The sequence below is a fragment of the Drosophila kikkawai genome, chromosome 3L, assembly GCF_030179895.1.
Source record: "Drosophila kikkawai strain 14028-0561.14 chromosome 3L, DkikHiC1v2, whole genome shotgun sequence".
NCBI lineage: Eukaryota > Metazoa > Arthropoda > Insecta > Diptera > Drosophilidae > Drosophila > Drosophila kikkawai.
In genome coordinates, this window is record NC_091730.1 from 8,711,333 (window position 1) to 8,772,280 (window position 60,948).

At 40.1% G+C, this 60,948-nt stretch overlaps 9 protein-coding genes and 3 non-coding genes across 17 annotated transcripts; 4 read left to right on the forward strand and 8 right to left on the reverse strand.

Moving 5' to 3' along the window:
* Positions 1-34,411: 34,411 nt before the first annotated feature.
* Sf3b3 (splicing factor 3b subunit 3) lies at positions 34,412-41,147 on the reverse strand. Of its 2 annotated transcripts, XM_017164035.2 has the most exons (11): positions 41,007-41,147; positions 40,453-40,718; positions 39,699-40,064; positions 38,890-39,364; positions 38,486-38,820; positions 37,617-37,924; positions 35,364-37,341; positions 35,119-35,176; positions 34,867-34,913; positions 34,634-34,689; positions 34,412-34,571 (listed from the first exon to the last, which is right to left on the reverse strand). In XM_017164035.2, the coding sequence occupies exons 2-7, from the start codon at positions 40,676-40,678 to the stop codon at positions 35,365-35,367; spliced, it is 3,687 nt and encodes a 1,228-aa protein (XP_017019524.1). In that variant the 5' UTR covers positions 40,679-40,718; positions 41,007-41,147; the 3' UTR covers positions 34,412-34,571; positions 34,634-34,689; positions 34,867-34,913; positions 35,119-35,176; position 35,364. The 2 variants fall into 2 exon arrangements, with proteins under 2 accessions (XP_017019524.1, XP_017019525.1); XM_017164036.2 differs by lacking the exons at positions 34,412-34,571; positions 34,634-34,689; positions 34,867-34,913; positions 35,119-35,176; positions 35,364-37,341 and adding an exon at positions 38,198-38,307 and having other exon boundaries at positions 37,790-37,924.
* LOC121502300 (small nucleolar RNA Me28S-Cm788) lies at positions 34,760-34,832 on the reverse strand. The gene has a single exon (XR_005990924.1). It is a non-coding gene; the product is annotated as a small nucleolar RNA Me28S-Cm788 (small nucleolar RNA).
* LOC121502310 (small nucleolar RNA Me28S-Gm3113) lies at positions 34,985-35,069 on the reverse strand. Its single transcript, XR_005990934.1, has one exon. It is a non-coding gene; the product is annotated as a small nucleolar RNA Me28S-Gm3113 (small nucleolar RNA).
* On the reverse strand, positions 35,246-35,328 carry LOC121502312 (small nucleolar RNA Me28S-Gm3113). The gene has a single exon (XR_005990935.1). It is a non-coding gene; the product is annotated as a small nucleolar RNA Me28S-Gm3113 (small nucleolar RNA).
* Positions 41,148-41,666: 519 nt separating the features above from the next.
* LOC108072794 (UPF0415 protein C7orf25 homolog) lies at positions 41,667-43,101 on the forward strand. Its single transcript, XM_017164078.3, has 4 exons — positions 41,667-41,910; positions 41,966-42,292; positions 42,347-42,898; positions 42,963-43,101. The coding sequence occupies exons 1-4, from the start codon at positions 41,737-41,739 to the stop codon at positions 43,038-43,040; spliced, it is 1,131 nt and encodes a 376-aa protein (XP_017019567.1). The 5' UTR covers positions 41,667-41,736; the 3' UTR covers positions 43,041-43,101.
* Positions 43,102-43,227: 126 nt separating this feature from the next.
* Positions 43,228-44,222, forward strand: LOC108072796 (uncharacterized). The gene is made up of 2 exons (XM_017164080.3): positions 43,228-43,367; positions 43,423-44,222. Exons 1-2 carry the CDS (start codon positions 43,344-43,346, stop codon positions 44,050-44,052), a joined length of 654 nt encoding a protein of 217 aa, XP_017019569.1. The 5' UTR covers positions 43,228-43,343; the 3' UTR covers positions 44,053-44,222.
* Positions 44,223-45,037, reverse strand: LOC108072795 (protein DPCD). The gene has a single exon (XM_017164079.2). The coding sequence runs from the start codon at positions 44,927-44,929 to the stop codon at positions 44,246-44,248; it is 684 nt and encodes a 227-aa protein (XP_017019568.1). The 5' UTR covers positions 44,930-45,037; the 3' UTR covers positions 44,223-44,245.
* Positions 45,038-45,378: 341 nt separating this feature from the next.
* On the forward strand, positions 45,379-47,145 carry LOC108072799 (B-cell receptor-associated protein 31). 2 transcript variants are annotated; one of them, XM_017164082.2, is made up of 3 exons: positions 45,379-45,510; positions 45,607-46,178; positions 46,630-47,145. In XM_017164082.2, the coding sequence occupies exons 2-3, from the start codon at positions 45,675-45,677 to the stop codon at positions 46,822-46,824; spliced, it is 699 nt and encodes a 232-aa protein (XP_017019571.1). In that variant the 5' UTR covers positions 45,379-45,510; positions 45,607-45,674; the 3' UTR covers positions 46,825-47,145. The 2 variants fall into 2 exon arrangements, with proteins under 2 accessions (XP_017019571.1, XP_017019572.1); XM_017164083.2 differs by lacking the exon at positions 45,379-45,510 and having other exon boundaries at positions 45,529-46,178.
* Positions 47,146-47,710: 565 nt separating this feature from the next.
* JMJD5 (Jumonji domain containing 5) lies at positions 47,711-49,061 on the reverse strand. 2 transcript variants are annotated; one of them, XM_070285574.1, is made up of 3 exons: positions 49,042-49,061; positions 48,717-48,982; positions 47,711-48,659 (listed from the first exon to the last, which is right to left on the reverse strand). In XM_070285574.1, exons 2-3 carry the CDS (start codon positions 48,885-48,887, stop codon positions 47,739-47,741), a joined length of 1,092 nt encoding a protein of 363 aa, XP_070141675.1. In that variant the 5' UTR covers positions 48,888-48,982; positions 49,042-49,061; the 3' UTR covers positions 47,711-47,738. The 2 variants fall into 2 exon arrangements, with proteins under 2 accessions (XP_070141675.1, XP_017019570.1); XM_017164081.2 differs by having other exon boundaries at positions 48,717-49,043.
* A 759-nt stretch (positions 49,062-49,820) lies between these two features.
* Positions 49,821-52,851, forward strand: LOC108072792 (FGGY carbohydrate kinase domain-containing protein). Of its 3 annotated transcripts, XM_070285405.1 has the most exons (8): positions 49,821-49,969; positions 50,037-50,085; positions 50,666-50,890; positions 51,041-51,909; positions 51,964-52,114; positions 52,173-52,247; positions 52,308-52,526; positions 52,592-52,851. In XM_070285405.1, exons 2-8 carry the CDS (start codon positions 50,083-50,085, stop codon positions 52,739-52,741), a joined length of 1,692 nt encoding a protein of 563 aa, XP_070141506.1. In that variant the 5' UTR covers positions 49,821-49,969; positions 50,037-50,082; the 3' UTR covers positions 52,742-52,851. The 3 variants fall into 3 exon arrangements, with proteins under 3 accessions (XP_070141506.1, XP_017019565.1, XP_070141507.1); XM_017164076.3 differs by lacking the exon at positions 50,037-50,085; XM_070285406.1 differs by lacking the exon at positions 50,037-50,085 and having other exon boundaries at positions 49,825-49,842.
* Mul1 (Mitochondrial E3 ubiquitin protein ligase 1) lies at positions 52,745-54,159 on the reverse strand. The gene is made up of 4 exons (XM_017164077.3): positions 53,973-54,159; positions 53,330-53,913; positions 53,063-53,270; positions 52,745-52,998 (listed from the first exon to the last, which is right to left on the reverse strand). Exons 1-4 carry the CDS (start codon positions 54,075-54,077, stop codon positions 52,879-52,881), a joined length of 1,017 nt encoding a protein of 338 aa, XP_017019566.1. The 5' UTR covers positions 54,078-54,159; the 3' UTR covers positions 52,745-52,878.
* A 516-nt stretch (positions 54,160-54,675) lies between these two features.
* On the reverse strand, positions 54,676-57,001 carry FoxL1 (Forkhead box L1). Its single transcript, XM_017163905.2, has 3 exons — positions 56,631-57,001; positions 55,283-55,538; positions 54,676-55,219 (listed from the first exon to the last, which is right to left on the reverse strand). Exons 1-3 carry the CDS (start codon positions 56,999-57,001, stop codon positions 54,689-54,691), a joined length of 1,158 nt encoding a protein of 385 aa, XP_017019394.1. The 3' UTR covers positions 54,676-54,688.
* Positions 57,002-60,948: the final 3,947 nt, after the last annotated feature.

The following is a 60,948-nucleotide window of genomic DNA, read 5'->3' on the forward strand; positions in this document are numbered from 1 at the left end:
GATTTGATTTCGGAGCACAATTAGTTGAGGGAATAGTACATGAAATTAGTTGGCAAACAACAGAAGGGGATTACAGGGTAGTTTGTGAGCTTATGTTTGAGGGGGCAAAGGGGAGGAGGAATGTGGTACAAGTAGGGGAATTAGTATTTAAGTTATAGATATTTTAGGGTAAACTTTAGGGAAGAAGGAACATGGTAAAAATAATTAAATTTAAAAATTTTGTTTTGAAAGTAGTGATACTTAGTATGTATAATTTTTTTTATCTTTTTATCTTCTTCTAAATTTTATTACCTTCTCTATTAAAGTTTTTCCTTTTTTTGTTGAACAATTCTACACACTAAATTCCTTGACATGAGACAAACACTCAGATTCCCATCAGTCCCCATTTTTTTGCAGCTGCAAAAAGTCAAAATGCGTGGCATGTTCCAGCTCCGATTTCAATGCCCTGCAAATAGCTTTAAGGCATCCAAATCCACCACTGAAACGTATCCCTTGGCCCAAGTCCCTGAGCCCTGAACAAGCCAAACTTTAATGGCAGTGAACGAAGCAACATTAGAATCAACAAACCGAAACGAAGTGACTGACGAAGGCAGTGAGAAAATCAAAGAAAACCTTTGAAAATAAAAACTTTAAAAATATTACAAAATATATCTGAAAATATAACCTAAAATAATTTTTAAATATATTTTTAAAATATTTTAAAACTTTTTGTAATTTCTTTAATCTTTTATAATCATTTTGCAACTATAAATTAATAATTAAATACATTTCCCTCAGTGTTACCAACCATGGCAGCCATGAAAACTTTATTCCTGGCTAAAAGCAATCGACTTGGTATTTTCCGCCAACCCCAAAGCTCTCCGAACCCCTCTTAGGCCCCCCAAAACAAAAAACCCAAAGCGGAAAGCAAAGAATTCTAATAAATGTCAGGCCAGGCGAGGACGCTCCCCAAAAGCAAATTCCTTTTGATGAACTCGAAATTGTGCACGTGCAAAGCCGTGACAGGCAGGACGGGCGAGGAGGGTCGATGTATAGATGGATGAGTGAGCTCGACGAGGACTCGGAGCTCGTAGCTGGGAACTCGTAGTAGCTCTTGGCCGGGAACAACCCCCAAGAGCAAATGTTGGGGTGTGTCGCAGAGTTAACGAGTGCAAATGTATTCATGAGCCGGCTCTTTACCAGCAGCTGGCTTTTATATGTGGGAGGTGTTGCTGGCTGGCTCTGGGGGGAGCTCTGGCCCCTTTCCGGGGGTTGGCTTCCTGTCAGCTGCGGAGGGTTGCCTTTGCCTTTGCTGTCACCAGCCCCTGCCCCTGCCCCTGTACTGGCTGACTTATTGCCTCGCGGTTATGTGGGAGGATGTGTCTGTGTCCCACAACTCCCTGACGAATCCGGCTTGATGTTTTGCAATTTGCAGGTGTTATTTCATTTCCCATTTCGTCCAGCTGTAGACATTTTCCAAAAGCCCAACAAAGGCCAAGCGGGCTTTAAACATTCTTGATTAAAAAGGTTTTTAAGAAGATTAAGTTAATTGCAAAATGAGAGACAAACATAAGTTGAAATATTTTAAATACAATTTTATTTTGTTTAAAAAAGATTAACAGCTGTAGGAATATTTAGAAAATTGTAGGCAACTTGTATAAAGGTTTATAATGGTATTTAAGGTTGAAATTTTTGGTAAAAGCTTTGATTTGAAACGTTAAAAATGTTTTAATTTATTTTATAATATGCCTTCGTTCACCTTGATTTTGTATAAATTTATTGACTCACTTTTTCTAATCCCCAAACTTTTTCGAGTGCACCACCAAAAATAGTGTTTGTGTGAAAAGTGCGTAAGCTGAAATGGAAAAGAAACAAACATTTCACACCGAATTAGGTGCTAAACAGGCCCTCTGGACAGCCCCGTCTCTGATGTTGTCCAGAAGTGGGCCATATCATCAGACGAACGCCGCCGGCCACCGACCGGACTGGATCGTACCGATCGACCAGTTGATCGAACTATATAAAATAAAATATTTCCACATAGATTTCTCAAATGAAGCGAGAAGCTGCGTTTCTTTGGCAGCTCGTTAAATTTCTCCCGGAGGGAATGGGATATATTGATAGCACCTCTGGGGTCTGGGTCTGGGTCTGTGGCCCATCAATTCCCATGCCTAATTTAGTGGCAGTTGGTGCCGCAACAAATCGCCTTCATTAGGCCCACAAATCGCTCGCTTATTGGCACCGCCACTCCACTACACTACACTCCACTCTCCGCGAGTCGGTAAAAATTTATGCGAATTTATTACGGACTAAAAAGTGAGTGCAAATTGTGCAAATGCGCCCATTCAGTACAGTAGTTAACAGCTAAGGCCACCCCGCTGTGTGCCCGACCATCCATGACAATGATCGTTATGGCCCCACCGGATCTCTCTCCTCACCGGCGAGAGGTGTCGGCTGTGGGGACTGTGTGGCGAATGAGGAGCCTGTTTGGCCTCTAAGTGGGCCTAAATGAAGCGATTTCTTGGCCCCGGCCAGCGATTTGTTATAAATTGAACTGCAGTGAGTTGGCTAAAGGATTCTATTACCACTTTATGGGGCTGTTTACTTGGCTTAATGCGGTAATGAGAAAGGTTGTCATGAAAATTGAATGATTATTTGTAAAGGGGAATTTTTAGGAAAGTTTTAAATATAGCAACCTATTTCCCTGGAATTACCCATCAAAAATTAGTTCAAAGTACACCTGACATCATCCCAGACCAAAACCAATCCATTATAAACCTACCGTATTCCTCCCCCGATATCTTTACCACTTTCTTGGGGGTGTCTGCACTCTATCCCCAGACAGTTCCTCCGACTTTCTTCCGTTTCAACGTCCATGCGGCCTGCCAATCAGAGGTGCCACCAAGCATTTATACATATAGTATATATTTTTCTTTTGCTCCCCAGTTTGTTTCGGGGTATTTCGCCTTATTTATCTGGCGCATAAATAAAATATTTTCGGTACTCGCTCCCGGTCAGCTGTTTCCCATCAGCGGCGCTTGCCACATGGGCCTGCAGACTGTCGGTGGTCCGGACGTATCCACCGATGTGAAGATTCTATCACCTCACCTCGCCGAGGTCCGCATAAAGAAGCGCTAATGTTGCATTAAATTCAGCTGAAATCAACTGTTAAGTGGCTTTCAGTGAGCTATTTAATTCTCGAACACCCAAAAAGAGCAAAGGCAAAGGCAAAATAAATACGGAATTTCATAAATAAATATATATGCGTGTCTGCGAGATCCGAACTTGATTTCGGTTGAAAATTTCATTTCATTGGCATTTCTCATGCATGTTCTTTGTTTTTTAGGGGCAAGTAAATAATGTGGAGGATGTTTGGCTTTCGGGCAATTATGATTGTTTTGGCAGGCCGAGTTTTCAGCAATCATCAAAATTCTATCAAAAAAACCGCCAGCTGGCCAGCCGCTAAGGAAGTACATTAAAATTTGTTTGATTGAGTTTGAGTTTTGAGAATTATTACTTCCTGTGGGGATTATTGATTGGAAATTTTGTATATTTTGTTTGAAGAAATACTTTTGCATAATAAAAATTATGGGAAATTGGGAATAATGAATGCCGAAAGGTTAAAGATTAATCTTAAAAAACTAATGTACAAATTAAAAATTTATTTTAAAATGTATAAATTCAAATACGACATTTTAGTCTTGGAAATTGTATTAAAAAATTTTTATACGAAATGTATAAGATCTTTATATTTTTTTAAAATTCAAAAGAATTAAATTATATTTTTTAACAAATATTGTATGGCTTAATATATATTAAAAAGTGCATATAAAATAAAATGCTTAATTTTTTATTAATTTTAAAGGTTCTTTTTATATAAAAAATATTATAAATTCTACTTTAATGTCTTCTAAAATATTTTTAAGTTCAAAAAGATTTATATTCCATGATTTTTAAAGCCTAATAAATAATCTAAAAATAAACTAAAATCAATTATTAAATGTTATATCAATTTTTAAACATTTTTCCCTAAATAGTTACCTTCAAATTGAACTCCCATAACCTCCATTTATCCCAAGATTTACTATCTCAAGAGCAGCAATTTTTTCCATCTTCCCAGCCGACTTTCAACCTTTCCAAAGTGACCCCAAATCGCTGCAAACTGAGGTCACGCCACCACAAGTCAGAGGTTACCATGGTTTCTATATGCAAATTCAAAGTGAATGGCTCCCAAAGAGATCGTCGTCAACAATGGCACTTTTTCACATCTGCAGAAGGCTTGTCAGCATTCCGTCAAAAGACACATGTTCCCATGTCAAAAGACAAAGGCGGAGACAGAGGGATATATGCATGTTATGTGTATTCTAACGAGAATATAGACTTCTCCATTTATATTTATGGCGGTCGGCTTGTCACGGCGACGAAAGGCTTCTTAGAAAATGCATAAAAATGCATCCAAACCTGCGCCAAGACGACGAAGAGCCTCCACATGCTACGTAGACTGTGGCCAAATGTGCACGAACGATTGACTGTCGTGAAGCTTCGTTTAAATGCGTTTTTAATTAATTATGCGACGCGCGTGCCACATGCAACACGGAGGGGGGGAAATCAGAGGGGAGGCAACTGCTTGCTGCCTCTTCGGTGACAACACGATCGACATAAAAATGCAGACATGGAGCGGCGGTTGGTACGGAATGGAGTGATCCTCCACCGAGCAAGGGAAGAAGTCGTAAAAATGCGGCAAGAAATTTTCAAATTTGTAAAACGCTAAAAATTTCCAAAAACTTCAAGGAGTGTATATTTTTAATACAGTGAAAGGAAATTAAAAATTTATTTAATAATAATTATAAATAAATAAATACATATGAAGTTCGTATTTCGTATTAAGAATTATTAACCTTCTAAGATCTTAAAAAATATTGATTTCTGCTCTTTTGGCATTAAAATTTAACATATTTCCTCTAAAGAAATCCATTTAAATTCTTATCACAAAACTTTTATATATTTTCTCAAAGTGCACACCCCCTTAACCCCTTCGTTAGCCCGCCACGCATGTGTTAATCTGCGTGGAGCACAATTAATTTTCTGCAAATGCCTGCCAACAGCAGCCTCTTCTCTGAGCCCAACAATGCCCGCCCCGAACGATCTCTTCGGGGTTTATATATTTTATTAATTACGCTCAAGTGCTCCGAAAGGCGGCAAGACCAGGAAGGACTAGGGGAAGGGAGGCGGGCGAGGAGGAGACCCCTCTTCTCCGTTGGGGCTAATTACTGAAAAATTGGCAGTTGTCGTTGATTTTATGGTAAATTATTTGTCAGCAAGATGGAAGATGGCCAATGCCGTCTGACTGCCAAACGACTGGCGACTCTTCAAAATATATATATCTGTCTGCCTGTGTAAGCAGTGGGTTAAAGGAGGCCCGTCGAGGGGTTAAGGGGAACCAAGACTAGACAGATTTATGGCTGGCATTTGAAAGTTTATGTATAACTAAATGCGGTTTTGATTTTAGTTGCAGCTTTTGGTGGGTCGGCAGCTGCTACTTCGGAAAAAAAAGAAAGAAATTGTCTAGGAAAAGCCACTTGAAGCATTTATTAGTTGGGAATTATACAAGTAAAATGGAAGTAAAGTTAAGAAAACAATAAATTAATAACAGAATATATAAATAAGCCTTAAGTTTACTTCAAAAACTTGTTTCCCAGCTGAGAACATCCTCGCACCTATAAAATCTAAGAACTCTTTAACCATTCTCTCTCCACCAATTCGAAGTGATCCCAACCGCCCCAAAGTATCCAAATAAATGAAGCTGTGCTCCATTTAATGGCCCCTAAATCAAGCAGATCACGCACTTGAAATAAAACTGTCACAGATCGCTAGAGAACATCGCCAGTTCTGGCCGAATAGAACCTGAATTTAACCTTTCCCATATCCTATAAATACCAATAACGATTTCAAAGCGACATCGAAGGCAGTTCTCGTGGCAATTTATAGATACTTTCGATGGGCCAGCGGAGTTTGGGATCTTCCAATCACCAGGTCTTCGGGAGGGCCACCCAGGAGAGAGTGGTGGAAGGCCATTAAAGCGACTCCGAGTCCGGGTTCTTTTTATGATTGCCACTAATCAGAGGCATACTTTGCATATTTCGACTAATTTTCATTAGCCGAATGGCTTTCCACGACTCTGTCTTTGTTTGTGTCGCTCTTTCTGTGGCATTTTTATGAACATGACCACAGATTTTCATTTGGCCAAACACAAATGCGTCATAAATTGTCGGCTGATTAGTGCAACAATTTCAGGGCCATAAAACTTAATAAAGGCCCATAAAGATGGTGCTGATGCAGCTGGCAAAAGGATCTGCTAGTTAACACTCGAATGTACGAATGTATCTCATAGATACATACATACGTACGAGAGGTACCAAGCGAAACCCGGCAATTGGCCATAAAAATCAAATTGCAAATGTCTAAACGACTGTAAGCGACTAATTTTGCACAAGTTAATAAATTTGTTTCTCGATTTTTTTTCTCGTTGTTTTTTGTAAGGAGGAGGAGGCCAACACACAGATCGTGCTCCAAAAGCTGATCTTCATATTTAGTAAGCTGCAAATTATTACCGCAATTTCCAGACGCAATTTGCCAAAAAAAAAAGAAAAAGAAAAAAATATTTACCGGCGAGAAAACGAGAAGGGAAACTGGTAAATTAGGATAAACGAAGATTTTATACTCTTTTATTTTAATATGATTAAAATATTTAAAGATTATTCATGATTTATGTAGACAAAAAGAGCAAAAGAACTTATAGAACTCTTTGCAGAACATTTTAAGGACGAAAACACACACTTTTTTCAATTGTAAATATTTTAAAATATAGCAATTATTAATTTCAAAATTATAATTCACTTTTAAAGTACTTAATTTAATAAGAAAATACACAAATAGGTTTTTATGGTGTTTATAGATGCTTAAATATTTAATATTCCTTCTAAAAACCTAACCCACATTACAATATTATAACCCCTCCCCAAATAAGTGTATAAAAATGCAGTGCAACGAGCAGAACGCACAAGGAAAACATATGGAAAATTATAGTAATAAATACTTTCAGCGTGGCTTAGAGGAGGCACTGGCGGAGGGGCAAACACTGGACGACACGCAGCCAGGCGGCAGGCGGCAGGCGACTTGGACTTGGAGGAGGTAAATCTGAAGAAAAACGATAATGGCAGCACTAATAAATTGCGGCCAACATGTTGCATGCTGCACGAGTCCGGGGATGTTTTCCCCTCTGGGGGAGCTCCATTTTCCAATGGATTTGGATGCCGTTGCGTTTCAACTCTTCCATCCTCCTGCCTCCTCCTCCTGATCCTCGTTCCAAATGCACCTGAAGCCGCGTGACTCAAAAACAAAGTAAGGCCGGGGCGTGCAATTAGAGTAAAAATTTTGCCATTCAAGCTGAGGGAATACGGTTTTACGCAGAGTGAGAAAAAGGTCCTTGAAAAAATGTGAATAAAAATATTTAGGATAATATCTTTTTTTGGATTTTTTCAAAGACGGTTGCAAGAATCTATTCTAAGATAAAGATTCGTTTTGAATTATACTATAGAAAATATATGAAAATAAATATAAACATTATATTGTATTAGTATATTTTTCGAACCTTTTTTATTTTTAATATTTTTTATTCATTGTTGATTACTTTTATTTCTGTTTGCCCAAGTATTCAAGTTTACCTTCTATAAATTCTATAAATTCCAGAACATATTTTAGGTAATTCAAAATATGAACCCCCATTGAGACTGTATTTCTATTTAAAACCCTATTTTCCCCCAGTGTAAATCGTGATGCAAATAACGCACGAAAAGGGGGTTGGGATGATGGTTCCAGAAAAAACAAAAAAAGAGGGTCAGGCGGAGCTGAACGGACCCCGAGGGACACTTATTAAAAACAGTTATTAAATGCGACAGGCAACGCGCTTGGAGATTTTCGGTGCGTACCCACCATATTCCATCCAACAGCCAAGCCATTCCCAGGTCCATATACCATATACCCATATACATATATACCCATTCCCAGTCGCAATTTGAACTCCATTTCGGACAAAGTCGTGCAATCCCCCGCGGCTTTGCACGTGTTCCTTCTCCTTCTCATATTTGTATTTGGATAAGGACATGCGTACGAGCGGCGTCGGCGTTTCCATCGACATTCAGAGCGGCGTCAGAGACGCCTGTAGCGCTTAGCGGTACAGTAAATACTGGGAAATGAGAGCTGACAATAATAATAAATACTTAAATAATATTCAAAAATATTTAAAACTATTTTTTACTTCAGAAATACTAGCTTTAAGACATAATACTTTTAAAAAAAGATTCTAAGTTTATATAGGTTTTTTGTAGGGTAGTCCTACTGTAGCTTTGCTCACACTGTTGTTGCCATTACAATATCATGCGGTTGCTCAGCGCGTTTCAGTATCGCAATATTGGATTTCATGTTTGCCACTTTTTGCAACGCACTGCGTCGTCGTCGACGGGCGCGGCTTTTGGCTACATTTTATGCTGATTACACGTCTAATCCTCAGCGTGTGCCGTCGTCCTATTGGGTTAATGGGCATCATGGCAGGAGGCAAAAGGTTTTCCCTGGAAGGAGGAGAGCCTGGCAGCGTAGAGAGATAGACATAGCCCGCCAGGCAGCTTCATTCAATGGCTATTTCGAGCCATTGATGGGTCTAAGCAGAGCTTTAATTGGATACAGGGTGCCATGGCGTCACCAAATATAATTAAAAGAAGCCCCAGAGTAATAGGTTACTAACCTTTTTTAGGTCTTCTAGGGGTTTTGCCGTTAAGAATGTCGGATTTTGGCTTTCTTAGAAAAAAAAAAGCCTTATAAAAGTAGTGTTTTCCTAGAAATTACAAATTACATTAGTTTAAACTTATTTAATTCAACATCATATTTATTTTCTTTCGAGAATAGAAGCCTATACAAAGCTGGCTTTTCTGGCTTTTTTCGGCACCAAATTAACATATTTATATTATTTTTTATATTAACTATTAAACCATAAGCTTCTCCAAAATATAGAAGCATTTTAAGACTAGAAAACTAATAAAAAAAATCGTCCTCTCCGAAAAAAATCAATCATTTCAACCCATTAAACCCTGACAAATTTAAGGCAACAACTTTCCATTAATTTCAGCACCCTGTTTTTCCTGTATTATTTTCCTGCAAAAAACCGATGAAATTAAACGCTTGCTCGCCGTGGGATCGCACAGAACCCAGACAACAGCGACAACGACGACGACGATCCATCCGCAAGGCGGCCAAGGGCACTGGCGTTTAATTGGAATCTTGGGCAAATATAGAAACAAATAAAGGCACGCCAAGAATCCAATAAATGTCCTGCGCTGCACGTGCACGCCGCCAGACGCCGTCGCCGTGGGATCGTTGCTAAAAAAAAAAAGAAATATTCTGAAACGGCAATCGGAATTACAAAGGGTATGGGTAAGGGAATGGGATGTTGGCTCTGCCGCGGCTGGGCAGCGTTAATTGAACGCTCATGAAATTGGATAAAATTGTTAGGAGAGAGGGGAAGCACACACACACGCACACACAATGCACTGTCACAACAATCGATTGTCCTTTTTGTGCCCGCATTTGCTGACATCATCACAAAGGGCAGGACAAGCGGCGAATCACTGGAATCACTGAACCGCCACCCCCGTGGCTGCACTTCCGACTTCCGATGAGCTACAGTGGATGGGAAAGGAAAATTAATATATTTTTAATATTGAAAAAGTTGAAGCTTATATAATAGTTATTAAAATATAGAGGAAAAATATTTGGATTATTTTTTAAGGTTTTATATTGAATTTACAATTTTTGATACAATTTTTTTAAATTTTATTTTTCTAAAATATATTTATAATTAATACCACTGTCCTACGTGCTCAACTGGCTGTTCCGTTTCAAGATTCAGGATCTGAGTCTGTTAAAACACGTGTTCCGCCGGAGACTAACCCCTGGAATCTGCCGTTATGCGGTGTGCACGTGTGTGGATTTCGTATTATCACAAGGAATCCGCCGACGATGCCACCGGAAGAAGCCTTTTTTCTTTGGCCGCAATGAAACCCTATCTCATTGGGAAAAATCGATGCCAGACGCATCCTGTTGCCAGGGCTCACCCACCTTTTCCGGTTGCTCCAATGCCACCTTCCCCCAAGGTTGAGTGGGTGTTGCCCCCCAGTGGTGGAGCAGACGCCATTGCTGCGCAGAGGACAAACTCACAGAGAAATAATGGGGGATAAAGTGAGAGAGACAGAAGGAGAGACAGAGAGTGAGAGCTCCAAATATGATGGAGACATTCTAGGGGAGTCTATAGAAATTCTAAGAAAATCTACAAAAGCCCCTAAAAATGTCTACACTTGAGGACAAAACCCCTTTTTATTAATATTTAGTTTATTCAGCAAGAGAAGGATTCCTAAAAGTCCTGATAACTCCTTTAAATTCCTATATATGTTGTACCTTAAAGGAAACTATATTTCATCCGCCAATCCTTTGCTAAATTTATACTCCAATAAAAATATACAAATAACAGCCAAGCCAAAAAGGTCTGGCACCCAAGTGTCCCAAAAGTTTTCCTCCATCCAAACTGCGGACGTTTGAAGCCCAAAAAAAAAATCTTGGACACAGGCTGTCCAAACAATTGCCGGCGTCGATCTGTTTGAAAATTGTGTTCGAACAAACGTCGCATTAACGCAACATTTTCCAATTTTTTATGGCCAGGCCAACTCCCGCCAGCCTTGTCCAACAGAGCTGCTCAGCTGCCTGTTATTCAACACGGCGGCGACAGCAGCAACCTCGGCACGGACTCTGCTTGGACTTCTACCCCTTGAGCCCCTCTAGCTTTTCCGCTTTTACCGCCTTAAATTGGTACAGAAGGAAAAATTAAATTTGTAGAAAAATTCTCAAGGTATTGTAATTTAAATAATCAATTTAAAAGAATTTTCTTTAGGAATTACTTTAAAAACTAGACTTAGTTATTATAATATTTATTTATTGTTTCATTTTTATTTTTATTTTAATACTATTTCTATAAATTTTCTTTCAGTTTTCCTCTCCAGCCAGTCTGGGACTCAATCTCGGTCTCCAACTTGGACTCCAACTGCAGCTCTTGTCCAGTTATGCGCCAAAAGCAGTGCAGTCTCCAGCTGTGACTTGAACTCTTTTCAAACACGCGCGCCTGCACAGCCTGTTGTCCCTCCCTGATCCACACTCTTCCCTCGAGTATTTTTGTTGTATTTTTTCTTATTTTTATGGTCATTTGAAAGCGCTTGGATCGGCGTCCAGGAATTCCAAAAAAAAAAAAAGAGCCAAGGCGGGCTATCTCAGCAGTCGTTTAGTGTAATCAGTGGCCAACCGCAGGAGGACATGGACAGGCGACTTGGGCAAGTTAAAGGGGGGTCTTCAGGGGAGGTGCTATGGGGAACAGATGCATCTATGAATATGAATACAAGTCAACACAAGAGATCAATGCGATGAATGAATGAACTGGAGTTAGGCTAACCTTTTTTTGGTTTTATTTGAACTTCAGAAATAACTCTTTAAATGGGGAATTAAATAATCAAATAAATGAATAAGATATCATTATATTTTTATAAAGATAAGACCTTCTTAAAATAACACAAGATCTAGGAAATATTTAGGCTTCAACATCCATAAATATTCAAGAGTCCAATCCTCAACTCCACAAATCAAATCCCACCTAAATAAGGACACTTCCCATGATCCAAATAATAACCAAACCAACTTCTAGTGGAGTCAAAGTTTTCCTCTGCCAAATAAAGCTATCGGCAATGGAAATCTTTTTCAGGTCAAAGATCCGCAAAAAGCTGCAATCTTTATGCCCCACAAAACACACAAAACAACATCTATTACCAGTAATCGGAGAGCTTCTTAGGATTCCTTCACTTTACTGGGATTCTTGGATTATTTGCTCCAGTTGGGAGCATCGATAACACATTCCAAGGCTCACAGATTGACCCTCATAAAGTCAACTGCCAAACGTTTAGAGATCTAAATCGGTTGAAAGCCAAGCAACAAACAGCACTGGCAACATAGATATTACCAATGCAGGAAACTCTTCCCAGGAAACTCTCTTTCTTGGCTCTGATTGTGTTGTGTCCACCTTTTTTTGTGAATTTTTTTCTTGTACTTTTTTGGTGCCCAATTGAACGAAAGATTTATTTGCAGGCAGCCAACATGACTTGGTAGTTTTGTTTCGTGTGCATGTTGGCTGTTGGCTGTTGGCTGTGTTTTGGCAGTTGCTAGTAGTCCTCGAAGATGAGATACTTGCCGTCTGATTAGCTGACACAGCAACAGCACAGCTCCGCCAGCAACTGCAGCAGCAGCAGCAGCAGCAGCAACAACAGGCCAAAAAGAGTGGGCAGCAGGCACTGTCAGGCTGCCAAGTCAAATCGTGTACACAATTGGCGCGACATGCAACATTATTCTCCTTCAGCAACTCCTTCTCCCGGGACCTGACCGAGGCCGTCGATCCCGATCCCCCGAACCCCAAACCCGAAACCCCATTCTCCGGACTCCGGACTTCAGTTCCAAGTTCCCAACTCCCAGTTCCCAGTTCCCAATTCCCCATCCCATTCCCAATCCCGAAGTTGCAGCTGCAACAGCCTGCAACTCCAATTGAAAGTGGCGCGGGCGGCTGCTCCAGCTCTGGACAGACAATTCAGTTTCAACACTAAAAACAAATTAAAGGAGATTTTTAATAAGAAGGATAATAAGATTCTTAATATATTTAAAAATTAATAAACATGAAAATTAATACAGAATATCTATATGCCTTAGATAACCTATATTTCTGAAGGACTTTCAGCGAATTTCCCTTAATTTTCTCAATTTTGTCAAGTGTAACCTGCATGTCCCGATCGCTCCGATTGGTAAACGTTTTGCAGCCTTAGTTTGACTTAATTTTCACCGTCCTGGTCTTCGTCGTCGTCGTCGTGGTCGTGGTCCTCTGGCTCTATTGTCTGCTCAGCTTTCGCTTCGTGATTTGCGATTTTATCGCATTGAAATGAAATAATTTGAGTTCAAAATGATGAAGTTAATTGTGTTTATTAGGCTGCCAGTCACACAGAGTTTTTTTTTTCAGACAATGCAGAGTCGGAGTCCCCGGTGTTTTTTTGGAATCTCTGGTTTCGGGTTTTGAGCTGACTCACTTTGCCCCAGAGGCGCTTCCCTCCAAATGCAAATTCGTGAATTTATGAGCTGTGCCCCATTAAGTCATTTTAAAAGACTCTTTTTCCAAAGCTTGCCCCGGGATCAGCTGCAGCAGCAGCGGCAGCAACAAGAGTTGCTTAAGTGCCAGCGACAACAATACGAAATCCAAATCCCAACTCCCAACTCCCAACTTGCAACTAGCAACTTGCAACTACTTACTTGCAAGTCCGATTCCAAGTCCAAGTCGTGTGCGATATTAATCGCTTTTGCTGAAAATGTCATGTCAGTTTTGTGTCGTAACATGATTACGTGGTGTTCGGGTCCGGAGGATATGGATATGGATATGGGTTGTGGATATGCGATGTGGCACGAACAGATGTTGCTGCTTTTGGTCAGGAGAAAAGCTTGGAAGAAAGTATAAAACAGCAAGGGAAATATCAATGGAAAGCGAAGAATATAAAGGTTGTCTTTATTTCTTTTAATAATAAAACCAAGGATACTTTGTACCTTAATATAAAATATTCAAAATATAACTTCCTCCTGGGAACTGACTCTATAAAATGGTATCTCTCTCCTTCTCCCTAAATTTATTCCCATTAAAAATCTGATTCATTCTCACATTACCCATATCTTAATGAAATCAAAAGCGCATTTTACATAACTCAGCAAATCCGGAAACAAAGGCAATCAACTGGAAGCCAGTGGCAATCATTATTTTTTTAGGGTTGGAATCTGCCAGATTAAGGCACATTGTGCCCACTGTACAGTGGCAGAGATAGTGTCTGGCCCAGCAGATCGCATTTTCAGGGGTTTAACTGATGATGAGTAAGTTCGGGATTTGGGATGTTGCAAAGATCATATCGGAACACGAAAAACGCTTGTCAGAGATGCTCTTAATGAGCAGAACGCTGCCTCGTGTCGCTTTTGTTAAAGGTCACGTGTGGCACAGCCCTTCCTTCTACTTTTCCTTTACTTTTTTCTGGGTTTTTTGTTTTTTTCTGACGGTGTCAAGTGGTTGGAGGAGGGACTTTATGGGTTGTTGGGTTGTTCCTTTATCAAATCACAATCTGGCAGCTGAAAATTATATGGGGATTTTAAACTTTTTCAGGGTTACAAAGAAACAACTATGGCTTATTTTTGGTTTATTATGGTTTATTTTTAAAAATGTTATAGCTCTTTTTAGAATTCCCATTTATTATAAATATATAAATAGGAATTCTAAAAAAATTCTAGAAAAAGGATATTTAAATTTTAGTCAGAAACTTGCAACGCAGTGTTTTCAACTATAAACCAATATAGTACATTATTAATCAGCATAACACGCAAATCTTTCCAGACAGAAAACAAGTTCAATTAAAGTTAGTTTAAATATTAAATATAATGGCATTCATTAGAATATAACCTGAGGGTTGCTTACACCTTATACAACTCAATAGGTGGCTGTTTTATTATATAACCAAAAAATCCAATGACATTCCAGCTTAATATCCGTGGAGTTTATACCTTTTAACCAACGAAAATTGCTGCATCTGGTGCCCTCTATCCTTGATTCCCACCGCAAACATTGTCGAGCTAGCTAAAGCCCAATTCCTGTTACCAATCCAAGCCCAGGGCCCACTTAAAGTTGAGCCAACGAAATGCCTTGCATCTGGTGTCCACAGAAATCGATTTCTTAGCTTTCCCAGGCAACAACCCCTTGGGGTTTTGGGCGTTGGAGCCCATTTTCAACCCCCAAAACGTACCAGCTTTTGTGGAGACTTTTCAGAGACTCTCTCTTGCTGACCAGTTCTCTCTCTCTGGAAAGTGCATTTTCCGACTGCGCATGAAGGCAGCCATTTTGAATTGATTTGCATAAAAATTCACAGAGAGAGAGAAAGAGCATGCAACCCCCAAGAAAATTATGTGGCGCCCCTGTGTAGAGACATTTTCCTATTGATTTTTCCTTGTGTGGCGCCCACCTTGGCGCTGCCTTCTTTGGCCATAAATCCATGCCAAAAAGACATTGCATTTCTATACTTTGATTTTTATGCAAATGGGAAAACCGAAACGAGGCAGAAATTGTCTTCGAATTGCGGTCTCTTGGCCGAGACTGAGGGGTTCAGGCCACGTGCAACTGCCGTCAAAAGGAGCGCCTTCAGATATAGCAAAGAAAAACAAACCAAAGTGAACCCAACTCACGATCACGAAATACACAAAAGCCAAAGCTCCTGAAATTATCATGACCCCGGCATGGCAATTGGGTCAAGCAGCGCTTGGCGACATTTGTTCGCTGACACAACACACGAGCTCAGGGAGTGGAATATGGCCAAAGGAAGGGGTTATTCACTGTATATATATATATACACGATTATATAGCAGAGAGAGGGGTACATGCATTTCTGACACGTGGCTTTAGGAATTTAAGGCAGCTGCAGCCGCTTGTTTCCGTTGCCCGTTGCGTCCAACTTTTACCTGTTTCCCCACAGGTCACACTTAACTAAATTCTATATTTTATATGCTATAGAAAATTCCTAACAAAATTCATAGAACCAATTCGTATTTCATTTTTCCAAGTGTCCAGTGCTCTTTCTAATGAGCTCCGATCCCAGGAATCCCAATGCTGACTCAGTGCACAATGTCCCCGCCACGTGACTGCCAGCCTTTTCTCTTTCCTGTGGAAAGTGGGCGTGTGTCGGGTTCCAATCAACCACCATCACCATGTGTAACCATCGCTATATCCCACAGACCTTTTGCCTAATTGACGCACGTCCAGGTCGTGTGTCGCCTCAACTCTCCCGTCGCTCCTATGCAAACTTAATTGACGCATTTGTTTGATTTGAACGGTCATGGGAGAGGAACCCTCGACGATGCCGCCTCCTTGTTTTGTCCTAGAATAGAGCGGCACAATCAATTTGCTTGATTGGGTTAGCTCCCTTTGGAGAGATTGTGCACAAATTGCCCAACAAAGTGGAGAAGAGAATGGCCCGGAGAAGGAGCAGTGCATCTCTAATTTGCTCGAAGGCTACCGAGATTCAATTGCCTCGTGTTTGGGCAGAAGGTCACGTACATAGCGGGGGAAATTTGCTGATGGAAAATCATCATTCTTTCGTTTCTCATTAATTTTGAAGAGAAAATAAGGGAAAGAGGGTCGGGGTCAGATGCTAAAAAATTTAAGAAGCTTCAAATTGCGGAAGAAAGTTTGAGAGTTTGCTGGGGAATGTTTCTGAATATATTTAAAATAATGTTTTAAACATTTTAAGGTTCGAAATTCAGTTTTTAAATCCAATATATATTATATTTTTTTATTATTAACCATTAACACTTGATTTTACTAACTTACCGTATTCTTAAGTAGCTCCTGAATCCCTCTTTTATTTTCTTGTTTAATTAATTCAATAATAAAGCACTCAATCATCTTCACTAATATACATATATTTAATATATATTGCATATAAAAACGATTAATTAAATACATCATTTAATACTATCTTGGCAGTTTACACAAGTGACTATATCTCTTTACTTTAATCAATTCGATTAAGATTGATATTCTCTATTAAATTAGTTGATTAAGTATACGTAGCTAAGAACTACAAACAGTATTAATTTATTTCTATTCGAAAGGAATTCTTTAGACAGTTATGCCATCTTTTTCAATAGGAATTTTGGGGTGATGCCAAGTTCACACCTGCATATAAAATACAAGATGTTCGAGATGCATCTCAGGCCAAACCACAACCATTGAAGCAATCCCTGTTTCCGCATTTACCCCAGCTTCTCGTGTTGCAATCCGCAGGTGTCTAATCCAACGGCTGGCCAAGATTTGTCACCTTCATTGTGCCAGACTTTAGGAGACTTAACGCTGCTTGGCATCGGCACGATGTTGCCCCCTATTGCCCCTGTGGCAACTGACTCTGGGGTGTTATCTTTATTTTCATATCGAATAAATCATAACTTTTGCACCTTTGGGCACGACGAAACGGGCTAAGCAGACACACTCCCACCATCTATAAAAAGAAAATTGACCAGAGAATAAGAATGCAAATAAAAAAAATTCTAAAAAATATATTTAAAAAATAACTAAAATATTTTAAAGAAAGTTCTCTTATCCCCCACCTTCTGTTAACCCAAATTAAATTCACAATTATGTGACAGTTCCTTAAAAGGCCGTCAACTGGCTGACCGATTTCCTGCTGTGGCTAATTATAATTATGTAAAAAATACGAGACAGACAAGGCGTGGCTATTTTTAAAGCTCAGACAACGAATGCTTGTTTGGTTGTCGTCGTTGTTTTGGCTTAATTGCAGCTCGATTTGTTTATGGGCCAGAAGCCATCAAATGGACCCACCAAAATGGCCAAAGCCTGAACCAAACACGCATTCAAATCAGGCCCAGACGGTGGCTCGTTGACACTGAAAATGCTACACTGATAAATCATATTTAAATGTAGAAATAACAATTTAATTATAATAAGAATAAGGAATATTTATTTAATTAATTATAATATTCTTATAACTTTACTAACATAAAACTCTTTTTAGATGACTACAAAATATCTAAAAAGCTACTGCAAAAAATTACAAATATTTATTTCCAGTGTTTAGGCACTCACGAATAGCTCCCAGACCGATCGGCCACATTGGTCACCGACTACAAGGCACGCACAGCAACACGAGAAACACAACATCGGCGACATCGTTGACATCCGGAGCTGCCCTGGCGCATGACAATTAGAAAAGGTTCGGCCACAGGGGCTTTGACACAAAGCCGAATGAACAAACGCCCCCGCATTGGATTGGGCCGGCATTTGGGCCCAGTTAAGACATTCACCAAGAGTATCTCTGGCAATCCGCGGTTTCCAATCGCTTGGCCAGACAGGCAAACAGTCAACGGCGAATGAACCCTAGCCTGCCGCCCGCCTTTGGCTCTAAAAGTCTATGCAAATCGATCGATATGCGAAAATGTTTTCTGCCACGGATTACAGTGACTACATATAGTATATCTACGCTTATGTACTTGCACATGTGTAGCTGCACCTTAACAGTTTGTGGAGATTTCAATGAATCCTTTTTTGGGGGAATTTATACATGTTTTAAATGAGAAAAACATATAGAAAATGTTGTTAATATTTTAGGGTTTATGATAAATATAATACCTTGAAAAGATTCTAACTCGATTTTGCTAACTATATAATAATATAATTCTAAATTCCTTTTTTTTATACGCTCTAGAGACACTCAGGAATCTAGTCTCCCGACTTTCTATAATTACAAATATCAACCCCGCTTTTGAAGTTGCCAATTTGAACGACTTACCCTTCTTATGCTTGGCCCTTTTTGTAGCAATTAAGCATCTGCACTTTGGCTATTCAAATATTTGCCTAGTCAGCGGGTGGAGGGAGAGAACAACACACTTAAAATGTCAAAAATTTTGACAGCAACGCCCACCTACACACACCACACACACAGCAAAAGCAGCAGCAGCAAACCCCCCGCAAACAAACACACACGCATTTAACAAGAGCGCCAAATTAAGCCATAAATTTAGACGCCTTGGACCACCAGCCAAGTGGCAAAGTCTCGGCTCCAAGAGATTGGGAGAAGGGTTGGGGGCCACCACCGCTGCCGCAATGCAGGGAGCCCGGCAGCCAGCCAGGTCCAAGTTGTCGGCGAGTAAAACGCCTCTGCAAGTGTCTTGTTTGGGGATCGGGGATCACTCTCTTCCATCTCTCGCCCAGCATCTGCAGCTGCGTTGGAGTGCCTGGAGTCCTCCGAACTCCCCATTTCGACCCACAACTACTCAACCCACTCACTCGCTTAATACAAAAATTCAAATTTAATTAGTCTTCAAGTGAAGAAGTAATATTTGTACAATCTGGTAAATTTCGCAGCTGCATCATCTGCATGCCTGCAAGGAAGTGGGAAGTGAAATTGAGGAGGGGGAATGGGAATGGGAATGGAAACGGGAATGCTTTTGGAATGGGGGAATGGGAATGGAAATGAGAATGAGAATAGCGAATGGAATGGGGACAACGACTGCGTCCGGATGACGACTCCTTGAGTGAATGCCTAGCAATGTTGATATAAGACTGTTGAGCAGCAAGTGGGTTGAACACTGATAGAAAATAATGGGTACCAGGAATTGCAGGAAATATTTAATATACATTAAATTAAAAATTAAATAATAAAGTTGGTCATAGAACACTACCCAAATCCCTTTCACATCACCTACATCTTTATGGAGTACTAATTTAGTAAAAAAATATATTTCCTCTTTAGACTAGAAATTAAAAACTGTATTTATTTCTTAATATTTATTTTTCAGACTTTTTTTCAGTGCTTCCCCACATGATTGGCCGTTTGTCCGATTGCAACTGCACACATCTGCATTCCAGACGAGTCAACGGCAAAACGGCATCGGCAGACACCGCAGCAGACACAGCCACAGCCGCAGCCTGAATACTACAGATATACTAATACTATATAGCTGGATCCAAAGCCGTGGCCAGACCCAGACCCAGACCATGTGGGATTATGACGCGACGCAGGCACTTGAGGAGGGGCAGTCAGTGCTCAAGTCAATTGCAGTTTTGTCTGCCACAGCCGACTGCAGCTGATGCGGATGCTGTTGATGAGTTCTTCGCAGCAGCAGCCATCTCCATCTGCAGCTTAAACTGCAACTCCTTCCCGCTATCCATGGGATGGGTTCTTGATTGGCTGCGAAGACGCCTCCGTTTTGTGCCGATGCAGCGGTCGCGACCCCACAACATCGCGTGTGACATTTGCTGCCCCTGCAATTGCAACTGCAACTGCTGCTGCAACTGTTGCTGCTGCTGCTGCACCACATTCATTAGCAGCCACTAAATGTTCGCTTAATCATTGCCCCCCTCTTGCCAGTCTGTCACAGTCATTTCCCGGGTGACGGTTTACACCGAGAAAAAATGCTAGAAAAATATAGTTTAAAGAGCCTGGAAAATGGAGTAAGTTTATACGTGTTTATGGAACTATTTCCAGAATTAAGAATAAGATAAACCAGGTAATAGATTATTTTTTAATTCAAAACTGAGCTGATAAATACATTTATATAAATAGAATAATAAAATCCATTTTATTACTTTATAGAATTTAATTTATACATTAAGATCCCTTCTTCTCTTCTCAGTGCACAACTCAAGTGTCTCCCCAGTGTCGGAGTTGCGAGTCCAAAGTTGGAGTCGTCTTTGGAGTCGCCTCGGATTCACAGTGGATGGCACTGTCTACAAATTGCCATTGGCGGCGGAGCTTGTTGCAATCTTAAGTGAATTTATGTGGCAATCTGGTGGCGTCTCCGGCCTCCAATTTCTTGCTCACTCTGCCTGCCACAGCCCATGATGACTTCAATTAATCAGCTTAATGCGCTGTGCGAATGTTTAGGACCGAGATTGCAGGTTCTCGGTTCTTGGATTAATCGCAGAACATAAAACAGGATTCTAATTGGGTTTCCTTAATTTTTTATGAATACTTGAAAGTAATTAAAAAAATTTTAAAGTTGATAAGTTATTAATAATGACGTTGGTTACTAATTACCTTAATAAATTACCTTAATAAAAAATTTCTAGAAAATAGAAAACTCACTGTACCATTAAGTAATAATTTTTTTTAACATATTTATTATAATTTTTATACTTCGTTCCCCAGTCTTTAAACTATTTATTTTCTAATTCGAAAGTTCAACTCTAAACACCTGTTACATTTTACTGCCCCAAAAAAACCGAAAGTATGTATATCTCTCACACAAAAGGTTATGTCAGATTGTGAAAGGTGTAAGGCCTCCTCCGACCAACACCAGCTGCAGGAATTATATGATTATATAGACTTCACATCGCATCGCAGCCGGCAGCTGGTTGAAATAATTCGCCAAATACGCAGATCGAGCAACGCGAAAAAAAAGCATCTATATATATTTGAAATATCGGTCGGATGGCCATATAGAGGCTGAGACAGCGCCGCCGCATGCCGCTCTATATGGCGGTGGCAGGTCGGATCCGATCCGATCCGATCGGATCGTTGGATCGTTGGCCAACTGTTCGCTCGATCGCCCAGTGCTGACCAATTTGGCACTGGGGCTTTTATTTATTTCATTTTCCCATTTTGTGGCATCCACATGTGTCCATTGACAACAAAAACAACGCACTTGTCGGTTGGTAAGTCGGTTTGGGCGTGTTTTATGCACTTGTCGCAGCTCATTGCATTTGTTATTGTTGCCTCAACATGGCCAACAAGTTTGTTAAATGTCAATTTTGTGTCAAAACGCATTTCGAATGTGCCGAAAATTGCCAAGACAAAATTATCGAAAAATGTTCAGTTTAGTTTTTCGAGCAAGAGAATCGAAAACTAAATCGCTTTTCCCGCTGCCAGATTAATTTAAATTGAAAATTTAAAGCTAATAACACTGGGCAAAGTGTCCCCAAGAGCCAGACCATTTCGTGGACCATGGCTGATCATAAAATATGACACGTGGGTTATATCAAGAAGCCATAAACAAAGCTAAAATATTGAGCAACACTTGGGGGAATATCACACAAAAAATGTAAGAGTAAATAGAAAAGATTTTTTCGGTTTTTAAACAGGAGAAAGTAGGAGAATTTGTAGTGCTCTTTCTTAATTAAAATTAAATATAGAATAAATGGAAAATTAGGATTCTTCAATTTCTATTTGAATTATGGTGAATTTTTTTAATGTTTGTTTTTAGTTAATACTTATATTTATATATTCCATAATCCCGCTTAAGGTGAGTGTATAAAACAACAGATGGAACACGCCTTGGACTCGAAATAGATCACAACACACATTTTAACCCGTTGGCATCATTAGCAGCTCATATATGAGAGCAGGAGACCCACCTCCTCCTGGTTCTCCCCCTCAAAACTACAGGGAAAAAGAAAAACAGTGACATGTGGGAACCAGGCGGGGCAACCCTGATCCGCTCTCCGATCTCCAGAAATAGCGTGTTAATCGCGGCACGCTCATCTGCATCGCGGGATCTTGATTTCCACTTCCGATTTAACTGGAAATGCATAAAAATCTTCCCTTTTTTTCGGTACCGTGTGTGGTTTTCCCCCCTTTCTTTCGAAAAATTTCCGCCTTATCCCCCAGCTTTTTGACTTGGGGCATGCCTCTGTCATGTGTGCCAAATGTGCAGCTGCAAGAGGGGGCGGCAGCGAAGTCCGATCGACTCTGGATACCTTATGTTTGATTTCATAAATACACGAACGAATGAATATATATATATCTATATGGTAACATGTAACAGATGCGCGCCATATTGCGGCTACGTCTACGTACGGATCACACGGACTATTTGGACTCCGGACGGCGGACGAATGGACTACGGGTAACAGACCACGGTTTGCCGACTGCCATTGTTTATGAACTGCATCCGCAGTCAATAAAACATATACATTTTGATACTTATTCGTATACAAACAGGCGAACGAACACACGGCGGCCTTTGATCAATTTTCAATTTGGAAGGAGTGCTGCGGGTAGTATAATTTTCCATTTTCCATTCCATATTGATTGATTAAGTGTGGCGGAAAATTATAATGGATAAATTCCCAAGGAAATTTTAGTTAAATTCTTAAGGAAATTTTAGTTAAATTTAAGGTATTAATAGGTGTTAAAGGATTATTATTTACCAATATAAATATGGAAATATATGTGTACTAAAAAATAATATTTTAAACATTAGTTTACCAGAAATAAAGGTAGTAAATCTCTGAAAATTAAATTCTAATAAATAAAGAAAATCTTATAAATTATAATTCGAATTTTCTGCTTACTTAAATCTTTATTGTCTTTAATATTTAACCTCTGTGAGTAGTAAAAACCTTCAAAGCTGCCTTTAACCCCTGGCACTGCAAACTGCAACGGATGCAAATTCACGAGCATGCCAAATTGCCTTACAGATGTGGCCAAAAAGGCGGCCAATCAAAGGTCTGAAACCTGAGTGCAGATCCCAAAACCAATCCACAAATCCCAGATCCCCCAAAGCTGGCGCTTCAGGTTCAAAGCGAAAGACTTTGAGCAGAACCAACGTAGCAATATTAACCAAAACGAACTGAGACAGGGCCAAATACATTTCGATGGCCAGGCCAAAACCTTTCGAACTTCAAGTCAACTGAGAAAAATATTTTGAATATTTTTAAAGGCCTAAAATAATTACATTAAATTTATAAGAAATAATCATTTCATTTAATACAAAAATATTTGACATTCATAAGAAACATATTATAATTCGGATATTTTTCTTAAGACATACTTCTTATAGTAAAAATATTTTGAAAATTGTTTTAAAAAACATTAAGTCTTGTTAATTACTAAAATTATTCAATGGCCTAATTTATACAATTTTAATTTTATTTAGAATAGGTTTCTTTGGGTTTTTTTTCATATTGACACATTTTCCTAATTGTCTAGAAGTACGAAAAAACTTAAAGTCTAATATTGTTCAAGGAATAATTCAGATAATTATTCCTTAAATTCAACTAATATTTAATTACTACCTCAGATGTTTTATCCTCTGTGTAAGGATATCCATGGCTGGCAAATTGCGTGAAGCGGCGAATTATGTTTATGGCTTTTGTTTGCTCGTCGACGATGACGACGACGGCGGGGGCGTCCAGGAAGGGGTCAAGGAGTTCCGATGTCGAAGGGGTTAAGGGAGCGGCGCTAACCTTGTTGGAACATCAAAACCATATTATTGGCATGCCGACATGACCGACCGACCCGCTCTCCCCCTCGGTTCCGAGCACGGGATCTTTAATTTTGGTTTTGTTTTTGAAAAATTGCACAAGTTAAAAACCATTTCATTGCACTTACAGGGTTTCACTTGCCGCCATCGGTTTCATCGGTTGCGGTCCGCTGCTGCCATTCGATTTGTTGTTATTTCTGCCAGCCAGCCGCTTTTCATGTTTTTCTTTTTATTTTTTTGATATTTGTTGCCAGCGAAGGCAGCGGCTGCAATGTGTAATTTATACGCGTCGAGTCAAAAATGAAGCACTCCAAGAAATGTTACTAAAAGTATTGGGTAATATGTTTAATTTTTAATTTGTGAATTTATTCTAAAAGTATTGAGTAATATGTTTTATTTTCAATTTGTAAATTTATGTAACTTCCTTTGCTTAACTAGAGAGGTTCTAGGTAAAGCTATGCCAGTAGGTAACATCAGTATAAATCATACATATTATAAAATATTTAAACATAAAACAAATCTAAAAAAAATATTAAAAATTAAGAATGATAATATTGATATCAAATTCTGTCAAAATGTTGTGTAAATTTTATATTTTGAACCCTTTCTAAACAGTTAAAATCATTTAATAATATTTTTAATCGCTTATTTGTTGTACATTTTAAATAGATTTAAAAATTACTCCTTTAAGTTTTCCCATCACCTTATAACCATAATTTTTCTCCAAGTGTGCTGCACTGCTCACTGACGGCGGACGACTACGTGACCTCCAATTTGGGATCAGTTTCATGTGCGTTAAAGTGCACATGTTGCCACAGTCGAAGTCAAACTCCCTCTGCCGATCGCGCGATTCGGTGTGGTCCGTCCGCCTTTGAAGATCGCCGCCTTGAAAAGTGAGACGACGCCCGCCGTTCCGACCCGAACCGAGTGCCAAGAGCCAAGACCAATAGCAACCAACACAGCGATCCAAACTCACGCCCAAAAAGTTTATATTCATATGCTAATTTCGCTTAGCGTTAAGCCAGAACAGACAGACCGCCGCCGTCGCACTTGTCACCCGATGTTGACTTGTGGCTTTTCTCGGATCTCCCCGCCGGAGTACGACAAAATATCCAATTAAAATTGCCCAACGCTCTGACAAATATTGACTGCGGTTCTTTTCGGCTCTCTTTTTCGGATGGCACTCCCTGGAAAAATAAGAAGGCAGGAAAATGGGAAGGGGGCCACGACGACAGTTGATTACTTTCATATGGAAATCGGCTGACAGCGCCTGCCAAATTGGGTGCCACTAACTGGAGTCGAAAATTACCATAAATATTAGGTTTTAGGTGTTGAACAAAAAATTTAATTAAATTATTTAGAAATAAAAACCTTATTAGGAAATGTAGATTACCTTTAGTATGGAGCTATTTCTTTTCTGGGTGTTTTTTATTTAATTTTAATTGAAAGACTTCTGAAGTTTCAATGATTTCGTAAATATTTAAAATGAAAGAAAGATACATACATTTAAGAGTATTTTTTTAACGATTTAATCAGAAATAATATCATATTTCTATATATAAAAAACTATAGCAAGTTCTTTTATCTGCGGTTTTAATGAGCTAAATTAAGGAAATAAATCCAAGACAAGACAATCCAAATTAGATTCTATTCTTTTCTTTAAAACCTCAAAATAATTGCCTCTAAGACAATTTAGTTTGCTGTGCGTAATTCACACCACGTTAATGATTCACAGCCCAAAAAAACAGACTCCAAAGCCATTGGTTTTTCTCTTTATTTCTCTATATAATTTTTGGTTTTGTTAATTTTTTTAACAATGAAGAAAACGACGTTGAAAATGTCTAGACAAGCGTACAACTCTTTCAATCGCCGCTCGGTGGCCCACTAATTAAGTGTGGAATGTTACAGCAATCAGCTCGCAGCTCTTGGTCTTGGTCTATTCAGCCGGCAGCAGGGTTACGTTCGACTCACTCGAGGTGGCCACAAATGGTCATTGAATGCGAGGAGCTTAATGAGGCCCCCAGTCAAAAAAAAAACAACAACAAAAATTATATAAAAAACAAAAAAGCTGGCGGAGCCTATCAACGCTCATGTGCGTGGACCCTGGACCAAGTTGCGGGTGCGTAGACCCAACAAAACATATTAAATACAGTGAAAATTACTTAAAAAGAAAAGGAAGAAAAATAAATGTAAGTTTTTTTACTTAATCTTAACCCTAAATTTAATTTTATATTTATTTTATTATTTAAAAGATAGAGCTATTTCTACAGCCTTGATTTTTCCCAGAGAAAGATATATTTTTTGTCTTACTAAAACTGTCTTTCAAGATATTTCCACCTGAGAAGACTCTCCTGTATCTTGGAGGTCTGTCGTTTTGGGTAGATGAGGGGTCCCACAGCTGAGAGTGATTATCGTGGCCATTGTTGCCCTCCGGTTTAATGTGATCTCATGTTGATTGATTGCGCACACCTGTGTGTGAAAGACGAACTGAACTCGTTCGCTTTTTTTTGTTTCTCCCAGTTTGGCTTTGGCTTTGGCTTCATTTTTTTGTCTCCCCCAAAAACCGATCTTGATGGATTGGATTGTTGGATTGGTAGAGAAAGCTTGAGGCTTGGAACACACGAAGCTTTCATCTCGGCCTTTGTGTTATGCAATTGTTAACACAAAAAAAAAGACAACAAAAAAACAAAAACGAGAGAGAGAAATAATTATTAGGGGCCAAAAGCTAAACAAAAGCGTAGCGTTTTTTTAGCTGCCTTTGCGCTTCGCTGACTTTTTGATGGACATTTGCAGTTTTTGTTGTTGCTTAGCTGCCTTGTTGTTATAGTTGTAATTGTTATTGTTGTTGCCGCTGCTTTTATTGTTATTATTGTTGGCAGTTGCCGGACATTGCTGGAGCTGCATGGGTGGCTCCCCAATCGCAAAGGCAAAAGGCATTGTTGGTGCTGCGGCGGCGGCCTGCAATTTGTATGAATTTCAAATTTCTTCAACATTGAATATGAAAAAAACTGAAAAAAAGTAACAACAAAAAACAACCTCAACACAGAAGCAGAGACGCAGTCAAGCAGTTTGAATGAATAATTTCCGCAGTCGTCGGTCGTCTTCCGCTGTGTGGCTCCGTCTACAAAGATTCTGTTGTGCACTGAAGGAAATTGTAACAAAAATTAAACAAAAATAAATATATAACTATCCTAAAATTAGGAAATAAAAATAGATTTTAATTTATTTGTATACTTGTTGTAGTTATTAAAAGGAGGTATTGAAAAACAGCGCTCAAAAAAAGTAAACCGAAGCTTATATCCTATGATATTTTTCAAATACTTCAGCTAATAACATCCTACATTTCTATATCCTAATAAAAAGTATGTTCTTTAGCTAACTTTATAATTTTTTATAAAATAAACTTTTCCATCTTGGGCCAGATTTTTTCCAAAGTGCACAGCTGCGGCTGTTTATCGTTGTTGGCTTCTCAGCGCCAAATGAAAATGAACACGTGCGTCCGGTTGCTGCGGCTCAGCTGCTACTGCTGCTGCTGCTGCTGCTGCTGCTGCTGTTGCGGCTGTTGATGTTGCCTTTACATATAAATAAATACTATGCTTTGTGTGTGTGTGTGTGGCATTTATGAGGACAGAAAGACAGGCAGTCCGGCAGACCCTGTGCAGCAAAAGCCATGCTCGCCCCACATCCATCCAGCGAATTTTCACTTTATTGATGGGCAACTGCACTTGAATTGCTCATTGTGAGTTTCAAACGATCATATATACATATATGACCCACCTAAGCAAACACAAACGATTGGCGACGCTTCAGCGCACAACGAGGCGTATGCGCGATTTGCCATTAACATTAACATGAACAACAGCTGTTCCACTCGGCTCCACCGGCAAAATAAACTTGCAGCGATCAGCAGCAGCACCTGGATTTGCTTTGATTCGATTTGCAGCCCCAGCTCCGCCGGTTCGCCTTGTGCGTTCAAAATCCACATTTAAATGCTAAAAGTGGGCAAACAAAAATGCGTTGGAGATGACATTCAAAGTTGCAATGAAGCAAAACGAAAAAGCTTAAGGTGAAGTCATACTATACTATTTTGATATTAAAAGGATTGGAAATATTCAAAAAAAAATTTAATTTAATTTTTCAACTTGCAGTTTCCTTAATTTATATTCTCCATATGCTTAAATTTCACACACAACTTCTGTGTTCAACGATCTGTGCAGTTCTCCAGTAACATCAGCAACATCACTTCATTCATTGTCTGGCGGGGCGGCAACAATGATTAAACCCCTCGACATCTGTAGGAAGTGGATATAACATATATCACACAGAAAAAGAACCAACAATGTGTGTTAAGATGGGGATATGTTGTACCCCCTTCTTTTTTTTTTATGATTGTCCAGCCAAGCTTATCTCAAGCAAAGTAGTGACCCCGAAAATAAGTTGGCAAAGCAGCAACAAGGAGCCACTTCGTCACGGTCTCAACCCTGAGTTTGATGGTTCACAGATTGGCCATATAATTGGCACATGAAATTAATTAGAGCTGAAAAAAATATACAGGAATTTAATAATAACTTAAATATAGTTAAAGAAATATTTTTTAAGTTAACTAAGAAGGGGTAAATAATTTTAAGAAATTTTATAAGTTCAGTTTCATCTTAAATTCCCACTGGATATGAATAGAACAATTTCTTTTAAATATTTAAAATGTAATATATTAATGTATAGTACTATACTATAATGTTTTCATTAAATTCCTTCCTCAATTTGATTTATTTCCTTATGAACCAAAACACAGCTCATAATTTGATCAAACTAGGCAGATTGCAAATAGAGCACTTTCGATAAAAATCTTGCACAATTCAGGAATTTTTTGGTTTTGGGAAAGGCAATACAAAAATGGAAAACCAAAACAGGCCGCCGCACATGTTGCTCAGCTGTTCGCAATTACTTTTTGGAAGTAGCCGCGACCAAGACGTCAGAGATACAAATCAAAGACAACATTGCCACAATTGCGTAACAGACGGGCACAACCCCATCGCAATGCGAGTTCTGAGTTCCGAGATGCAAGATCTTATGGGTTCTGGAACTGAGAAAAGCAATGTGTGTTCTTCAGGTGGGGATGGACTGACTGCGAGTGGTGGGGCTGCCAGTTGCCGGAACTAAGCAACTTCCGCTCCACTCGAAGAGCAGGCGTGCAGCACGAACTGGGTTCACCTTCTGGTGAATTTTATGAATCTAAGCACTTGAAGAAAATATTTTGAATAAATAAAGTTAACTATTAAATAAGATACATATGGGATATAAAGGTTAAAAGTAAATCCAGAAGAAGTAAGTCCCAAAAATACGTTTTAAATATGTATAAATAAAGTCTTATGATTAGAACTCCTTGATCTAATTCTCCCCTGAGATCTGCAATTTTTCTTTTCAGTGTGAAAAGTGTGCGATCCTCATGCTCCAGATTGACAAACAACACGTGTGACTGATGGAGTGAGCGAGTGAGTGAGTGACTGGCTCTGGGCAAGTGAATGAATGAACGAACCAACCAACGGATGGCTGGATGGATGGATTGGACGGATGGGGCCCCAATGAGTGAGTGTGTGAACGGATGAGAGGGTGAGTGGTGATCGAGTGTGGGGCAATGGCAATCAATGTAATGTTTATGCTGACGCTGGGGCCACTACAGTGTGTGGATAGGATCCCAGTCCACAGATCTTGGGACGGAAGCTGGAACCAGATTCAGATTCAGATTCAGGACCACAAATTGCTTTCAATTACGTTGCATGCGACTGCTCCCGTTTTTATACTTATATGCCTCATTGTTGACGTGTCTCCGTTGGCAAGTTTTTGCCCCTTTTTTCATCTTTGGAACACGGATCGGCTCCATCTGGGCCATGTTCCGTGTGCTCTGTGCTCTGTTGCTGATGATGATCTCGGTGTGCGACTGATCGAGTTGCGTATTTATCTTGCCACTGCGGCAACTGCACTCTCGACAGCCACATCATTGTCCCCATCAACGGTTGTACTATGGGAAATACAGGACTGGAAAGTGATTGAAATTAAGAAAATAAATTTTATCTAAAATATTTTAGCCCAGAGAATTGTATACAAAACGGCCGACGATTAACTAAACAAAATAAAAATTAAGGTATTAAAAAATTTTTTTAAATAAATCATAGAATTAAATTTCAAAGATGTTTTTAATTTAAATTAAAACTATTGTATAAATCCAACTATATATACTTTTCCACCGTGCCTGCCTCTTTTTTCTTGGTTATTTTTTTATGACTTTGATTTTAAGCATCGGTTTCAGCATTAAAATGTTCCATTATAAGACCACCGCCCCATTCCCATTCCCATGCCCGTGCCCATTCCCCCCAAGAAACCGCAGCAAATTACTTGCGGAAGTGTGCCACGCCCACTAAAGTGCATGTTTGACTCATCGAGTGGAGTAGCCGTGATCTGGAAGTCAAGGAGATTGTCCATGTGGGTCTCTGCGATTGAGTCACTCAGCGCAGCGTCATCATCATTATCATTATCGTCCTCGTCGTCGTCGCAGTGATCTTTGTTTTGGTCCATCCGCATCCTTCCAGCTGCGTGCAAATTTGTGCTTTTTAAAAACAAACTAAAGTTGAGAATTATGTCAAACCAGTTCCTATCTCCGAACTCCGTTCTCGTTCTGCATCTTGAGTCCGCATCTGGATCTGTGAGATCTCCCGATCTCCTTTCCGACTGGAATTGAGTAATTTGTTGCAAAGACAATTAGATGCAACAGATTGTTGACTAAGTGACTGAAACGTTTACGTTTGAGTTTGGTCTTTGCATCTTCGGTGAAAGGAAGTCGACGACGGAGCAGCTCATTTCGAATCCATGAAGATGTCTTTTTGGCCCCGGAGGCCAACAGTTGGACTCGAAGGAACAACGATGAGCTGCTGACAAGATGGGATGAAAACCAGGCACTGAAAAAAGAGCAATGAATTCAAAAATAAAACTATTATAGTTATTAATAATTTTTTTATCAAGTCTACAATTCGTTAAATAAATTGTTATAAATGTAACATCAAAATTTATATAATTTATATGTCTTTTCATATAAAAATAATCTCAAAAATCTATATTTTCCTTTAGAAATCTAGGTAAATTTCCTGTTTTCTCAAAGTGTCGAACAGGAGAGAGTTCAATTGAGTTCAGTAGACAACAACTAAGATGAAGATGCCACCGCTGCGAGCTGGCTGGGATTGGACCCTCGTAGCATTTCATAATTTTCAGCCAATTATGCGAAAATTGGCCAGCGTCTCTTTCGGGGGCCAGAGCCAAAACAAACACAGACCTTGGGCCCAAGTTAATGACATTGAATGGGGTCAGGCCCCAGCCGTGGAAGAAGCACCAACAAAAAAAAAAATAAAACCCAGAACCACAACGAGTACGAATCCGAGGAAAGATTGCTGACAGCAATCAACAGTTGTGGACTGCGGCTCTGGCCGCATGTGAGTGTCACTCTTCCCCAACTCGGCCCCTTTGGCAGTCAGCAGTTTATGTCTGGCAAATCACCAGGTGTACTCATAACCGACTAGGCAAAGGCTCTTCTATGAGTAAATAATTAATAAAGAATTCTATAAGCTTTAAAAAATTGCAAGAAGAACCTAGAATGGAAAGTTTCCCTAAAAAATCAAGTAAATTAATTGAATTATAAAAATTAGTATCAAATTTAATCTTCTCTTATTAAAAATCATTATTATTAAGTATTATGACAGGCATCTTGAGTTTTTTATTATCTCCTTTAGGCCGCTATTGAAATTAGTTCTGCTGATCCCAATTTATCTTGCATTTTTGGCCTGGATCATCATCATTCACCTACTTTTGCGTTTCAGCGATCCCAGAGATAGCAGCTAATGGGATACGACTCAGTTCTTATCGCACATTAATTGGACGATGGTCGCTGGATTGGATATACCCGCCGCGGGTTAGAGATCGCGATTCAAGATTCGCGATCATCATCGCTGTTGCTGCTGCCTCACCCAATCTCTCCCAGTCGCAAAACACGTGCACATCAAACTCTACGCTTTATAATTGGTTTGTCGAGCTGCCAGCAACCGGCTAAGTCGGGGTCTTAGCCTCAGATTCAGTCTTCAAAGCCACAGCTCAAGCTCACATGTGTCTCTCTCTCCCTCTCGGTTAAGGCCAAAGAAAAGCCGGGGCTGTAAGACAAGCACTGTAAGAAAATGGGGATGATCTTGAGGCTTTAGATATACATAATATCAAATCTTATATATGTATTTGTTTTGAAATGGAAATTTTGATGATTTTATAGAATTTCTAATCTATATTTTTGATACTTAAATTTTAATTAATTTTATAATTTACCTTTCTCTCTGTGTGACCAAAAACCAACGTCAGCGATGCTAAGTGAATTAAAATAATGCTGCCGCTGCTGCTGACCATCACGACGATGCTTATGATCATGATGATGATGTTGATGCCTGATGCTGATGAGCCCGGGTCTTAGGAACAACTCCCAACTCCCCTCGCTGTGATCCTCAGCCTCGCTGATGATTCTATTTATTACATGGCAAGCAATTTGCGATTCCGCTGCGTTTTAATTATTTGCCATGCCCGTTAGTTTTAATAAAGTTGCTAACTGTGAAAAGACGTGACTGGGAAAATGAGCGTTTAATTCGCACGGGGGAAAGTGTCGGGTCTAGTCAGGCCAGGTTCTAGTAGTACTGTGGAGCAGCGTCCAGACCTCGGTCCAGACATCTGATTAAAATCTCGCCGTGTCCCGCAGAATTTCGCAGAAAATTCTTACACGCAAACGGGCAAACAACGGCCATGGGACGACAGCTGAAAAGTTGCTACGTTAACACCCATGCCTTAAAGTACCACAGATCGTGGAGCATTTCGTGCGAAATTTTATCACGCAAGGCATTTGAGCGACGCCATCTGATAAGCATCTGTGCGGGGAGCTTGGGTTTTTTGGCTCAAAACGGTGGACACCCCTACTGATTTCGCGATCTTGGCCAGCAGATTGCAATCGGATCGCGCTCCCAGCACTGATAGCAACGAGAAGCGAGCGATCCTTAAGTCACGCCCCAACAACAAAGGATCAGGGATGGTCAATTGAATTTTCTAAAAAATATTTAAGCTTTTAAAGACTTTTTAAAAATATGATAATTAATATTTAAATATATTAACTGTCATAAATTTAGCTTACAATATTTTTTGGTAAAGAAAAACGCATTTAAATATATAAATATCAATTTTTGTAGACATTTCTTAAAATCTCAAAATAATTTAAAATATTTTTGATTTTCCAAAATAATAAATTTAGATTTTTAAAATATATATAATACCCATAAAAGTAGCCAAACCATCAGCACTCTGAAAATCTCCCAGACTGGGGACGCCTTTGTCTTATCTCCAGCTGGGCATCTGCTCATCTCATTCCATTCCAAATCCCTGCAATTCTCCTCCTCCCCATTCGAGTAAAGGCAACTGCTTCAAGGCGCCTTGAAACATCACAAAAAGGGGCGTGGCAGGGCTGCAGCTGATGTTGCTTCTTTTTTTTAAGGTTTTTTTTTATGTAGGTTCGGGTGCCAAGTGTTTGCGCCAAGCGTTGATTGTCCTTATCGCCGTCGCAGATCATTGCTGGATCGCTGGAACGTTGCATCCTCTCTGGGGCCAAGAGAAGCACAGGCATGCGTAGATGCTGCCTAGAGATCGCAGATTGCACTTGCGTGCCAGACTCGCAAAAACAAAAAGGCAACAGCAGAGGGGAGAAAAACCAGTGCCAAGTGATGAATGTCCGTGTTATGCGATCTAATGATCTAGAAATGAAGTTAATAAATCGTTTAACCAGATGGCACAGCTCTGGACGAGATCGAGAAAAGGAGGCTGAGGCTGCTACTTGTTGGATGTTGGATGCTTCAAGAATCAGACATAGAGATGACAGGGATTTGAAGTGGAAATATTTAATTTTCTATACCAAGATTATCAAGTCTTTCTTTTGTTGAATAAAATTATAATTATTAATTGTATTTATTCATTTTATTTTTTTATTGGTTTTGTTTTATTGATTTTATTTTTTGTTTGTTATTTCTGGTCTAAAGTATATAGAAAAACCAACATTATTTCACTCATACCACATTTAATTCTAAAGCAAAACCTAGCTAGAAATCCAACACTGCCACACTTGCCCCGTTTGGCAACTGATCGACCACCGGGCCCGGTCTCCAGCGACAATTTGCATAACTACTGTGCTTATGCTGCAAACATAACAAATTACAACGATTTTGCGTACATACCATGGCCATGGCGTGCCATCCCAGAGCAGGAGGAAAACGAGGCGTTTAGCAAATATCTCTTGTCGTCCCATAACGGGACTCCGAGCAGTGCAAACAAGGCCGAGTTAATGCCCCGGCACATGGTAATAGCCATAATAAGGCCGCCGCAACGAGACAAGAAAACATCAGTTGGAATTATATGCAAACCCGGTAACAAATCACCACATTCCTTCTTGTTCAATTTTGGTTACTTTATTTTGTAAAATTGCTTATGCTAAGATGAATATTTTTTAGATTGTGCAAATTGCATTGCAGCTTAGATTAATATAAATAGGCGGCAGTCGAATTAGTGGTTGTTTTCGGTGATTTAATGTGCATTAGATGTAAAATCTGTAAAGAAGATAAATAAATTAGTCTCTATATAATTTAATTTATTGTTTAAACAAACTTACCAAATGTATGATGTTAAAATAATAGCCACATACCCCAAAAATAAGCGAGAGAAGATCTGTAATCAAAGAGAATTCTTGATTAGTCAAGTGTTATAAGGTATTTTAAAAATAAATACTGTTTTTTTGTTAAGCTCAGATACTAATTTACAATCAAATCATTTCATTAGTCTAACATATGTAAAAATCATCATTGTTTTCTGTATTTTTTTTGTAATTTAAAGCTCGTTTCTTACCTTAAAATCTTATTTTTTTAGCCTTTTCAGGATATAGGCAGCTAGAACTGAAATAAAGAAATGTAAATAAATAATTAATAACATTTTCATAAATTTTACAAGTTCAGTTATAAATGTTTGTTATCAGAAAAATATAACTTTACACTAATCAAATCTTTTCATAGGTGTCCCAAGGTAAAATCGTAAATCATCATTGAATTTAATTATTATAAACTAATTCATAAATTTAATTATTATAAAAATCAGGCTTACCTAATTCCATAAAGAAAACAGTTCCAATTGAGCTTTTATAAATTTGTTCTTCCGCAGTCTGAAAAATGTAAGATTTTCATATTATTATCACATAAATTTATACAGCAAAAAAAAAGGATTTTAAAGATGAAATCAGTTAATATAATTTACACAAATCAAGGCATTTCATAGGTGTCCCAAGGTAAAATAGCTGTCATCATTAAGAACCATCTTTAAATTAAAAATAATTCCAATTCAAAACTTACCTTAGAAGGCATAACGCGTGCGTATATCCTCCAGCTTTTTGCAGATCTGATTCGGCGTCCGGAACATATCCCCGGCGATGCTCTTCTGTTTGGCCGCATCAATCGACAGATATTGCTCGCAGAGATCGCCGTCCAGCACGTTCTTCACTGGATAATACGAACTCCTGTAGCTGAGATGATCGCGTCCGCAGAGCGGTGGATTCTCATTGCGCATATGCATCTCCAAATGCTGGAAAAAGTCATAGTCCTCGCGACTCGTAAAGGGCACAAAGGCGCCAACTGTTCCACTGAGCGTCGAGTAGATCAAGGCCTCCGATCCGCCAGGTATTAGGGTGGCCTTCTGCAGTGACATTATAATCTCGCCCACATGGAAGGAGCACACGTTCTCAGATTTTTGTGATGCACCAGACAACAAGCCTCGATCCCATAGAGATTTAGTGCCTGTGGGATCCTCATCCACATCATCCGTCACCGAATGCGGCAATCGCTGAATGCTCAGGTTACCAAACTTATCCGCAATGGCTATGGTATCGTAGTCCAGCAGCGTAGTGGCTGTCACCCATCGTGGATGCGTGTCGTCCGCAAAGATAATCAACTGATTTTCAGCGCGTCGATAGCGGATAAAGAATACAGATTCCTGGACATCCGACACGTAGACGCGATGTCCCATGGCCTGAATGTTGACAATCTGGTAGGGAATGTGTTTGTTCTCGCACTTGCGCAGCATTTTCTTCTTGCCCAGATCATAGATCCTCAGCATGCGGCCACAACCGGCTAGCAGACGACCCTGGAAGCCACACAGGGCACCGGGAATCTCCTCAATCTCCGTGCGATGCATAAACTCCAGGCTCGAGCAGGTGGGATCAATCTTGTAGATATCGATGCAGCCGCCCTGGGATATCCTGGGGTTCAGTTGCAAATCCTTGGCTATACCCACAGCCAGGTAATATCGACCATCTGCCGCTATGGAGAACTTGACCATGGCCATTGACATGATGGCCTCGTTTTGGGTGAGCGGAATATTGAACATTGTCTGACCATGCATGGCATCTAGGCAGCGGATCTGGGAGGCCCAAAGACCCAATCCCGCCTTGGGGGCAGAGAACACATCCTCCGGGAGGACTTCGTTTATGAAAGCATCGGCCATTTCACGGGCCAGCTCTCTTTCCTCATCCCCCGCGGCACTACGCATCTCCTCGGCCATCTGCTCCTTCCTCGCACTCTTCGTATCCTCGGTGTAAGCATTGTGATCCGTTTCGGCGATCAGCATGCGTCCCGTGTCCGGATGAATGACAAAGGTACGCGGTGTATATTGCAGGGGGAATGCCACTTGATTGAAGACGGCTCCCAGCTTCTCAAGGGCCAAAATCCTCAAGGTGTTGGTAGATATAGCCACAATACCTTCGCTACACTGCTCGCTGGAGAACCCGGAAGCGTACTCAAGGGTTTCATACGACAGTGGCGTCAAATGGAATCTGTTCTGATGGTAATACGACAGCCAAGATCGGCTGGACATGGCCAGCACAGCTTCCGCTCCTTGCATCTTAATCCGGAATAGTTTCACAGGCCGAGAGCCCAGATACCGGGTACGGGTATCAGCCAAATCTCCGGAAACTGGATCCAGCACTGTTCGCAGCAAGACGCCATTGCTCAGGCCAATATTGAGATAAATGGTTCCCTTATTGCTGCCACCTCGCTGGGCAGGCGCATCATCATCCAATGGTCCTCCACTGGTCGTACTCTCCGTGTGCCCCATTTCCACCAGACAAAGTGACTCTGCCGGCGATGGCAAGGCTTGCATAGAGCAAGGAGTCAGGCAATTGTTGGGATCTAGGGATAGGATTCGCACTGTATTATCTGCCAGGCCCACGGCCAAGAACCAAGAACGCTGTTCGCCATCGGGCACTGTTCCCAGAGCCATGCACATAATTTCCGCTGGCATTTCCGAGCGTTCCGTGTATTCGTTGAGCTCGCCAGTCTGCAAGGATCAAAAGTAGCCTTCAATTAGCTCATGTTCTTGGTAAAATATTTCAGGATTTGTAAGATTTGTGAAGCTCAGCACTGCAGGACACATAGTGTCTCAACATGATTGTTCTTTTCGTGTTTTTGTCATCAAAGCAAATAATTTAAATAATTAATTTATAAAATTTTAATTAAATAAAAATAATTAATTAATTAAAATAATTAAATTTTTTAATTATTTAAATTTTTTAATCAATTTTATATTTTAATTTTAAAAAATAAAATTCTTACCGGATCCATTTCAAAGTAGACCAGCTCCCTGCCCGACAAGGTAATAACCACCTGTCGCTGATTGACCGCACACTTGGTAATCGATTTCTTGCCCGGAGCCTTCCACTCGTTCACACGCTTATCAGAGCGAATGTGACGAATGCCATCGGGATAGACCTGAACCAGGGCATCATCGCCCAAGGCGGCACAGCACAGAGTAGGCGTTGTGCCCAAGAAACCACTGTCTGTGACCTCCTCAACGGTCTCGCCAATACTCAGGACCAAAGTGGCATTCACGAAGGACACAATGATGTAGGCATCAAACTCGTCTAAAAGTAGGGGAACAAACACACAAAAACTTGGCTGGTGAGTAGGTGAAATATAAACTTGTAAATTCATAAACATTTGCCTAACTTTAGGCAGACATTGAATAATCAGTTTATCAAGTTGAAATCAATGGATAATTCAGCTGAAACACGGTTGATAATTATCGCATCATGTTCAATGTCCGACTGGCTTAAAAGTACTTGTGATTTATTGGTTTTTTTGGATAGTAGTAGTAGTATCTGTTGACTTATGAGCTGCTTGAAATGTTGCCTTACCTATCGCTTCACAAAAGACAATTTAAATTTTACACAAAAGCGTTTTTTAAATCGCATTTGTCTTTTTCGATAGTCACACACATGACGTCTGTGTTTCTGTGTTTAAGCGCCTGAAATAAGAGAGAACTGGTGGTTGATAACTTGTGGGACTAGTTTGGGGGGAAATCTATAGTTAGGTGTATTCTATAGCTCGATCTGTATCAATGCACCAGTTGAGTTATTAGCCACTTTTTCAGTCTTACATCTAAGCCTTAACCTAGGAATTAATGAGTCAGAGGAAGAACTCACCATCAGCTCGTTTCTTCACTGTCCAAACAGCATTGGGATTACCGGGCAACTCGGAAACGGCCATTTCGGACACCTCCAAACCATGTCGCAGAACGCGCAGCGTAGACCGAGGTCCCCGACCGCACAGCACATACAACTGGGGCGTATCCTCATTGGCCAGATCCGCCACCTGACTGGTAATGATGGGCGCAAACGATGGTATTTCATCGACCAACACAAGATTCTTCAGAGCACGCGGGGCAAAGAAGAAGGTCTCACCCTCCTCCAGAGGCATGGCCGAACTGAATTCGGGTTCGTCATCATCATCGCCCAGGTGAGCAATTTGATAAAGGTAGCTAAAGGGGGTACAAAATATCAATTTAGAAAAATGTAATTAAAATATCGGTATAAAATGCAATACTTACTGGTTACCAAACTCGCTGGCCACAAACAGAAAACCCGTCTTCAGCACACACATGGCAGTTGCTGGAGGCACTGTATCAAAGTATTTGAGCTTGATTTCCGACACCACATCATCGTCAGTTTCCAAAGTGATCTTGAAAATGTCTCCCTGCTCGGTTTGCAGTAAAAAGAAGTACATGCTCTTCGTACGATGCGTGGCGGAGCAAATGAAGATCATCCCCCTCTCGGGATCATCCAGATCGTTTCTCCTACGCGGAATGGGACAACGAATGTCATGCTGATCGCCAAGATTCTTGTAAGTCAGATAGTTCTCGGAGCAAATCAGCACACCCGAGGGTCCATCGTTGCCACCGGGCACAGAAACCAAGAAGTTGGCATGCTCCTCCAAGGGTTCCGAGTATTTGCGAACCACATGGTTCAGGCCCAGATCCAGCTCGTAAAAGGTGAGAGTTTGCTGTGTGCGCTGAGCGGCATCACCTGGAAGAGAGAAAATAAGAAATTGTTAGTTGTATTTCTTGATTCTAAAGAAATTATTTAATGATAAGGTAAGCAAGCACTTCATTTATCTTCGTTTGAATATTTTGCATTATTTCAATAATAACTCTAAAAAAATGAGTATATTTACAGTCTCAAGTGTGCATCACAAATCAGTGAAGTGTGGCTAGGCTAATTACAGCAACACCAATGGTTCAGTGATCACAATTTATCTGGCACTAAGTACAAAACAGTGTTCGTGGTAGAAAAATCCACTAAACCTGTGAATTAAAGCGCCTTCTTTCGGGGGATTTATATATTCCAGTAAATGTCTTACCCGATGGATCCAAATCAGCCTCCTCGTAGTCAATCTCCAGACAGGCAAACATGGGATTATCAAAGCCCACATCCACTCCCACCATGTGATATGTCAGGGTATTGGATTTGTGTGCCTCCAAAGGAGACGAGATCGTCAGGCGAGCCTGGGTATCACGATTCATGATGTATGCCAACTTTTGCTTCTCCACGGCACCAATCATCACAGCTCTGCCTTTGGGATCAATGGCAAAGTACTGACCGGGGACAATGCGACGGCAGCCAGACTTGCCAAAGGTCTCCTGGTGCACTTTCTCCAGAGCATTCTTCGAGGGTATGTACTCGAGGATCACAATGCGGCCGGAATCGGAACCCACAACGATGTAATCTGTAATAAAGACAGAATATTTCAATTAAAAATTAATTTTAAGAAATTAATTAAATTCTAAAATTTAATTTTTAACTAGGTTTTGTCTTGTAACTCGAAGTTTCAATTCGCCATTCCGTTTATTTGGGTTTATGGCAAATGCGACGCCAAGTCTTTGGGTTATTCTCGCACGTAGACATGTTTTAAGGTCTTACTGGGGTCAACTAGGACAAGTTGCCTCAATAGGGATTTGTGCGGCTCTGGATTGTATTAAATTTTACTTAAAATAATGTTATTTAGTTAAAGGAAACTATTTTTAGGTAAAGGTACACCCACGTGGAACATCCGCCATTTTGTTTTCTAGGTTTCTATATCTAGAATTTTTCTTTTCTCACTAAACTGAACTCACCTTTGGTGCCTCCTGTGAGACGAAAGGCCATCAAGGCGCGAATGCAGCCAAAGATCTCCGTGGACATCAGCGTGTGCACCTTGCCCGTATTCGAGTCTGGCCTTAGGAGCTCCAGCGATTTGCCACGCGAGAGGAGCACCTCCTGCTGCTTGCCGCCGGAGAAGTTGCCGTGGACCGCATGGGTCACGCCGGTGCCCTTCTGCAGGGTCAAGTTGTACAGATACATGATGCTTTGGCAGCTCTATACGCGTTCACTTTTTCCAAAACTGCAAGGGAGTAGAAGTGAGGTTAGGTACAGTCGCCGGAAAAATGCTCTTAAATAACCAGTAAATACTCATTAAATTCAAGTTATTTTGTACTACTTTGAAAACCATGGCCACAGTAGGGGTAGTCGTGTCGCCTAACGATGCTAGTAAGCAGCATTTAATTGTTATTTTAGCACGTTACAATTGCGACCAAAGCACAGACATTTCTGATTTCTGGAGATACATCGTGCAGAGCGAAAAACGCCGAAATAACGTTAAATAATGATTAAATACGTTGCGGGGGTTTACCTTCTACTGGTTTAATAAGTGACTTGGCACTTCTCACCAGCGATGCCTTTAAATTTTCTTGATTACTCAGCCGGCTTCATTTTTTCACATCCGTCGTGGTTGCCGAAAAAAAAGTGAAAGAAAAATTGTACTGAGCAGAGGGTAGTGTTGGCCAACCATCGCATGACTGTGCTATCGATGTTTTCAGATGTTTTTTGTTTTCGATGTTTTTAACAATTAAATAAATTTCGTACTTTTAAATATAAAAATAATGAATTATCACACCAAATAATTTTTAATTTTTTTGTTACAAATATTTTTGTTATTATTTATATGATTTTTTACCATGTTTAATATTAAAATATCAAAATTTTTTAAATTTAATAAGTTGAATATAAATAGCTAACAATTATATAAATAATGAAGTAGTGCAGAATAAAAAATTCCTGAAATATATAAATAAAAATTAATAAATAAAAAATGTTCAACTTTAACTTTTCCATCAGATTACATACGTATAGAACTTTTTAGATTGAATCGATTTGGAAAATTTTATAATTTTTTAACTGAAGATATATATATTTATTTATTATTATTACTACCACCTCTAGTTTATGTCCCACTTCTAGTTCAATCGATGGCTGGCTGAAATTTCAAATATCGATTGTGAGACTATCGATACCTGTCAAAACAGCTGACAGGGAAAAACAACAATTTCGTGCGCTTTGTAAATATTACAAATTTAGCAAAAATGGATGAAGAATGGATGGATGAAAAAGCGATTCAAGAAAAGCTTTACGACGAAGCGCAGAAGAAAGTCAAGTTGGGGGAAGAACTCAAACAAGCGCTGGTGGACTTTGAAGACATTCCAGGCGTAACGAAAGTGCAGCGAAAGATTCAACAGGAACTGAAATTTCTAAATAAGGTTCGTACTCAGATTCCTTCTAGAAGAATCTACTAAAACCCTGCTTATATTCCAGGTGATTGCCACAAAGTCTGTGAAAGAGCACCACATTACCAGCAGCAACTTTGTTTACTACGATTTCCTGATAAAAACCCTGCGCTTGCAACAAGGAGTGGTGGACATCAATGCCGTATTTCGCCTGGAATCCCGGGATAGTCCCTTGCGAGTGGACATTGTGGCCAACAATGGTCTGAAGTGGGTGAAGGTTATAGCCAGAAATTCAAAATCCGTGGAGGACGCGGCCAGGGGATGTGTGAGCATTGGAGCGAGGAGCGTCATAGATCAGGCAGAGGATTATCTGGAGGCCAGTTCCCTACACTTTTGCATGTTCCAGAGGCCTAAGGTGAGTTTACAATGGGTTGAAGCCTAAAATGTCGCTGATTAAATTCCCTTACAGATTGTCTTTTACTTTTCCAATAAAATCGAAGATTCCCTGCATGAGGAACTCATAGAGATGGGCGTCCAGACAGCTTCCCTGGACTCTCCTGACCCCGACTTGGATCAATATGCCACCACATCGAATGAATTAAACTTGGATGTGACCACTCTTCTGGCCTATGTGAGTGCCCTGACCAATGGCTCAGCCAATTGGGTGTACAAGGAACCGCTGCTCACCGAACAGGCAGAGCGGGAAAGGGCTTCCCCTCTGAAGCCTCTTCTAGAGAAAATCCTTGAGGGAAAAACTCTGGTGTGCTGCCAATTAGCCTACGATGCCTTCCAAAGTATCCTGGACATTGTGGGAGGCGAGGGTGAACGAAAGCGGGCGAAGGAGCTGATGGAACGGGTGACCGTTTACCCGGATGTGGAAAGTATACCCGAGGAACTGTCCCACATCCGCTTCACTGCCAATGTGAACGAGCGAAGTCTGAAGATTTTTAGTTTTGGCATGGCCAGACAAATTTTTACAGTGACTTCAAACAAGGCTTTTGTTAGATCAGCCAAGATGCAGGTAATGTTTCTGAAATTATACAAATTATACTTAAAAATAATATAATATATTTACTATTTTACAGGGCATCAATGTGCCGGTTTTTGTACACGCTTCCGTAGCTCTTACCGAGGGTAAGCAGGCCACCGGCAGACCTCTTTAAACAAGACAATAATTGTTATTTATTTAAATTTACCTAATGTAATGAATATCATATATCGATAGGCCAATCTATCGATATTTTTAGCAACAGAGTTGTCACCACGTTCGCAGAACATACATATATAAACAAGAGAGAAAATTAGGGAAATTGCGACTTTTGTAAAATAAATATATATTTTCGGCTTGAAAACACAAAAACAACACAATTAAAACCTGGATTTTAATATATTTAACTAGCTGGAACATTGTTCAACTTAAGTATTCACAGTTAAAATAAAATCACAGGCACAAAACAGTAGAAAACATGGACTGCGCTCCCCTTAATTTGGTAAGAAAGTGTGTGGTTCTGGTTGAAAAAATGTAAACAATATAATTGAATGCAGGCCCACTTCCACGAGCGACGATCAGAGCGTTTTATACGCAATCATCGCTACGAGGAGGCCATCAAGGCGCTGGAAACCTCCTTAATTTACATGCAGGATGCCCAAAAGAGGGTTTCGTTGCCCAAATCCAAGGAGGTTCTGGACACCCTCACACTGGATTTTCAAAGGAAACTGCGACAAATTGAGATGCGGAAAACTCAGCATGGCTTAAATAAACTAAAGGACTTTGCTCCTTTAAAGGAAACCAGTCCCATGTTGCCGCTCCGACCGGAGAACAGCAGTAGTGGCGGCGCCAGCAGCGGAGGAGCCTTGGGCTCTGCTCAATCCGTTGCCAAGGCAATTGACAAAACAGTGCAGGATTTTGATGCCAAGTTCACCTCCACCCTGGTGACAAAGGCCACCTTGGCAAGTTCGGAACCTCAAATGGAGACGCTTAAGAAGAGCGAAGATCCTGCGGCGGAGGGTGACGAGGTAGATCCCCACGAGCATCGCCTGACTGGGAGCGGTGACCTGGACCTGCCTTCGCTGGCTCCCCTGGAGTTGCCCTCTTTCGATTATACCTTGTTTACTAGTTCCTCCGCTCCCTCGTTGGCTAGTTATGCCGGGATGGCTGAGAGCTTCCAGAAGTAGTTTAAAATTTAATATTTCCTGTCCTTCATTTTTGATTTTTTTTTTTTTAAATTACTATCTAAATTGTTCGGTAAAAGAGACTGTTGTATTAACTTAACAAATAAATATTATTATTCCTGTAATTTTAAGTCATATGTTCACCCATATTCATTAAATATACCTTTTAAATATTTGTACTATAATCTATGTCATTTTATTTGGCCATCAGACCCTTTAGTAGATCGTCCATGTCCGTTTCGGTTTCAACGTTTTTGAGTAACAGCAACACCTGGGCCTCCATTTCGCAAAGAATGGCTGGCTTTTGGTAGGTTATAATTAAGGTATTGAACTGATGATGGACAGTGAGATTTGCCTGAGACGGGGCTACGCCACAGCGATCCAGATCGGGTATGGGAATCACCTTGTAGTACTTCTTGTTCGTGGTGCGCACTATTATGGCCCGCTGCTCGGCATTTGCAGTTACATTGTAAATTTCTAGGGGATATGGCATGTTGCGGATGCGCCACTCAATGTTCTTCTTGGTCACCCTCTTGGTTAGCAGCGGCGCTGTGTTGCTCTCCCGCAGAGTGAATTCTGGACCAGCAAGAGAATCTGCATCGCCGGCGCCGTTTGCTCCTCCTCCTGCGCCGTTAGACTGATTCGCCGACCAGTTGAGCTGACGCGGTTCCTCGCCCAGTTCGATTTCCCACTCCGGCTGGCCCATCAGCTGCTTGCACTTCCTCCAGGCCCGGCGCTGAACGATCCCAGTGTCCAGGTTATACTCCTCGGCCATTTGACGACCGTCCGGAAACTTGTACAGCACCTTGCGCAGGCGGCCGCTGATCATCGAGTTCTTCTCCGCCGACTGCAGGTAGTTCAGCCAGTTCTGGTAGGACATCTTGGCCTCGGGGAGTTAATATATATCCCGAATCGAAAATAGGAACTGGTGCTGGGGAGCAAAATTTGATCGATGGCGCAAAGTTGGAGAACTGTTGAAAAGCACATTGCGTTGGCAACCTGGCAACCCGGCTGTCAGTTTGTTTACAATCAGAAAACAGGGTTGTCAAGGCGTTCATATATTAATATTTTATGTCAATTAAAAATTATTTATATAAAACAATATTTACTTTATATTCAATTAAAAAACTCATACTTATCTTGAAGAAAATCTATTTTTCAAAACAAAATTATTTCTAAATCAATTCAAATAATTATTATTAAATATATATTAAATACATATAGTATTCTATATTTAGACCATAAAATTATTATTTTTATAATTTTTTTATTAGCACATTAAATTTAATGGCATTTAATTTTTTACCGCTAAATCTAGCTATTTTCTGGCTGCCATTTCCAATCAAGTTGGCAGCCCCGTTTGTACACAAATAAAAACAGAGTTGACGTGGCCGCCGCAGTGACTACATAAAATATTCGCATATTTCATCACTGGCTGCGTTTTAATTATTGCTATTTAAAGTAAGCAGCGGCACGTACTCCGCACAACGTTTATAAATAGCCGCCGGACACACAGCGCACGGATTTTAAGCTAATTTCGGAACATTTTCCTTGCAGACACGCGCCGACGAAGAAAAATCGAAATCAAACGAAAAAAACGAATATAAAACAAAAAGGAATTAAACATGAGTTTGGTGTGGACTTTGATCGCCGGCTTTCTCTACGCAGAGATTGCCCTGGTTCTTCTGCTGGTCCTGCCCGTGGCGAGTCCTTACCGATGGAACCGCCTCTTCAAGTCCAAATTTTTGGCAATGTTAGCCCAGCAGGCGCACATATACTTCTTCCTGATCATGGGAGTCCTTGTGCTGTTCCTGCTGGAGGCCATCCGTGAAATGCGCAAGTACTCCAACTATGAGCAGTCCGGCGAGGTTCACCTGAACGTGGAGATGCAGCACAGCATGCGTCTATTCCGTGCTCAGCGCAACTTCTACATCTCTGGCTTTGCCATCTTCCTGGTTTTGGTCATCCGTCGTCTTGTTACACTCGTTTCGGCCCAGGCCAATCTGTTGGCCCAGAGCGAGGCCTCCATGAAGCAGGCCCAGAGTGCCACCGCCGCCGCCCGTTCCCTGATGGAGGACAAGAAGACCGAGAAGGCCAAGGAGGCTGGCGAGGACACCACTCTGAATGAGGTAAGTTTAGAAAGAGCAACCTCCCCGCATCCGACCGGCAGGAATGGCATGTTGTTTAGAGAGCTAACACCTAAGACTTTTGAGTTACATTGGCTACTTATCGCTGTAAAGAAAAGGCAATGCATACAAAGAAAGGTGTGGCTAAGAAAATAGTCAAAAAAGTAAGCTTTTTAAGAGAGACCTACTATTCTTTTAACCACACCTGGAACCGTTTCAAACCACACCCAAAAAAACACAAATGTTTGGGCTTTGAAACGCAGCCACTCGAAAGTATAAAAACCTCTTGTGTTAACTCTTTGAAACAGCTGTCAAGCCTGCGGAGACGTGTGCGAGGACTCACCGCTCGAGTGTCCCAAGTATCCCTTGACCGACTCATAAACGATATACCCAACATAAACGAACATCCAAAAAGATACACAATCGAAACTCAACCCGAACACTCGTTTTACAGCTCACCAAGCTGCGCGAACGCGTCCAGCAGCTCACCGCGGATCTCAACCGCGAAAAGAAGGACAAGGAGGCCGTCAAGTCCCAGGCAGAGAGCCTCAATCGCGAGTACGATCGCTTGACCGAGGAGTACAGCAAGCTGCAGAAGCAGATAACCATTGGCGGAGCTGGCAAGAGCTCAGGAAACAAGGATGATTAAGCGTTTGGAGCGAGTCCAACATTTAAATAACGATAAGACTTATACATGGCGGTGGGGCAGCGAAAGCAGGCACATTTAAAAAGATTATAAACGATTTGAAATCGATGAAAAGCACCTACACATCTTAATGTTAAACCCTCATAAACATACTCTCATTTGATAACAGAAAGGTCTATTGATAGTAGTTACCAGTTGTCGTCTTTCGCCTAAAATTCTTTTGTATTTTGTATTTAAATTGTATGTGTTAAGTTTTGTTTGCCACAGTAAAACACACACAGACACTAGGAGCGTCTTGGCTATTAAAAGAACAACCATAAAGTACTCCTCCAGTTTCGATCGATCGATGATGATTCATCTTTAGCGGCTGATAGTCCACATCATGGGTCTGAGATGGGTATCAGCTTGTTTGTTCCATGGAATGACGTCAGAGGGCGACCTGTTTGTCCAGCTGTCGGTCAATGTTCGCAGCGAAAATCGGAAGTATAGTAACTGTAGGGGGTTTTTAGTAGATTGCATTATAACATACAACTATTGCACATTCTTTCTGGGTGTCTTGAAATGCCATGAAATGTCCAAAAATAACACAATGATAATGAAATTTCCACAAACACAAAGAAATCTCTATGATAGCAAGCATATATACGTAGCATTTCCTATGTGTTTTATAGAACTTGTTTGCTGTGTGAGCTTTTGATTTAGCAATAAGCAATTTTTGAAGCAAATTATGAGACGGAACACTTTTCATTGTTGATTTTAAGTCTAAAAGTTTGCAAATACTCAAGTTAATAGTGGTTAATTATTTTTACTAGAAAAAAAAAACAAACAAACACTTCTAAGTGATAAAAAATGAAAGCAAAAGAAGATGAGTAATGCCACACGACAGATAGTACAAAACTCTTTCTCATTTATTAAAATTACTCCCACCAGAAGCTCACAGAGAAACTAGGTGCTGCGGATCTCACATAATGCCACCATTTTGGAGGCATATACAAGCAGTCTCCAGGCTGCAAAAGTAGCTCATAGAACTTGACATTTTCCAGCAGAGGATAAGCCACCATATCCAATTTGGCAGCATCTATTTGAGAGGTATTACCCAGAAACTCGCTTTCATGGGGATACAGATTCTCCGTGTCCTTGGGAGCAGCAAGTATAATCCTCTTGGAACCAAAAACCTGGCACAACAAATTATGCTTTGGATCGTAGTGCATGGCTGAAATGGTGCCCGCTGGTCCCAGCCAGGCTTTAATATCCACAGATCCTGGCGGATCATCTTTGCTAATGCTACAGTAATCCGGAATGGATATATCGCTTTTCAGGGCTGGTATTTGGGAGAAGAGCTCATGCTGGGCAAGATACTCAATCTCCTGGTTAGCTTTCTTGGTACTAAACTGCCTCTCAAGAAAATCTCTGATCTTGACCAGCTGCTGGGACCACTCGTCGCTGGCGTAGTTAGAGCCAATCTCTATGGGAACAGTGCGATTTCCTGCCACTTTGAGCAGGTAATTGAGATCCAGCCACTTTTTCCTGGCGGGCCAATGCTCGATGGTGTTGAGGAGGAGTGTGGGTTGTTCAGCTTGAAAGCATTTGGTTTGGAATTCCTTCAAGTTGGGTGCATCTAGCTGAGGTATATCACAAGTGCAAGAAACCCGAAGTAAAGGCTCCAAAACGGGCAGCAGTTTTGGATTCTCCTCCTTTCCTTTATCCAGGTAATCCATTAAGGCTACTTTCAGTTCACTCCAATCCTCCATGCAGCCCAGCAACTGAGCCTCATCCAGGATCCCACTGCATACTTCCTTTTGAGCTGGGCTCGTGTCCTCCAGAAGCAGGAAAAATATCTAATAACGCAATTAATAATATATTTTTATATTTAATAAATAAATTAAGCTTCTTACCTTAAAGTAACATCCTATGGCATATATCTTCCTTATATTCAATGAAACACTGCTAAAATGCCCTGTGTGTATGCGTTCCCAGTTTCTGTCCACTAGAGCACATATAAGGTATCTTATTTCCTCCTCCTCATCCGAATCTCCGCCAGAAATTCCAGTCTGCAGCTTTTCCATGTGACTTGTGGCTTTTTTGAGTATAAAGCGAGCCTCAAGTTCATCCTGGAGTAGATTTTCTATGTCCACCCAACGTGGAAGCAGTTTTGTCAACTCTAGAAGCGGTAAGTCCATTAAATATTTATTAATTAAAATTGTTTACTATTTTGTTTACATTGCGGTGGTGCTTTTATAGGGCTGCCAGACGGGTAAAAAAGCTTTTTATTTAAAATATCGATAAGCACTAAATAAAACTTATAACGAAGTTTATTTAAAAATGTTTATTTATTTAAAATATTTATTTAATTAAAGTTTTATTTCAAAATTCAGAAAAAAAATAGTTGTGTCCCAATAAAATGTTAACTAAAAAAATGTATTAAATGTATTTAGGAAGGTATTTTTTATTTTTATTATATGTATTTATATACATTTTTATTTATAAATATACCCTTTCTTTAGTATACTAGTTATTAAGGGTTAAAAAATTCGCTGCTTATCTCTGGTTATTTATTGAGAATTGATTGATATTGCGATTGAAGTGAGGTCGGGGAAGCCTAGATAATACATCGGCTATCTATAAATCTACGTTATCAATACCTCTTTAAAATTACATACTTCCTAGTAGCATTATCAGGGGTAATATTATTTGTAACCTTGGTTATTTTGATATTTTATAGATGACAAATTTATTTAAATTCAGTTTAAGGATCGTATATACAAAATTCAGACATTAAGAATTAAATAGAATAAATTCCCTAAAATTTAAAAATAAAAAAGATTAAAACAATAAATACATGTATTTTACAGATTATTTTATACTACAAACGACTATCTTTTACTAAGCGTTCCAGACATCCAAAAAGCTTTTGTTAAATTTGAATGAAAGTAGAACTGGATTGATCGTAGATCCTCTCTGAGGGCTTTGAGCAGCAGTCCCAGTACCTGAGAGCAACTCATCGGGTCTGGTTCTGGACAGGTGACGACGGAATAATTTATAAAGCTTGTGTTTGGCGTATGTTTACGTTGATAAACAGCCTGCGCATATGTACGAGTTAACCCCAAGCCCAATATAGCTTTAATATTTGCTTTTTGGCAACGATCAGGTGTGGTGTACTGCCTCCTAATACAATAACGATTTAATTTAAATTTAATGTTACTCAAACTAATTAGATGCTGCAGACTAAAAGTGAAAAGTGTCTGTCCGGAAAGGCAATTTATGGTAAAGATTGTGGGTGGAGCAGGAAAAGCATTAGCTTGGATAATTAATAATAGACAAGTGGAAAAAATTACTATAAATGAATGAACAAGACATGTATAATATATAATATATGATCTACATCGAACGAATTTTTAAAAATTAACTTAGATACAAATTGTGGCATCAGTTACAATTATTTTAAAATTATTATTTAAAAATTAACTAAGACTGATTAAGTGAACTTAAAAATATTGGGAAAATCAAGGTATCTGTTACAATTATTTGATATAAGAAATTCCATTTTATTTACAACTTTTTAGGTAAAACTGTTATATATAATTCTTAACCCCTGAAATCTTTATAATCTTCACAATAAGTGTGTCCCCGTATATTTACAAACAGCCAAACCCTAATTAAGCAAGAGATCTTTATAAAACCGGTACTTGAGGTTCAATTGCTCGTATTCTGGGCTTTCCTCGGCGTTTGCGTATCAGGTTGCTGCTGCTTATCAGTCCGCCGCCGACGCTCGACGACTCCGGTTTCGGTTTTTTGCATTCCCGCGATTTTTTATTGAGTAAATAACATTTATTTGACCGCCAAGGTGATTCGAAGAGGCGTCTGTGGCGGCAGCAATATGTCCAAGGCATCCCATCCTTACTTTGTGGGCGTTGATGTGGGCACGGGCAGTGCGAGAGCGGCCCTGGTGGCATCCGATGGGCGGGTCCTGGAGCAGGCAGTGCAGGAGATCCAAACATGGACACCGGAACCGCATTACTACGAGCAATCCTCGGAAGATATTTGGCGAGCCATCTGTCAGGTTGTGAAGGTAAGTCTTCATTGGAAATTAAACAATTTAAGGATTATTTGAGGCTCACAAATGATCCTATATTTTTTTTCCTGTGCCTTGATAACCTCTGTCGTTCGACGATGTTTCTCGTAGAGATTAGATTAACCCACAGTCTGTCCCATTTTACAGCATGTCATTGCCGGCGTCAATAAGTCACAAGTCAAGGGCATTGGCTTCGATGCCACTTGCTCCCTGGTGGTTCTGGGCCCCCAAGGAGCTCCCCTGACGGTGAGCAAGTCTGGCGAGGCGGAGAGGAATATAATCCTCTGGATGGATCATCGAGCTGAGGAGGAGACGGCCAAGATAAACGCCACCAAGCATCCGCTCTTAAAATACGTCGGTGGTCAGGTTTCGCTGGAGATGGAGGTTCCAAAACTGCTGTGGCTCAAAAGGAACCTCTCCAAGACCTTCACCAATATTTGGCGGGTATTTGATCTGCCGGACTTTCTTACCTGGCGGGCCACCGATGTGGATACCCGATCGCTCTGCTCCGTGGTCTGCAAATGGAACTACGATGCAGCGAATAATAGTTGGAACAAGGAGTTCCTCAAGCAGGCGGACCTGGAGGAGTTGACGCTGAAGAACTTCGAGAAGCTGGGCAGCGATGTCCAGCCGCCGGGCAGAAAAGTGGGCAAGGGTTTGTCCGCTAAGGCTGCCGCGGAATTGGGCCTTGCGCCGGGTACTGTGGTGAGCACATCTCTGATTGATGCCCATGCAGGCGCCCTGGGCATGTTTGGTTGTCGGGCCAAGGGCTCCCAGGATGAAAAGGATGATGTACAGGGTAAGATGGCACTGATAGCTGGCACTTCCACCTGTCACATGAGCATCACGCGGGATGCTTGCTTTGCCCAGGGCGTGTGGGGTCCCTATCAGGATGCCATTATACCCGGTTACTACCTGAACGAGGGAGGTCAGAGCATTGCAGGACATCTCCTAGATCATGTTCTCAAAACCCATGAAGCCTACGCTGAACTCAAGACCAAACTGGGAGCAGATAAGTAAGTAAACTGGATTTAAATTTACTTAATTACTTATTTTGTATTTTTTTAAAGGAATATTTATCAGCATCTCAACAATTTACTGCCAGAACTGGCCGCTGCCCGGGGCATCAGTGAGGTTAGCTGTCTCACCCAGGATGTCCATGTCTGGCCGGATTTGCATGGAAATCGTTCGCCCATTGCTGATCCCACGCTTCGAGGAATTGTGGGTTTGCTTGCCTTACATTCTCAAAGATTTTTATATGAATAATCTTATTTCCTAGATCACTGGCCTGGATATGACGCGAGGAATTGAATCTCTGGCCATTAAATACTTGTCCTTTGTGCAAGCCTTAGCTGTGGGTTCTTTTTTTGTTTATTTATCTTATTTATTTATTAATAATCTTTGTTTTTTTTAGTACGGAACTCGTCATATTATAGAGAATTTGTATCAGCACAAGCGGGCTCCCTTCCAGACTCTCCTCTTCTGTGGCGGACTGGCCAAGAATCCCTTGTATGTTCAGTGCCATGCCGATATTTGCAATCTGCCTGCCTTGATACCCGATGAACAGGAAATGGTCCTAGTGGGTGCAGCTGCCTTGGGTGCCGCTGCCTCTGGACATTTCAACAGCTTAGAGGTGAGCTCAATTACAAAAATTCGATGATTTATTGATAAAACAACCTATTCTTGTGCCTTCTATAGAGTGCCTCCAAGGCCATGGGTGGTAGTGGCCAGCTTCTGAAGCCAAACCCAAAAACCCTGGAATTTCACAATCGGAAATACAAGGTGTTTTTAAAGCTTCTAGAGAACCAACGCCAATACCGGCTCATTATGCAGGGAGAACAACTTTAAAAGTTAGTTAGGACTTTCACTTTAAATAATTTGATTTAAATAAATGCCGTACACGAGAGCATTGTAAACAAAAAATAAAAGACTTGGCGGCGCTCAGGTACAAACGGTGATCTTGTGCTCGTCTCGGGGATTATTCTTTAGGCAATGAAGGCAGCCGATTTGGAGTTGATTTTTCCACGACACACGGGACAGCTAATGGAGATTTTCTGGGAGCAGTCTTCGCAGAGACAGACATGACCACAGGGAAGGAGAATGATCTGTGGAGAAAGAATATAGTCTTAACTAAAATTAAATAAAATATTATTAAATAAGAAGCCTCACCTCCTTTGGATTGGTGGAGCACACAACACACAGCTGATCCTGGGACAGGGTATGAGGACGACTTCTCGCACGTCGTTCGCGGCGCTCTGTGTCCAAGCGATCCCGAATCTTGGCTTCTTCTTGCTCCTGTTTCCTTCGCCTATATACCTTCTTCAGGATGAAGGCCACTAGGACCACAGAAATGGTGCTGCACACAAGGATCTTGAGTCTGGAAAAAATACTTCGATAAAGTAAATACTTAAGAAGAATATGTAGAGCTACACTCACAATGTGGTACCCTTGGCATCTTCAAATCGCTTGATCAGCGTCGACTTGGTGGCGGTGGTTAGGAAGAGTGGACCTTCCTTGGAGGGCTGCATGCGCAGGGTCTTGCCATCGGAGGTCAGTTCACCGATGGCCGTGATAAAGCTGCCATCCCGAAGGACCTCCTCCGTTGTTTGCAGTCCCCTCTGGCGAATGCCGCTGAAGAAACCAAAGACATGATCGACCAGGGACAAGTTGGAGGGTTCATAGTTGTCATAGACCATGTCCACATCGAGAACACCCGCACTCATGGCGTCCACAATCTCCACGCCGTACTGCTGATTGCGTAACTCGAATGGCATCTCGTTGGCCGTCTTATGGAGCAGCTTGCTGTGCTCCGTCCAGAAGCCGGCAAAGCCACGGGTGATCCGGTGCTCGTGCAGCTTGACAATCTGCAAGACACCGCTTACACTGGGCACCAAGGCACTCCTTAGAGGCACCCCAATGGGTGTCACTGTGCCCCGGATTACCGCATAGGGGATCTTCTTCTCGTGCTGCCGCTCCACCAATGATTTCAGATTATCATCGATGTTGTATTGCGGTGCCGTCTGCCAAAAGGTAGCAAGAAAATAAATAAAACGCAAGAACAAATATCAAGTATACGCACCTTTAGCAGCTGGGCAGTGCGCTTGTAGTGGACATATTCCCGGGCGCACAGGCCCAGTATCACCAGGTCCACGCCGAGCGCAATAGCTTCGTGGAAGAAGTCCATATTTCCTATTTTATCTAACTAAAATATTCAAAACATATGTTTATTTGCAGTGTTGCTGTGTTTTTCGTACGTTTCGAGGCGGTGTGGCATCTCTGTTTTCGAAATTCACCGCCTAGTGAGTTTGTAAAATAATTAAGAAAAAACAAGATTTATTATTAAAAATCTTGGGAAATTGGTATTCCTGAAAAATAATAGTTAAGAAAAGTCTGAGGTATATTCTGTTGAATATAAGAATTTATTTATTGCTTTTTTTGTCCGCTTAATTATGGTCTTTAAGTGTGGCTGTGTTTTTATTTTCTGAATGCCAAAATTTCAAGACATGTGGCAGCTCTGTTTTTAAAATGTACCGCTAAAATTAATAGGTAACACATATAAAATTGGGAAAATGAAGCTTTATAAATTATAGATTTATATAGTAACTACAGATATGTATATGTATATATTACTATATCTATATAATATTATATAATCTTTAATTTATAACTTTATAAACTGATTTATTTAATTTAAAAATCCTTCGGCATGTGTTACTTTAATCACTTTTTGTATTTAAAACAAAATCATTTATAAATCAATTTCTTATACAAATATTCTAATAATTTACATTTCTTTTATGGCTTTCCAATGATGTTGTCGATGGTAAACAGAGTAGTCTTTGAACGATTGCTTGGCGCCGTGGGCGATGTTGCTGGACTGCTGCCCGCTGATTCAACCATTAAATCCTGGAGTCCACGAAAGGAGGAACCAAGAATTGGAAGACCCAAGGAAGAGACGGCTTCTTTTCGACGATTCAGGGCAGGTGTAAAGGCACTTGGGGAATGTAACTCTTCGTGAAGAGAGGCACTATCCAGAGGCAGTTGAGTTGTTTTACTGGAACTGGAGGAGGGACTATCCACCGAGGCATCGGCATCATCTACAGACTCCCGAATCTCGGGAAGAGTAGTTCCTGACAGTGGCCGCATACCCCTGGCTTCGTTATTGAATAAACTGTTGAATCCGAGAGATACGGACAGATACTGTCGGTGGAGATCCGTGATCCTATCTGAATAATTGGGTCTCTCGTTGCAGAAGATGTCAAAGTCGTTTAGGGAATCGTTGGGTGAACGAATTTCTCCTGTTCTTTCACTGTGGTCGGTGGAGTCCTGGAGGTGAAATGATGTATTGTATATATTCTGAATTTGTAAATATTTTTCCACATTTCTTACCTTGCCGGCTTCCCTTTCATAGCGATTCGAGTTGCCGCAGTGCCTTTGCCTTCGAGTTCTCCGCCGTCGGTAATTTCCTTGCTCAAACATATCCGATGCCGAGGAATCTAGCATCCAGTAGCTGCCCTTTCCAGCGCTATCATTATCCTCAATGGTGTTCTTATCCCTTGGAACCTTCACGAAGCAATCGTTCAGGGAGAGATTGTGTCGGATGGAATTCTGCCAGCCCTGCTTGTTTTCGCGATAATAAGGGAATCTGAAAAAGGAAAATCGGGGGTTAAAAAATATAAATTAAATAGATATATAACAAAATATTCCTGCAAACATTTTAATATTATTCAAGCCATGGAATTCGTAAACAATATCTTTTGTAAAACATAAATAAAACAAACAACTATAAAAACCGAACGCCTGCACAGCTATTTTCTATTTACAATTTACACATTTTTATTATATTTATAACACCAAAACAATATATACTATTTCTGAATAAATAAAATTTTTGTTTCAATACAAAACATTCCTTCCTTCTTTCAGTTTACAAAAATGTTTCTTATTGGCCAATATCTATATTCGCCATTTAGTTTGTTTAAAACATACGATTTGGTTAGCCAATAAAACTAATATTTGTTTATGTTGATAAAGAAATCGGAAATATCTAGTTTATAAACATATGAAGTCATTGTTCTCATTTTTATATATACCCAAATTCCTTGAAATGATAATTATGGCTACGAAATCGCCATCTTTGCCTACATTCGCCCGCCTTTTTCTTAAAAATTATGTTTATATAGGAAAAAGAATACATATAAAGCATATATAATATTCGTTAATATATGAGTTTAAATATTTTTAAATTATGGCCAAAAAATGAACCAGCTGTGGTATTTGTTTAAATTAAAAAAAAATATCATAGCAATGTCCTATCCACATGATATTTATACAACAGAAAATCAAATAACTTTCAATATTTCACCGATTTAATCCCAGACTTGACGACAACTGTTTTGAAATGCGTCTCAGGATAAAAGTTCCTCAATTTATATAGATATTCGGAATGCCAAGATTGTTTATTTTGGCATTTGGTTTAGTCAAGATTGTCATTTAAATTGTGCTGGACTTTCGTCATAGAAGAACATAAAATGGTGCTTGGATTAAATAAAGATATATTTAGGAAACTAGAAGAAACAAAATATATGTGGTCAGAAAAAAAGGTCTTTAAATAATTAAATATTAATCCCAAGTTTAAATGTTATAATAAGAGCTATATAATATTTTAATATAGTTCTTCGGCGTTCTGTTTATAATTAATATTTTAATTTTTAAATATTTATAATTATTTTCTTACTTATCCATAATAAACTTGTAGATTCCACTGAGAGTCAGCCGCTGATTGGGAGCACTGCTTATAGCCATGGCTATAAGGGCGATGTACGAAAACGGCGGCTTTTCCGGTCGATGAGAGTTATGGAGGAAGGATATGGGCAAACCCCAGATATTATTGTGCAGGGCCAAAAAGTTATCGATTCCCTGATAGTAGAAAGCCGGCGAAAAGGATCCGCACATCAGACCCTCCATGCCCACGCCACCGACGGCACTTGGTGCCATCGGATTTGGGGATATTTGGGCTCTTAGATATTCGGGATTTGCAAGGATGGAGTTTACCAGATCCTCGTTATCCGGGATTGCAGAACCATTGGCATAGCACGAGGGCAACATTTTTTGAGATATATCCTTTGAATTTATTTATTTTAAATATATCCTCCAATTTGTTATATTTTCTTGTCACTTTTTTGTATCTTAAAGATATTTCAAATCGTTTTTAACTTCACTTTACTTTGGTTCGATTTTACAGGATCTTTGTCTTGGATTTTTTAAGAGATATTTTATCCCGATTTTATGCGCCCGTGTGTTACTATACGTTGCGTCAGCCAAGAAGTCCGATCGACTAATGAATGGACTCGGATACGCAGATCACTTGTAATGCCTCTGAAAATTACTCATGTGTGTGTTTTTTTGTGGGGAGAGCAGCGTATTGGTCTATAAATACGGAGAAATACAAACACAGACGCAGAAAGATCCACACATGTTTGAGATTTCAGGGAGAGAGCCAATAATCTGGAATATACTCAGCAGTTAGGATTGGTTATATTTTAAAGATATATTTTAAAACAATTTATTAAAAAGTAAACTCTATATTATTACTCGTAATTAGAGTAATAGATTTGATATACATTTTTTTTAATCTTTTTAGTTTTATAATTTATTTTAAATATATTTTTATAATAACTTTTATCACCTCTTATTAATTTTCCTCCCTTATAATAATATTTTCCCTGTTTTTCCCGCTTAATAGCTGATCACTGGAGCCAGTTCTCTTGAGGGGGCGTTGCTCACCATAATATATCCCCCACTTTTTCCATGTTTATTTGTATTCTCCAGAGCTTGCAAAAAACTGTCGACCGTTTCTAGTTGTCTGCATATATCTGTCTCTCTCTCACTCTTTACGAAAAGACTCAGAGAGCACCCGTTCATGAGTTCTTGGAATGAGCTCGCGCGCGTTCAGAGCAAACTCGTTTTTTTTTATTCTGCTTTGTTTCGGTTGTCCCATGAACCGTGGTCAGTGAACAAAAGTCTTTTGCGAATGTATTGGAATACATTCAGACGCATAGGCAAGCAAATCCTTAAACGTTTAGTTGCGATTTAAAAACAACATTGTCTAAAACTTTTCTTTTATTTTTAATAGCATTTTGTTATATGGACACTTGTTCACAAAAATAAATAAATAAAAAAAAAAAAAACAAACAAAGGTGAAGACCGTTCGCGCTGAGCTGTTCGGTCCCTTGGTCTTTGGCTGGCTCTCTGTGTGCGAACGTTTCTCGTCCCGCTCTTTACGCACGGCTCATTGAAAGGACGAAGTAAAAAGAGTTCAACGAAAAGCGTTCAACAAAAAACCGAAATCAAGACAGCAAAACTCCCTTGCTCTGAGCGAGAGGGAGAGAGTATGATCTTTTTCGGTTTTACTCGCAACGAGAGCACAGGAAAAACCCCGTCGACAGTTATTTGCAAGCTCTGGTATTCTCACATCACAAGATTCGTTGCTCATTTGTCTGTATTTTTCCTGATGGGCGGAGCCAAGATCTCTTCTGCCAGTGTGTGTGTGGGTGAGAGTTCCCAATGTGTTTGAAATAATATGTAAATTGGATTTTTCAACAAATGAAAATCGAGCAAAGTTTACACATGAATTAGAGACACTAAAAATTGGCAATTTCAAAGGGTTTTTTTTATAGGAAAACATTGAAAAAAAAGTTATAAGAAAAGTTTGTGGAATATTGAGAAATGTGTTATTTACAAGATTTAATTATTCTTTCTAAATAAATCTAATTTAATTCTTTTATTTTATGGTTTTTACCTTTTTTATCAGCAAAATGTACAAAATATAAAATTGCTGTAATTATAAATAATTATAAGAAAATAATGTACATATTCCTGATTTGTTATTGGAAAGAGAAAACAAATATTTTTACAATAAACAGTCATGGTTTAAGCTCTCAAATGCGAAATTTAAATAAGGATTCAAAGGAAATTTCTATAAAATAAAAAAAGAAACAATTTTATATATATTGAAAACTATAAGAAAACTTTTGATAATTTCCTTTCAATTGGTTTGTAAACAATATTAAAGTAAAACATTTCCCAGAAGCACTTATTCAACTAAACACTACATATACATATACCCCGGATAACAGCTGCCCAAGATAATGCCTATCTTGGCGTAGTCCCTTGACACTGCTATCTTGTAGAATTTCCCTTCCGATTTTTACGACTTTCCAGAGAGAAAGAAAGCAAAGAGTAAATGCAGTCAAGTACGCAATTTTCCCCAAAAACGAAAGCAACACGAAAGTCTTGGTCTATATCTTAAAAGGTCGTAAAATAATTGTGTATACATTTCAAACAGGACTACGATCGATTTTTACGATCGTTTCGTTCTCAAGTAGAAAGCAGAGATCATTTGAAAGAAATAAAAACATTGCGAGCAAATACAAAATACTCGAAGTTGCAATACGATGAGATGAGGAGATATATGTTCACTCCCTCACATGTGTGGAAGATGCGGAAGATGCCACAAAGGATTCTTCACGCTCTCTCTCGCTTTATTCAAATTTTACGACTTTACGATCGCTTACCGCTGGAAAAATGGGTCATAAAACAATGGGTTATCCTATGCTCTCTCTCCATACCATATAGTATACTCTGCTGCTATATGGCCAGTTGATCCTCTGAGATGTCGCTGGGCCGTGTGTTTGGCTTGCTTATTTTTAGACCTATGCCGGGAATAGTATTGGAAACAAATATTGTTTTTTATGGCTCAGTTCTCGGCTTGTTTTCCTCGTTACGAATGTTTTTTGGTTTCAAACAATGTTTTCGTTTGGGTTCCCTTTATATTTTCTTTTTGTTTTCGGTTTTGACGGATCGCCCCAGCACTAAGCCATAAAACGCCGCCGATCTTGTTTGTTTAGTTGCCCTGCCTCCCAAACCGCATCTTAATCGGTGTCCCTAATTGCAGTTATAGTTTAGTGCGTGACTAGATCTGTTGTTGTTCCCGTTGTCATCACTTGATTTATTATGTGAGGGAATTTTGATTAAATTTTAGGAGACTTACAGGTTTAATTCGGAAATATGAGACAGAAATTAGGCAGTTGCTTTATAATATTTTGAAATAGAAGATCTTAAGGTTGATTGTTTAAAATTATTAGGAAAATTATGAATAATCAGAAGTTAAGCTCCATTATTTAAACTCAATTATACAATTATTGAATGAGCTCTGATTTTAATGTTAATTTTTAGTTAGTGAAAAATATAAAGAAAAATACAAATAGTTTACTTAAGTTCTTTAAATTCTATTAAAATAAAACCCCTTAGTTTCTCAGTCACTCCTCGAAAGAAATCCCTGTTAAAGATGTCCACCTGTACCACCACAAACTCTTAGCACACTTGAAGAAAAATATACCGACCAGTGCCAGTCGACACCTTGTCAAAATTTGATTTAATCACTCGACACTCGCTCTCGCTCAGACAGAGATCAAAGATAACAAATCATCGATCAGCCATGGATTTGTGGCCTGTGCTCAACAACAGCCCAGTGATTTGTCAAAATTCGATGGGGTGCCCAGCCCCCTCGGTGGCGGCAGCGGCACATTATTATGCTCCCATCATCGGAGGCATTAACATCTAGTAGAGCCTATTTATAGGCGCCGTAAAATGCAGCAGGAGTGTCCGGACCACGGACTATGGGACTATTATGAGCGTGCTGTTGTTTGACAACAAATACAAGGACCGCAGAGCTGCTCCCCTTCGTTACACATCATTGACAGCAAATTATCCACATTACCTGAATTGTCAGACCGGTCGCCCATTAGCCATTACGGCGGTGTGAACGTGACCTTTGCCGGCCATTAAATGGCACACTTTGGCTCCGAACGAACGCGGCGATGCTGGGATTCCGTGGAGCAGCGTCCCGGAATCGGAAATTTATGCGATTCTTGACACTAGTTGCGTGGCACATCCGTGGACTACACAGATCACACTGGGAGAAAGTTGAAGGTATTTTCTTAGGGGAATTTTATAGTGGATGTAAGGTACTAGAAGTACAAGGAGAAGGTTCT

What these genes read in the sequence shown, in the direction of transcription:
- LOC108072792 (XM_070285405.1), top strand. An exon ending in CCATCTGTCAGGTTGTGAAG is followed by an intron (nt 50,891 to 51,040) that starts GTAAGTCTTCAT and finishes CCCATTTTACAG; the next exon opens with CATGTCATTGCCGGCGTCAA. An exon ending in ATCCCACGCTTCGAGGAATT is followed by an intron (nt 52,115 to 52,172) that starts GTGGGTTTGCTT and finishes CTTATTTCCTAG; the next exon opens with ATCACTGGCCTGGATATGAC.
- LOC108072794 (XM_017164078.3), top strand. Translation starts at nt 41,737, where the DNA reads ATGGATGAAGAATGGATGGATGAAAAAGCGATTCAAGAAAAGCTTTAC. An exon ending in GCATGTTCCAGAGGCCTAAG is followed by an intron (nt 42,293 to 42,346) that starts GTGAGTTTACAA and finishes ATTCCCTTACAG; the next exon opens with ATTGTCTTTTACTTTTCCAA. An exon ending in TTAGATCAGCCAAGATGCAG is followed by an intron (nt 42,899 to 42,962) that starts GTAATGTTTCTG and finishes ACTATTTTACAG; the next exon opens with GGCATCAATGTGCCGGTTTT.
- LOC108072796 (XM_017164080.3), top strand. Translation starts at nt 43,344, where the DNA reads ATGGACTGCGCTCCCCTTAATTTG. An exon ending in ACTGCGCTCCCCTTAATTTG is followed by an intron (nt 43,368 to 43,422) that starts GTAAGAAAGTGT and finishes AATTGAATGCAG; the next exon opens with GCCCACTTCCACGAGCGACG.
- LOC108072799 (XM_017164082.2), top strand. Translation starts at nt 45,675, where the DNA reads ATGAGTTTGGTGTGGACTTTGATCGCCGGCTTTCTCTACGCAGAGATT. An exon ending in AGGACACCACTCTGAATGAG is followed by an intron (nt 46,179 to 46,629) that starts GTAAGTTTAGAA and finishes CTCGTTTTACAG; the next exon opens with CTCACCAAGCTGCGCGAACG.
- LOC108072795 (XM_017164079.2), bottom strand. Translation starts at nt 44,929, where the DNA reads ATGTCCTACCAGAACTGGCTGAACTACCTGCAGTCGGCGGAGAAGAAC.
- JMJD5 (XM_017164081.2), bottom strand. Translation starts at nt 49,001, where the DNA reads ATGGACTTACCGCTTCTAGAGTTGACAAAACTGCTTCCACGTTGGGTG. An exon ending in CCATAGGATGTTACTTTAAG is followed by an intron (nt 48,660 to 48,716) that starts GTAAGAAGCTTA and finishes TTGCGTTATTAG; the next exon opens with ATATTTTTCCTGCTTCTGGA.
- Sf3b3 (XM_017164035.2), bottom strand. Translation starts at nt 40,678, where the DNA reads ATGTATCTGTACAACTTGACCCTGCAGAAGGGCACCGGCGTGACCCAT. An exon ending in AGTGAAGAAACGAGCTGATG is followed by an intron (nt 37,925 to 38,485) that starts GTGAGTTCTTCC and finishes CCCTACTTTTAG; the next exon opens with ACGAGTTTGATGCCTACATC. An exon ending in TCTACTTTGAAATGGATCCG is followed by an intron (nt 37,342 to 37,616) that starts GTAAGAATTTTA and finishes TGATCCTTGCAG; the next exon opens with ACTGGCGAGCTCAACGAATA.
- FoxL1 (XM_017163905.2), bottom strand. Translation starts at nt 57,001, where the DNA reads ATGTTGCCCTCGTGCTATGCCAATGGTTCTGCAATCCCGGATAACGAG. An exon ending in TACAAGTTTATTATGGATAA is followed by an intron (nt 55,539 to 56,630) that starts GTAAGAAAATAA and finishes TTCCTTTTTCAG; the next exon opens with ATTCCCTTATTATCGCGAAA. An exon ending in ATGAAAGGGAAGCCGGCAAG is followed by an intron (nt 55,220 to 55,282) that starts GTAAGAAATGTG and finishes TTTCACCTCCAG; the next exon opens with GACTCCACCGACCACAGTGA.
- Mul1 (XM_017164077.3), bottom strand. Translation starts at nt 54,077, where the DNA reads ATGGACTTCTTCCACGAAGCTATTGCGCTCGGCGTGGACCTGGTGATA. An exon ending in GCACTGCCCAGCTGCTAAAG is followed by an intron (nt 53,914 to 53,972) that starts GTGCGTATACTT and finishes ACCTTTTGGCAG; the next exon opens with ACGGCACCGCAATACAACAT. An exon ending in GCTCCACCAATCCAAAGGAG is followed by an intron (nt 52,999 to 53,062) that starts GTGAGGCTTCTT and finishes CTTTCTCCACAG; the next exon opens with ATCATTCTCCTTCCCTGTGG.